This window comes from Magnolia sinica, chromosome 4, assembly GCF_029962835.1.
Source record: "Magnolia sinica isolate HGM2019 chromosome 4, MsV1, whole genome shotgun sequence".
Lineage (NCBI taxonomy): Eukaryota > Viridiplantae > Streptophyta > Magnoliopsida > Magnoliales > Magnoliaceae > Magnolia > Magnolia sinica.
Genome location: NC_080576.1, coordinates 9943195 through 10015283, shown reverse-complemented (window position 1 = coordinate 10015283; position 72089 = coordinate 9943195). Strand labels below are relative to the sequence as shown.

General features: G+C 39.6%; 2 protein-coding genes across 6 annotated transcripts; one reads left to right on the top strand and one right to left on the bottom strand.

Moving 5' to 3' along the window:
* The first annotated feature begins 18493 nt into the window (after positions 1-18493).
* LOC131242394 (phosphoribosylaminoimidazole-succinocarboxamide synthase, chloroplastic) lies at positions 18494-40903 on the top strand. 3 transcript variants are annotated; one of them, XM_058240987.1, is made up of 12 exons: positions 18494-18914; positions 21134-21235; positions 23552-23681; positions 32286-32378; positions 32468-32556; positions 35904-35984; positions 36435-36524; positions 37060-37149; positions 38431-38481; positions 38568-38614; positions 40408-40465; positions 40542-40903. In XM_058240987.1, the coding sequence occupies exons 1-12, from the start codon at positions 18600-18602 to the stop codon at positions 40599-40601; spliced, it is 1206 nt and encodes a 401-aa protein (XP_058096970.1). In that variant the 5' UTR covers positions 18494-18599; the 3' UTR covers positions 40602-40903. The 3 variants fall into 3 exon arrangements, 2 of the variants coding, with proteins under 2 accessions (XP_058096970.1, XP_058096971.1); XM_058240988.1 differs by lacking the exon at positions 21134-21235; XR_009169604.1 differs by lacking the exons at positions 40408-40465; positions 40542-40903 and having other exon boundaries at positions 38414-38481.
* A 16861-nt stretch (positions 40904-57764) lies between these two features.
* Positions 57765-68264, bottom strand: LOC131242393 (pentatricopeptide repeat-containing protein At5g27460). Of its 3 annotated transcripts, XR_009169602.1 has the most exons (4): positions 67768-68264; positions 67375-67672; positions 60006-62186; positions 57765-59680 (listed from the first exon to the last, which is right to left on the bottom strand). XR_009169602.1 is itself a non-coding variant. In XM_058240986.1 (3 exons), exons 1-3 carry the CDS (start codon positions 67800-67802, stop codon positions 60933-60935), a joined length of 1587 nt encoding a protein of 528 aa, XP_058096969.1. In that variant the 5' UTR covers positions 67803-68264; the 3' UTR covers positions 59736-60932. The 3 variants fall into 3 exon arrangements, 1 of the variants encoding a protein (XP_058096969.1); XR_009169603.1 differs by lacking the exons at positions 67375-67672; positions 67768-68264 and adding an exon at positions 66153-66325; XM_058240986.1 differs by lacking the exon at positions 57765-59680 and having other exon boundaries at positions 59736-62186.
* Between the last annotated feature and the right edge of the window lie 3825 nt (positions 68265-72089).

The following is a 72089-nucleotide window of genomic DNA, read 5'->3' as shown; positions in this document are numbered from 1 at the left end:
TTATTAATTTTTATCTGACATCCCTTTCATGCAGCGAATCTAACCAGATGAATAAAAACTAAAGTATAAACCCGATCCAAAAGTTTAGTGGACCCACAAGGGTTTTGATTATAGGTGTCCCCATCCAATTTGTTTACTGTGTTATGGGCCATTTAACTTTGGATCCTGCTGATTTTATGAGAGTATGTCTTTACATGAGCCGATCTGACTTGACAGATTGATTAGATGTTATAGACTTTAAGGTGGGCCCGCAAAGATTTTTCACCTCCTCTCCCTAAGTAGCCCTCCTTTTTCCAGGTGTATCCTGCATCAGGAGTTTTTTTCCTTTTAATTTTATTTCATTTTTGTTGGGTAGCGTGTAAATAGGAGTGGAAGTCATGGAGGCTGGATCGTTTGTAAACGCTATACAGAGAGCTTTCAAGCTCCGCAACTCCTATTTCCATGCATGTAAAGTAGGGTTATTGAACGTGTAATGCATACAGTGAAAGAAAAATGGATAGAAAGGATGAGGGGAAGGGTGTGGCTGCGTGCATGCAAGATACACAGGGGGAGAAACATGGGTGTCGACAATAAGCAACCCGTGCACACTTTTTCCGTGCTATGACCCACTCAAGCTTGTATCTGCCTCCTTTTTGGGCCTCCATCATATCAACGACCAAAGCAATAGATGCATAGTGTACATTTTGCAAATCTATAATAGTTGGGCTATAGGGCCTTTGTTACAGACTCTTTGATAATATATCTTATGTGTTGATTACACATAAATAAGAGAAGAACGGTGGGGGTTACTCTAAAAAAAATTGAAATGACAAAAAAGCCTCCAGTTGAAAGGCTACGCATAAAATGGATAAAGAACGATTTCCTCCCCCAAACCAACCATAATTGAAAAGGGCAAAAATGTTCAAAAGCTACTCCCGTTGAGTATATTATATAGTTGACATGGAATGAACTTACCCATGTGTGTTAAAGTCTCTTGACATACATTCATATACTATATTATGATGGCTCAAGCTTTTAGAGAAAATGGTTGTTTGATGTGATGTCATATTTTCTTGCCCGACTAAGCCGGTGGGGTTGTTTGATTTTCTAATTGCAGTGCTAATTAAAGGTAAATGGGTAATAATGTATGTGCTTTATTCACACCATGCATCCCCTCAGCCAACTCATTTTAAGGCATAAAATAGAAAATGAGACAAATCCAAAACTCAAGTAGACCACACTATGGGAAACAGTGAGAATTGAACTCCTATCATTGAAAGGTTGTTGAGGGCTCCAAAAGCTTTGGATCAAGCTCATATTATTGTTTTCCCTTTATACATGACTATGTGACCTTATGAATGAGTTGAATGACAAATAAATGTCTATGTGGGCTCTAGGGTGAAAATAATTTTTAACAGTTGGTGTCTTTAAGATCACTATTTTTTTTAGATGTGGTCCACTTGCACTCTAGATTTGCCTCATTTTTTTGACTCATGTCATAAAATATGTTGTTAAAAAGGATGGATGGTGTGGATAAGTCACATACATCATGATGGGGCCTACAATTTTAAATTGGTAATAACGTAGTTTTTGTGGACTGATTTTTAAGATGTAATCTCAGCTATATTTCAAATAGATTAAGTCATAATTACTTATTTACAGGTATTTACTTAGATAAATTAAAAATTAAACAATATCTTATGGTAGCCAGTATAAAAGGCTATTATTAGGGAGCTTGTATGTGAGGCCCACTGCAATGCTCGTGTGAGGTCCACTCTTCAGATTTATTGCGGTTACTGTTAGGATATGGTAGATCAAAGTTCAAGTGATAGGTTGAGTGAAAGATACCTCGTTTCAATACTGAGGTCTTGGTATCGATTCCCTAGTGGGGGTGGCTAACAGTGAAGTGTGAAATGACAATGGGTGTACTAACAAGCTAACAAAAAAAAAAAAAAAAAAGAGAAAAAAAAACAATAGATCAAAGTTTGAATAGGCCTTGACATAGGATAGAAACCCTTGGAATACCTTTAGGAAGCCTTAGAATATCTTAGAATGGCCTTAGGGACTTCTATTTATAAATGAGAAACTCTTACTTACGCACATCCCTAGAAACCGCCTCAAATTTACGCAGTCCGCGCACAAACTGCGCACCGTCTGCGTAATCCTAGACTAGTTGAAGGGACCTTCAACTAGTTGAGCCAGTCCCTCGACTGGTTGAGCACCTCAGACGACCAAGATTAAAGACATTTGTTTTACAACAATATCCACCATGTCTTCAATATTCAAATGTGTATCTTCTTGTCATATTCTCTTATCTCTGCATTACATTATGCTTCAATCAACGCTTCTCGTGCACACTCCGTCATTCTTTTACGCCATCGTCAAACTTAGAGAAGTTGTATAGAACTTGAACTTTTCTGTACGAACAACCTCGGTGAGCATGTCTGTTGGATTCACGCTGGTGTGAATCTTCTACAATGTTACGCCTCATTCCTCAAGCACTTGTCAGATAAAATGGTGATGAGCATCATTGTGTTTAGTATGAGAGTGATAAACAGAATTTTTAACCAAATTAATATCGTTCTCGCTATCACGGTTAACCGGCATGGCCTCTGCTGAAGTCCTAACTGATTTATTATACCTCTTAACCAAACGCCTTCCTTAAACGCTTCTGTCACTATCATATATTCTACTTCAACCATGAAAAGAGCTATCACGGACTGAAGCTTTGATATCCAACTAATTGCTCCACCCACTAGTACAAACAAGTATCTTGAAGTAAACTTCCTGGAATCCGCACTTCCTGCGTAGTTTAAATTCACATACCCTACCACTTTTGCCCTTATCTTCTCAAAAGTTAAAACATAATCTTTTGTACCTCGAATGTATCGAAGTAGCCATTTCACCGCTTCCAAATATTGTTTGCCGGGGTTTGACATATATCTGCTCACAATATCGACTGCATGTAAAATATCTGGTATCGTACAGACCATAGCATACATTAAACTGTGAACTGCATTCGAATAAGGCACATGAGACATAACATGATTTTTCTAATTTAATTTAAGACATCGTCCTGAGGAAAGCTTGAAGTGAGCCGTGTGGGGAATGCTCACCAGCTTTGCCCGGTCCATCTCATACTTAATCAACATATTTTCAAGGTATTCTTCTTGTGATAATCAAAGCCTGCTCCTCTTCCCATCTTTATAAATATATATGTAAAGAACCCTCTTTGCAGCCCTCAGGTCTTTCATCTCGAATGTCTTTGATAACTGAGTCTTCAATACGTTAATTTCAGACGTATCATGGCTAGCGATCAATCCATCATCAACATACAATACTAAGATGATGAATTTGCCATCATTGAGTGTCTTGTAATAGACACAGTGATCGTATTTACTCCGAGTAAATTTTTGACTCACCATGAAAGAATCAAATTTTTTATACCACTACTTAGGCGACTGTTTCAGGCCGTAAAATGACCTCATTAACCTACAAAATTTTTGTCTGCCCCTTTAACTTCGTAGCCCTCTGGTTGCTTTATGTATATCTGCTCTTCTAACTCCCTATGCAGGAATGCAGTTTTAACATCCATTTATTCCAGCTCGAGATCGTATTTGGCAACCAGTGTCAACACGAATCTGATGGATACCTGCTTAACCACCGGCGCGAATATCCTTGTGAAGTCGATTCCTTATCTCTGAGCATAACCCTTCGACACTAATCTAGCTTTATATCTATTATGTTTTCTTTTGAATAACCACTTGCATCCGATCACTTTTTGGCCCCACTGGAAGCTCCACCAACTCTCATGTGTGATTTTTGTACAACGAGTTCATCTCATCATTCATAGCCGCCTTCCACTTTTCTGCATCAGGCTCACTGAGAGCCTCTTGAATAGTAGACTTGTAATGACCCGGGAAATTTCATGCCAAGACCCGAGTACTACCTTTATTTTCCTTAGAAGTTATTTGTGGGGTAATTAGTGCTAAACTTGATTGCCTGTGAAATTTGCATCAATCACTTTAAATTTGATCTGCATGACTCAAAACCTGTAGAATAGTTAGCGCTATGTTACTCTGAAATCTGGGATTCATCACTAAGTCCAGTTGCTATTGAGAATTTTTGGAAGTTCTGGATCGGACCTGGACCGCGCGTCGAAAGTCCGATAGCGATGATTTTAGGCTGTGTTGGTCACCATGTTGGACTTGGCCATCATCTCGAAAATCAAGTCCAGATGATGCTCTGGGTCGATTTGATTGAGTCCGGAGTGAAGAGTGTAAGAACGGTGAGAAATTAATGTGATTTTATGAAATTTGAGTCGTGTCGCTTGCGCGATGATTTTAAGCAATCTGACCGTTGGATTCTGACCTAATTTCACCATCTGATCAGGAAAGTTGGCCCAAGCATGTCATTGTGCTTGTGGACCTAATCGAGTTTCGGTGATCGTTGAATTGAGTGTGGTCCGCCACGTCTGATCTGAAGATCCGATCGGTACGAAAACTCAGCCTGACCTAGATCCATGGTCAGTGAGCTTAAGTCCGACCTTTCGTGGAAAAAGGCCCACCAGAAGTATTCCGTTGGATCGAGAGAGGCCGGTTTTGGTTATAACCTAAGTATACCTTGGCCCTGGGGCTATTTTCATCAATGTTAAGCCTATATATAGACCTTAAAACCCTAGCTCTCTTTTCCATACGAATTTCCTAACCCTAGCTAAGAAAGAGAGGGGAAAAGAGAGAGAAAGTGAGAGAGAAAGTTGGTGAATCATCTTAGATTCTTTCCTTTCTTCTTTATCCTTAAACCTTCACTTTGGAATCGTTATTCCGGCGATTCTGAGTCCATCCTTGGGTAAGTTAACCTAACCCTAATCTGTTTTAGAGCTTAGAATGGTTTATGTGTGTTGTAGCTCATTTCTATTCTTGCCTTAGGTTATCCTGTCGCCGTTGACGAAGACATATCGTCTGAAATCAGTTCGGTGTTCTTTTCTGGTTTAAGGTGCGGACTTTAATTGTATAGGTTATGGTTTTCAAGGCTTTCAATGTCAGCTAATGGTTTATTCTTGCTATGGATGAGATTTCACATGCCAAACGTTATGTTTATTTTGCGTTCTTGATATGCATGTGCTATATTGAAATTTGTGTATTCTATGTATATGTATAAAGTACCGTATGCGTATAAAATATGAATATGTGATTGCCATGATTATTTGTCGTGTATTTGTGCTAGATGTATGTGTGACAACTCCTTGGCAAAAGGAATTTTCCAAATGCGTGTATTTCAACATACGTCATGTATGTTGAACTATGTACTCTAAGTGTTTGTAGAAATGTCTGAATGATCTGGTTTGTAATATATCAACCTAGTATGGGCGTTGAGAAGTGATTCTCAACTCTCCTTGTTCACTCCCCAAGTATAGGGTTGTGATGTAGTAATAAACTCGGTAAGGCCGAGGTCGAATCCACAGGAACTGAAACTTGTACGTTTCCTGAAACTAAATAGAACTAGAACTAGCCTAAGATGCAATCTAAATCAAATATAAATTGATGAATAATGGTGAGAGATTAATGTAAAAACTTAAGGAATTCAGATGAAAGAAACTAGGGATTCAGAGGATCCACTTGTAGGGATCAGGGAGATCTTTTGCCTGCATCAAGAATCACGGAAATCAAACTGAACCTACTTGATCTAGTCTTCACAAGATGAAAGGAATATGAATCAGAATGGATTCTATCATCAAACCATGCCCAGGAGACAGAGCAAACAACAGAATTAAACCAATTACCAACCAATCAGATGATTGTGAAGGTTAGGAAGGATACCGCCATCCAGCCATGCCCAGGAGACGATGGCGAACAACAGGGCTTTCTGACGTCACAATCAAAATACGGAAAAGGAAATATTCAAAGCCATTGCAAACCCATTGTAATGTCAGTCACAACAGGCCATTAAAGACTACAAATATTCTCATAATAAAATTAAATCAAAATTCAATTCAGTCTAAATAAAAGGCATAATAACAGTCTCCCATCACGCTACAGGCTTCACCTTTTAGCCCTAGCTAAGAGGTTCAGCCAGACATGAATGGCTTGAACTCAAAGCAAATAAAAAGAAAAAGAAAAGGAAAAATAAAAGAAAATAAGAAAAAAAAACTTATTATCTTTTCTCTCTCTCTCTCTCTCTCGTTTTCAGCCCCCTGTTCCAGCCAAAGCCTCCAGCCACGTCCAGCTTTCAGCTTCCTTCAAATCCTGCAACCGTCCAAGCCCCACTCCTTTTGCTCACCTCCTTTTTCACAGCAGCCCTGAAAATCCCTTTTAAAGACAAAAAAACTCCTCACGGAACTGCTGTGGAGTCCTGAAAGGATTAGGTTGCGGAAGCTGGAGACTCCATGCACGTCCTCCGCTGCGAGATACCTCACGCAGTCAGGAGTTCGGTGTCTCTACTCTTCTTCTTCTTTGCTTTCTTTCCAAAAGGACAGCGTCCTCTAAGGGTGTTTTGACAGAACTACATGATGAACGGTTCAGATCAGCCGTCCGATCCCCCCCACGAGCGCACAACTCGCCGCGAAAGCCGGACGGCGTCCGGTTGCGAAACAGAGTGCGTTACGCACGTACGCTGTTTGATGGTGGGGTCCACAGTAAGCTTCAAATGATCAATCCAAGCCATCCACCGGATTTATCTCGATTTTTCGGTCAGAATGGGCTAGTTTTTGTCGAGTTTTGGTGTGGTCCACCTATGTTTCTCTTCCACCGTCTATCGTCCGTTTTAATGATAAAAAATGGATTTCCGGAGTCTTTTTAAATTTTATCCACCTAGGCCTGAGTGAGATTGGCGGTGTGAGTCTCATGAACGGCTCGGATCCTTCGAATAACTTCTGTGTAGGGCTCACTAACGAAAAATGGACGGACAGCGTAAAGACGCTGTCCGTTCTTTCGCAGAAGAGAGAGGGAGATGGGTCGCAGTCGAGTTTGACCAGACCGGCTGGTCCTGTGCAGTTCACGTGCTTGTACACTATACGCACGTCCAACTCGTTTGGAGTCCATGATGATGGATCCCGGAAATCCGCTCCGTTCATCCGTTTTGTCTCCTCAGATAATGGGTTGAGACCAAATTTTAGGCATATCCAGATCTCAGGTGGGCCCAAAATCAATGGTTTATGGGCTGCTCTGAGCGTTGGGCCACTTGCAGAGGGATCCAATGGCTAAAATTTGACGTGTATGGTTATTTTTTGGTCATCAGGCCATGTATGAAGTTTCGAACTGATCAGATGGTGGGAACCCTATGATCTTGCATTCTGGACACTTTTCAGGCCACTTGAGCTTCAATTCCTCGATTTTCTTGGATCCCTGACGTACAAATCTGTCGATCTTGGTCTCCTAGGGTCCGTCGCTTGCCTTGGTGACTTCAGACTGTTAAATCCATGCTTTTAGTACCCTTTTCCAGTCCAAGCTCGTGAATACGCCCTGCATCACAAATATGATTAAATCAGGCCGTTAAACAATACTATGTTTGAAAATCCAGGCAATAACAGGGTCTGATATGCAATATTTGACCCTCAACACTCCTATTAGTGTGTATGATTTCCTTCATGTAAGTTACATTCCTTGTTGTTTAATTTCAACTATTACTTATGTGAAAATTCATGTTAAGTTGATATTCTTCATATGCTTACATACCACATGATTTGAGTTGTTATTCCATTACTATTCTAAATTGTCGATATGAACATCTGTTGTAGTGGAATGTGTTTGGGACTATGAATAGTCAAGGAAATCAGTAATCGGCCTTGAGATTGTGGCTGAGGCTACTTTCGCCACAAAGGACGTATTTTGACGAACTCGAGTCGTATTAGAGTTGTCGGCAATGGTTTGGCCACACGGAGTGTTTGCGCACAATATGTCGTTCGACCCAACGTGCGCTCGTGCTAGTCGAGTTCGTCAAGTAACCCGATTGTCCGATGTATGTTCACCATATATGGACGCTATTGCTTGAATCTAGGGTACCAAACTTACCAACGACATCCTATTAACCGTTGTACCTTGATCCGCTAAGACTCATGAGCCGGACATGGTGGTATGGGACACCGTGGTTGAGCTATCGGCTTACGCTGGGGTGACCAGCCTCCCCGTAGTGACCAATGAGCAACCGAACTCGTGAACCGATTATGGTGGTATGGGACACTATATTCGTGTTGTCGGCCTACATTGATTGGTGACGAGCCCTTTGTAGTGACCTCGAGCATACCTGGATACCGCATTGAGGTGACGAGCCTTATTGTAGTAACGAAGATATGATAGGCGTGCATTGATTGGTGACGAGCCCTTTGCAACGACCTAAAACCATATGATCGTATGAGATTGTCTAGGACTGACGACCCTAGAATGGATCACTGTTTGGATGGTGATATGAGGAAGGTACCTTAGCTTCCCAATCCTGCTGTATGAAAAGGACTAATAACAACTTGGTAATCATGTTCATGCACCGCATTTGCATGTATCTGGAAGAGGTGGTGCACTTTGAGGCGATGTCATGCGTAACGTAAGATGAAGACGCTGAGGGTGTATGCGTGAGGACACGTATCATTCTACATACATCCTTGCATTAACAAGAGTACTTAGGACATGTTTGATTATTCTGCTTTATCATTACTGCTTGACTGAATTGATAACATGTTAACCTTTGCTTTATTGTTCCACTGAGTTGATCACTCACTCCCACGTTCTGGGGCGGTGTTTAAACACCCACCAGACTCTGTCTTAGTTGCAGATATTGATGCGACTTCTGAGGCAGAGTCAGAGTTCGATGATGATGAGGCTGCATTTTCTTTCATACAGTTTTCAGGCGGGTTCTAGTAAGCCTTGTTCTAATGCGTGGGATTCCGGGATTTCTTTTTAGGAATAGATGATGTAATTTGATACTTGTAATTTTGATAGTAACACTTGTAAGTATGACCTGGTATGTATATGTATTTCAGGGATTTGCACATGTACACACATAATTCTTTAAGTCTTCCGCTTGCGTTCTTCACCTATCCTTGAATCATATTTGTAGTTTGGCTAATCTATTTCATGTTTTATGTCCTCTTACAGACAACATACATCCATCACTAAATATGTTGCATAAGTGATGTTTTGGAACTCGGGAGCTGGGTTATGCTCGACCCACGAATTTCAGGGCGTTACAAGACTGGTCCCCTTCATCTGTAACGAGGGCATATGCAATATTAGAGTCATCCTTGTATCTTACGCAGTGGGTTCCTCCTCACAGGTGGCTACTCCACCTGATCTTGTACCTCTATTTGTGCATCTGTCTCTGTCTGAGTATCATCTGTATCCATCTGGACGTCTACGATTAACTTTTTTGGTTCCTCTTGCTCCTTTTGATCATTCTTGTGGAATAAGGAGCTTTCATCGAATCTAACGTTACGGCTAGTGATGACCTTGTGTATGACCTTGTAGAATAACATGTAACCTTTCACACCAATAACATAGCTAACAAAAATGTACCTTTTGGATCCATGGTCTAGCTTATCTCTCTCAACTGACGGTACATGAGAGTAAACCTCACAACCAAATATGTGCAAATCTGAGTAGTTCAACTTATGACCACTTCCGACTTCATCAGGAATTTTACATTCAATTGTCATAGAAGGAGACCAGTTCACCAAATAGCAAGTCGTGTTAATAGCTTTAATCCACAAGTCCTTGTCCAACGCAATATTACTTAATATGCATCGAGCCCTATCCATGAGAGTCCGATTCATTCGCTCAGTCACACCATTTTTTTCGGGCGTGTGGCGTACTGTGTTGTGCCTAATAATCCATTCATCCTTAAAATATTCATTAAACTTAGTGGAAGTGAATTCTCCACCATTGTTAGTCCTTAAAACTTTTATTTTTCGCCCTGACTGTTTTTCTACCATTGCTTTCTATTGTTTGAATATGGTGGAAACTTCAAATTTACGTTTCATGAAGTAAACCCAAACTTTTCTGAAGTAGTCGTCAATGAATGAAACAAACCATGACAACCCTCTAATAAAAACCTCTGGCGATGGCCCACATTCGTTAGAGTACACATAATCCATCACTCACTTACATATATATTTTTCATATTTAAAAGATAGTCTATATTGTTTACTATATATACAATGCTTGTATATATATAAATCAGAATTCTTAAAAATTGGAATCAAATATCGATTAGAAAGTACTTTCATGCCCCTCTCGCTCATGTGGCCCAGACGTGTATGTCACATACATACAGACATGGAATCTGCAATAGCAGCTGCTGCTTCACCTGCTGAAGTGCTCCCAATCAACTTGTAAAGATTACTGTGCCTTTGCACTCTCACAACCACGAGTGCCCCTTTTGAAACTTTAAGGACACCATCATTACCAACGAACTTGCACCCTATGGCCTCGAGTGCATCGAGAGACATCAAACTTTTCTTCATATCGGGAACGTGCCTAACTTCAGTCAAGGTATACTCCATTCCATCAAACATCTTGATGCTCACAATACCAATAACCACAACATTACAGACATTGTTATTGCCCATAAAAACTTGTCCACATCGCATTCATTGTAACTGGCGAACTAACTCCGATGAGGAGTCATGTGATATGACACTTCTATGTCTAGGATCCACTCATCTGCATGATTATCGTGCATATGTTTAATCATGAACACAGACAAAACTTCACCACCACTTATCTCTTCATTAGATGTGACAACATTGGCCTCCTTAGAAGAAGCCGTTGAATTTTTTTTATTCGCCTTAGGATTGGTACAATCTTTCTTCATATGTCCAATCATCGTACAGTTTCAGCACTTTAGTTTTCTTTTGCCCTTGCCTTTGGATTTGGATATAAGTCTTGAAGATCTTGTATCTCGCTCAGAATTTCTGCCTCTCGTAATCAGTGCATTGGAAGGTATCCCTATGTCACCGTATAACTTTCTCATGGCCTTCCCTTGAAGGGCTAATATAACGGCATCGACACTCGGAGTTTTATTTATGGTGCACATTGTGTCCTTGAATGACTCATACGATGCCGGAAAAGAATTCAGCAACATACATACTTGTTTCTCATCTTTGATCACTTCCTCCATATCTAGCAATTTGCAAACTAATTTATTAAAGTTGCTGATGTGGGACTCCAGATCTCCACCATTTGCCATCTTAAAGTTATACTACTGCTGCTTTAAGTGTAAGCAATTTTCATAGGATTTTTTCACATAAATATCCTCTAACTTCACCCATAAACTAGCTGCAGTTTTCTCCATCAAAACATTATAGAGAACCTCATCCGTGAGACATAAACGGATTGAGGATAAAGCTTTCTTATCATGGGTATTCCATTCATCATCAATCATGGTACACTTTTTCGCTTCAAGAGCACCATCCTCACCTTACTTGGTTAAAGAATTGATCATTTTGATCTTCCATGAATCAAAGTTATTTTTGCCTAAGTACTTTTCAATATATACCTAGTACTTCCCATTATTGCTAATCTTGTAGATTTAGATCTGTGCCCCAACGATAGCTCTGATACTACTTATTGGGATTTGTGCTGCGAAATCACACAGATTGGATATAAGATAGCAATAGCTCTGATACTACTTGTTGGGATTTGTGCTGCAAAATCACACAGATTGGATATAAAAGAACATAAAGATTTAACGTGGAAAAATCTTTCGAGAAAAAATCACGGCACAAAGCGACAGATCTTCACTATGAAAATAGAAATTACAAAGAGAAAAAGACTTACCTGATTCGAACAACCTCGAATCTTACCCTTGCTACACCATTTGATAACCCTAGAATCCTTTTAGAAACCCTTAGAATATTTTTAGAAAGCCTTATAATATCTTATAATGGCCCTAAGGACTCCTATTTATAAATGGGAAACTCCCACTTACGCACATTCTTAGAAACCGCTTCAAATTTACGCAGTCCGCACACAAACCGCGCACCGTCTGCGTAACCCTCGACTAATCGAAGGAGGGCTTCGACTAGTCGAGCCAGTCCCTCGACTGGTCGAGCACCTTGGACGACCAAGATTAAAGACACCTGTTTAACAACATTATATGTGTTCGAGAAAATGTCTCATATGCTCGAACTCAGCTTAAACTGACCTGAGATGCTGACCGAATTGAGCCGAGTTGGTCAGTTAGGCTCGAGGACTGAGCTGAGCCGAGCCAAGTTCGAGCTGGGGTTAGCTGCTGCTGGAGTCAAGCCGATCCGTGCCAAGCTCTTTAATCAATGTTGTGTATGAGGGGGTAACCCTACATAAACTCTCACAGATTTATTAAAGTAATGTAGCTTTAGAATTTGTCAGTTGATGTGGACCATAAACCATTATGTGGTCCACGTTACTATGGGTGATGTATCATGTGAGGCCCACCTTTGATGTGGACTGTGCATCGTGGGCCACACCTTGGATGTAGACGGTCCATCATACATGTATACAGTCCCTCATGGACTCCGAGAGAGAAGTAAAAAAAGTGAAAAGTTGAAAAAGATAAACAAAAAATAAAAAACCTTACATGAATAAATATCTTTAAATACATAAGTTATTTTTATAAATATGTTTATCAAACTAACCTAAATGAAAAATAAATAAATTTAATAACTTAAAATAAATTAAAAATAAACATATTTGGTGCTATCAAACAAGCCGTGGAAAACCAAAATGCCTCCCGTCATTGGTTTGTCTAGGGGCATATTTGTTATTTACTTTTTTAAAGTAAGAAGCCCATTGTCATGTTGCATATAGTCAACAGTGCAAAGTCATGTCTAACTTACCTTACAAACAGGCATGCATTATGAGGTCTACCAGAAATTAAGGTAGATGGAAAACTAGAGTAGGCAACAAAATAAGAAACAGTTGGGTTAAGACACCCATCTTGAACCCTTCCAAGGAGCTCACCTTAATTAATTTTTATCTGACATCCCTTTCATGCAGCGAATCTAGCCAGATGAATAAAAACTAAAGTATAAACCTGATCCAAAAGTTTAGTGGACCCACAAGGGTTTTGATTATAGGTGTCCCCATCCAATTTGTTTACTGTGTTATGGGCCATTTAACTTTGGATCCTGCTGATTTTATGAGAGTATGTCTTTACATGAGCCGATCTGACTTGACAGATTGATTAGATGTTATAGACTTTAAGGTAGGCCCGCAAAGATTTTTCACCTCCTCTCTCTAAGTAGCCCTCCTTTTTCCACGTGTATCCTGCATCAGGAGTTTTTTTCCTTTTAATTTTATTTCATTTTTGTTGGGTAGCGTGTAAATAGGAGTGGAAGTCGTGGAGGCTGGATCGTTTGTAAACGCTATACAGAGAGCTTTCAAGCTCCGCGACTCCTATTTCCATGCATGTAAAGTAGGGTTATTGAACGTGTAATGCTACAGTGAAAGAAAAATGGATAGAAAGGATGAGGGGAAGGGTGTGGCTGCGTGCATGCAAGATACACAGAGGGCGAAACATGGGTGTCGACAATAAGCAACCCGTGCACACTATTTCCGTGCCATGACCCACTCAAGCTTGTATCTGCCTCCTTTTTGGGCCTCCATCATAAAAACGACCAAAGCAATAGATGCATAGTGTACATTTTGCAAATCTATAATAGTTTGGCTATAGGGCCTTTGTTACAGACTCTTTGATAATATATCTTATGTGTTGATTACACATAAATAAGAGAAGAACGGTGGGGGTTACTCTAAAAAAAATTGAAATGACAAAAAAGCCTCCAGTTGAAAGGCTACGCTGATAAAATGGCTAAAGAACGATTTCCTCCCCCTAACCAACCATAATTGAAAAGGGCAAATTTGTTCAAAAGCTACTCACGTTGAGTATATTATATAGTTGACATGGAATGAACTTACCCATGTGTGTTAAAGTCTCTTGACATACATTCATATACTATATCATGATGGCTCAAGCTTTTAGAGAAAATGGTTATTGGACGTGATGTCATATTTTCCCACCCGACTAAGCCGGTGGGGTTGTTTGATTTTCTAATTGGAGTGCTAATTGAAGGTAATTGGGTAATAATGTACGTGCTTTATTCACACCATGCATCCCCTCAGCCAACTCATTTTAAGGCATAATATAGAAAATGAGACAAATCTAAAACTCAAGTTGACCACACTATGGGAAGCTCCAAAAGCTTTGGATCAAGCTGATATTATTGTTTTCCCTTTATACATGACCCTGTGACCTTATGAATGAGTTGAATGACAAATAAATGTCTATGTGGGCTCTAGGGAGAAAATAATTTTTAACGGTTGGTGTCTTTAAGATCATTATTTTTTTTAGATGTGGTCCACTTGCACTCTAGATTTGCCTCTTTTTTTGACTCATCTCATAAAATGTATTGTTAAAAAGGATGGATGGTGTTGATAAGTCACATACATCATGATGGGGCCTACAATTTTAAATTGGTAATAAAGTAGTTTTTGTGGACTGATTTTTAAGACGTAATCTCAGCTATATTTCAAATAGATTAAGTCATAATTACTTATTTACAGGTATTTACTTAGATAAATTAAAAATTAAACAATATCTTATGGTAGCCAGTATAAAAGACTATTATTAGGGAGCTTGTATGTGAGGCCCACTGCAATGCTTGTGTGAGATCCACTCTTCAGATTTATTGCGTTTACTGTTAGGATATGGTAGATCAAACTTCAAGTGATGGATTAAGTGATAGATACCTCGTTTCAACACTGAGGTCTTGGTATCGATTCCCTAGTGGGGGTGGCTAACAGTGAAGTGTGAAATGACAATGGGTGTACTAACAAGCTAACAAAAAGAAAAAAAAACAGGAAAAAAAACAGTAGATCAAAGTTTGAATAGCCCTTGACATAGGAAATAATAAGAATGAGTCGTCCACTTTTGAAACCATTTACACTCTTGTCTCATTACCACACCCTTCTGCCCTTCCTCAATTTCCTCTAAATTTCTATCTCACCAATATCTCCCTCCCTTCTTCTCTCCGTGTGGGTAGCATGGGCCATATCCGAGCACATACAACGGGAGAAGTGGCAGGCCATTCTACCTCATAAATTAGTAGAGGAGAGGGGAATAACTTTTGTTTTTAAAATGTAAATGGAAAGTGCTCCTCCCTTCATCTGAGTGCATCTTCATCATTCCTTTGACGCAAAGCGCATGAATGATGTGGTATTAAGGACAGATGAATGCATGTTTGTCAATTTAATTCTCCTACGTGAGCAGCCGCAAAACAAAAGGATATTTGGTCCATCTTGGTCACTCTAGATGTCTCGTGTTAGAAAGTTGGTTATAAAATAAGTCAGATTTAAAATTCAAGTGGACGACAACATCGGAAGAAAGCAGGGATGAGAGGCTTTAACTGAAGCGATCGGAGGCTTGAACAATGTGAATTGCCTGTGCCCGTGCCACAAGAAGTTCATGTGGCAGAAGCTACATGGGTCCATAAAGATGCCATGACAAGTCCACTCCGTCCAAAAATCAGGCATACTCAAAACTCAGATGGGACATACACACAAAACAGTGAGAACGAAAAACTTCGACCGTTGAAACTTACTGGAGCCTGCCACAATGTTTGTATGCCATCCAAATCTTCCTTAATGTTTTTACCATTAACATAAACTACAGGCACAAATATCCTGATGGGAAACTCTTCTATGACCACCACAAAGTTTCCAAAAGTCGCGTTCAATCCCCACTATTTCGTGTGATGTGGCCACGTCAGCTATGGATTTAACGGAAGCGGATTCCCTGCGGAAGCCTCTGGGAGAAAGTTCCCGTGCAAGGATGCTGGGTAGGGCCCACCAAGTTGTTTATGAGAAATCCACCCCATTCATCCGTTTTGAGATCTAATTTTAGGATATACTACAAAAAATGATGGGTATCCGAAACTAAAGTGAGTCACACGAGAGGGAAAATTAGGAAAAGAAATTCCTACCGTTGAAACCTTCTTGGGCTCCACCTTGATGTTTATATGCCATCCAAACCGTTTATAAGGTCATGAACAATGGGATTAAGTGAAAATACCAAAAAAATACCTAAAACAAAAATTTTATGGCCCCAATAATGTTCAACGATTCACACTGAATCTCCACTATTTCTTCTCACGTGACCCATTTAAGTTTTGGATAGACATTGTTTTTTGCCATATGTCCTAAAATGAGATCTCCAAACGGATGAAGGGGATGGATTTATAAAAAACATCTCGGTGGGCCCTACCCAGCATCCTCCGAATGAACTTCTGGCCTTTTTAAAAAAAAATTTTAAACACGCACACACACCGCCGCGCACTCACGCCATAACGGAATTTCACCGCCTATGTACTCGAACCCTTGATCAGGTTTTGAAACTCCCAGGGGCCTGTTTGGGCAGTCGTATTAAGCCAGATTGGTTGGGATTATATTACTAATCTCACTTTGGAATTCCGGATGTCATGTTTAGAAGGTGTGTGAGATGAGATTAAAATTAGCTTTATATGCTTCGAATATGAGCCTTGTATTAGAAAAAGTTACGAAAATGTCTCTCAAAATTTGACACTGCTTACCATTTGAAATTTAAAACATACCATGTCTATCCCGCCTTACATGGTTCCAATCCAGTGAATACGTGTGAGATCCATATTAGCAAGTTATGTGGGTTCCACCATGATGCATGGGATATATCCAGACCATCCATCCATTTTCCAATATCATTTTAAGGCATGGCCCCAAAAATTAGGCAGATCCAGTGCTCAAATGGACCACACTATAAAAAGCAATGGGGATTAAACACATACCATTGAAAACTTCTTAAGAGCCACAGAAGTTTTGGATCAATATGATATTTGTGTTTTCCCTTCATCCAGTTCTTTGTGACCTCATGAATAAGTTGGATAGCAAATATACATCACGGTGGGCCCTAGGAAGGTTTCAATGGTAGGCATCACTGTCCCTACTATTTATTGGTGTGCTCCACATAAGCTACGGATCTTCCTCGTTTTTTGGCCATGCCATAAAATGATCTCGCAAAAGGGATGGGCGGCACAGATATAACACATACATCGTGGTGGGGACCACAAAACTTGTTTAGGCCAACACACTAAAAAGATAACTCACGTGGCTTGTGATAGTTCTAAAAACAACGTATCCACGGATGGTGCATTTTGCTGCATCCACATCCAATTCAATCTAATCCAAACGTAATTTGAATTTAAATCCAAAGACTTATTTTTTTTATACTTACATAAACATGGGATAAACCCAATCCACTGGCAATATCTTACATTTGCATTTATTACAACTTTTACAATTCTATCCACATTAATCCCACCTAATTCAGCTGCCCAAACGAGCCCTAAGTGCCTGTTTGGCCGGACCGATCCCGCAGTATTAGGTGGGATGGGATTCAAAAAACATCATTATTACCCATGGCAGGGACTGTTCCTGGTACCATGGGATCAGCTTAATTTCCTTTTTTGTTTGTAATATGATGGTACATTGAAAGGAGATACCCACCATCATTTGAAACTATTGACAATAACATACATGTGTTATATCAAAACCGTTCATTTGTTTTGTAACCTCATTTTATGGCATGGGCCTAAAAATGAGACAGATCCAAAACTTATGTGGCCCCAAAAAAGTTTTCAATGGTAAGTATTCAATCCCCATTGCTTTCCATGGTGGGATCTACTTGAGCTTTAGATGTACTTGATTTTTTGGCCCATGCTCTAAAATGATCTCAAAAAATGGGTGGAAGGTGTGGATATAGCCCACACATCATGGTAGCACCTACACAACTTACTAATATTGAGTGATATTAGCACGGGACCCGATATGATTCCATATAGCCTACTTCCAAGCATTTCCACTCTTTCCAAACATGGAGTGGAATTGGCACACGACCAGATGCAATTCCATCCCACCTAAGCCCATCTAAACCAGCCGGCCAAACAGGCCGTAAGAGTCTACCAGTGGAGAAACCCGCGGTCTTTAATGGTAAAGGGCAGCAGCTTTTAGTTGCCACCGGATGCATGGGTTTTATCCAAACCTTTCATTCAATTTTTTCCTATCATTTTAGGGAACAAACCAAAAAATGAGATAGATCCTTGACCACCCTCATAGGAAGCGGCGGTGAATGATTCTCACCGTTGAAACTTTTTTAGAGCCCACCGTGATGTTTATTTGACATACAGCCTATTCATAAAGTTATATGGACCCGGATGAATAGAAAACATAAATATTAGCTTCCGTGGCTTCCGAGAAGTTTTCGATGGTGAGAGTTTAATCCCAATTGTGTAGTCCACTTGAGCCTGGGATCTGCTTACTTTCAAACTCACTTCCTAAAATGAAAAAAAAAAATGAATGTACGGTGTGGATAAGACCCATATGTCACAGTGGTCACTCGAAGCTGCTGCCGGTTTCAGATGAAGACGGGCGCGGCAGGACGCAATTGGCGTCTGGATTTACCGTATTTTTGGATTTCTGTACTAGCGTGATCCTGAGAAACTGACGGAGATTATTTATGGTAATCTCTCATTACTCTTGCCATAGTTGTTGCACGTGCCATACCCTTCAGTGCGGAAAACTCAAAAGAAGGCACAACGCAGCGCAACAGAACTCAATCCCCTTCTAATGGCTGCTCTTTCGATTCCCCCCTTAAACCCTCCTAAAACCCTCTTCCAAACCGCCCACAAAGTCTCATTTCTTCCTTCCTTCTCATCCGTAATCGGTCGCAGCTGCATCATCAACAATAAGAACAGACCAAAGCGCCACCACCCAATCTCTCTCTCGACAACCATCTCGAGCCAAAAATCTCTCGACGTCCTCACCTCCGTTCCTCACAGAGAAGACGTTCTCCGCGCCATACGGAGCTCTCTGTCCAACACTCTCTCTGAAACCTACCTCGACCTCACCGTTCCACATATCAAATCCAAGACCAGAGGCAAGGTATTATCTATTCGCATTCCCCCTTTTCTGCATCACGGAGGAATTACAGAGTACGCGACCCGAGGTTGTGCAGTGTACGCGGATTTCCAATGGAGTGCCGTTTGGATGCTTGTAACTTCTGTAGAATGTAATAAAGTTATAGGTAACTTTGTTCCAGGTGGTGTTTGCCGGAAGGAAAGTTCCCTGTAACTTTCTTACAGCCAAAAGATGCAACAATCTCACAGGGGATGAGGCTATGTTTCAAGCAGGGAACTTTCTTACAGCCAACGGATCTTTGTTTTGAATTTGGAAAAGGAAGGGCTTTGTGCCCTAACCCTTCCACCCCCCCCCCCCTCTTCTTTTTTTTTTTTTTTTTTTTTTTTACATTCTGGGGTGGATGGTAGCCAGTTGCTCCTGGACGGTCCTCTGTAGGCCCCACCATGATGTATGCGTTTTATCAACGCCGTCTATCCATTTTGCAAATTCGTTTTACGGCATGAGCCAAAAAATAGGCAGATGCAGTTGTCAGGTGGACCACACCACAAGAAACAGTGAAAATTGAATGCCTGCCATTAAAAAGCTCAAGGGGGCCACGGAAGTTTTGGATCAAGCTGATATTTGTGATTTCTCTTCATCTAGGTCTGTGTGACGTAATCAACAGGTTGGATGGCAAAACATTAAAGTGGGCCCTAGGAAGTTTTTAATGGTGAGGTTCAATCACCACTGTTTTCCTATGGTGTGGTCCACCTGAGATTTGGATCTTGTGCATTTTTGGGCTCATGTCTTAAAATGATATTGAAAAATGGATTGACAGCGTGGATAAAACACATACATCATGGTGGGGCCCATAGAGCACCTATCAGTAGCCACCCTGCTAATGGCAGCGTCAGTAGGCAATCTGCATCCCTGGGGAAAGTGGTACAGATGCTACTCGATGGTCCTTTATAGGCCCCACCATGATGTATGTTTTATCCATGCCGTCTATACATTTCGAATCCAAATTTCAGAAAAATTGGGCTAAGAAGAGCTACAATCAAGAAGCTCTCTCTCTCTCTCTCCCCCTTTGCTACTCGATGGTCCTTTATAGGCCCCACCATGATGTATGTTTTATCCATGCTGTCTATACATTTCGAATCCAAATTTCAGAAAAATTGGGCTAAGAAGAGCTACAATCAAGAAGCTCTCTCTCCCCCTCCCCCCCCAACAAAAAAAAGAAAAAAAAAGGCCATATGCTCAATAATTCCCAACAACAATTTGAGTCAATACACATTTTGTTATGGGCTGGATTCAGGAATTGAATTGTTATTATAGGACCAGATTTTTATTATTACAATTACATAACTCTTGAGGTGGAGTTGAAATGAAAGCTGTGGAAGCTTTTGTACTCATTACGAATGGTAGGAAACATCACTACAGTTCAGTTATATCTGCTTTATCGAACTGATTTTTTGCAATTCATTTCAGTGGCTCATCTAAACACACACTGGACCAATCAAATGTAGATGGTGTTTGCTACAACATTTGTAGGATGGGCACTAATGGCCTAGTCCTCTTCTTCACTATTTTCACACCCTACATTATAGGTATTTTAAATATGTGGACCCACTTTTAAGGCCCACCTAATGATTAGCTTAGCCTAAGAATCGGCTCAACTATTCATCTAGATGGCTTAAAAAAAATGACATACTTTCATCCAAGCTTTCTTATGTGTTAATGTAATTTTTGAACGATTCCCTACTCCGTGCTTTGATTGGTGTGAATATACAGTTTCTTATCTATAACCAACTTACAGGTTCCTTAAACACAAAAACTAACATGCCTGTAAGTAACTTATATCTTACATCCAAACATGATTACCTGTAACTTATGTAAAGTTACTTATAAGTAACTTACAACTTAAAAATCTTAGAGGCATCCTTGATATGACAATTGAATAGACTGTGCTTGAAAAATCTCTTTGATATGACAATTGTAAGGTTTTAATGCATGGCCTACAAAGAGATGGTTAAGAAAAGAAATACAACAATGGTCCACATTCAACTGAAAAATTCGTTAGTTTGGATATTTGGGGTATGTTCATCCATGGCAGGACAACAAAACAATGGTCAAGACTGCTAAAGCACAATAACCACTCATTAGAATTGAAAACCCGTGTATACCATGCAAATCCTCAATTCACATGCCCTGCAATGCTTATTTGGATTGGATGTTGATATCTGATTGATGGTGGTGGTTTGCAGGTGAGAGATGTTTATGATTGCGGTGATTATCTGGTTTTGGTCACCACCGACCGACAGAGTGCTTTTGACAGAATCCTTGCTTCCATTCCTTTCAAAGGCCAGGTCTTTAAAATAATTTTTTTTTTTTTTTTTAATTATTTTTTTTTTTTAATTTGAAAATTCATTTTGTACTTATTGAATAAGTAGAAGGGGAAAGATCACATGTATCGATTAGTACACATGATATTTACCAAACATCTCCAACATTCCATTAGCGGCGGGTGAGAACCCCCATGCATGTATTTTTCTTATTTCTTTTTAATGATGATAGAGTGTCCCCGTCCCTTTTTATGGCGAGACTAATCCCTGCGGATGCGCACAATCACCCGCAAACCACGTGCATCGGGTAAAGCACGAGGAGGGGAATCAAACTCTTGTCTGTGGGGAGCAAACCCATGACCCTAGCTATTCGCTGAAACCCTGCGTAGGTGGGCGAGAACCTCCATGCATGTCGCTCACCCATTATTTTGAGAAGTCAATGAATAGCAGAACTTGAATGTGCATGGGGTTCCTGTTCACAACCAATGGATAATGGAACCAATGGGAACTTATGTCTTGCTCCCAACTGAAATACCATTGAAATGTAAGGGGTAAGGGGTCATTTGGATGCTTGGGACAAGTTGTAAATGATTTACATGGAATCATTTACACTATGCCTTTAGATGATCTTTTTTGGTTGTAAATCACTTATAACATCTACCCCCATCTTACAAGCAAAAAGGTGGGATTTCATTTACAGGTTCTCCATTTACAGCCTAATGGTTATATTTTCAAAGATTGGCTCTCCATTTATAGGACTTAAACAATTTACAGGCTATCCAAACACAGGTAATCATTTACCTGTAAATTATTTACAACTTACAGCCAAACAAGGCAGGTATAAATGGTTTACACCTGTAAACCATTTACCACTTAAACTATTTACAAGCATCCAAATGACCCCTAAGTTAACTAAGTTAAAATAAAATATTGTTTTGTCATGATTTGGGGATTGGAACACATGCGCTCTGATAAATAGCAAAGGAAGTTTGAAAGAAAGAATGTTCATCGTCAAATATTTCATTCATTTGAGTTTTGTTACGTTCCTTGCATTACCCTTGATTCTAAAACAAGATACATTCAAATACATAACATCATATAACAGTTTAAAGAAATAATTTCGACAACATTTCAGCTCTTGTTGAATGTCCATCGAAATGATCGAAGAGTTGTGCGGGTTTGAAACCTTTTCCTTGTGCTGATATGCAAACCAAAGAAACCCGAGTTGATGACCTAGAACCCCTTTTGTGCGGGTGTTCAACAACAATTCATATAGTTGCGCGAGTTCTCTGATTGCACGGTCGCGCAACCACAGTTGCGTGGCCATGCACAGCTTCAATTTCTCCCCTTCATTTGTTCTCTTACGACAACTTTCCTGACCCAGGATGCGACTTACTATGGTCAGTGCATAATTCCCATGAAGGTTTTGTTGCTCGGACGAAGTCTTCAGGGAACTCTTGAATGTCTGAAGTGTCCAAAGGAGAAGGTTGAAGGGGGTATTTATAGCCTTCTGCATGTGTGAAACCTTCTTTCCATGCAACTCAGGGCACAGTTGCGCGATCACATAGATTTTCTTGGCTCTGGCATGTTGCGCGGTCGCGCAACAATTCCACTTATCTCTGACATATTGCGCGGTCGCATAATCCAGATTCCTTCCAAGTCAATTCAGCAACCTGTTCCAAATGTTTTCCTGGCTGCTTTTCCTGTTGCATGGTCGCGCAAGACTTCTTGTTGTGCGATCGCACAACTCATATATATTGATTTTTGTGCCTCAACAAATTGCTATATAAATAATTGTAAAATGAGATGAAAGAATAAATTATGACTTTCCCTTAGTATACCCATCATTGAGACCCTTAAAAAAATCCCGGTCATTGAGTGCTTGAAGCACTACATGCTCTAGATGCCAACTGTTTGCAAATTCCTCTTTATGGGTACCAAGCACTACTTGTTCTTAGTGCAGCACAAGGCATGAGCATGTGGGCATGTGAGCCGTGTTGGTATTCATGTATTGGTGGGTTCCCTGCTATTTTTTGCGACCAGTTACTTGAGCATGACCTTTCATGTTTGTGCATGCTTCGTATTTAGTGGTTTGCGTGGCAATCGCCCCTCTTTGACCCCTTGCTTGCTCGCTGATTTGGTTTGCATATAATAGTTAGCTTGTGGTGAACATTATCTGAATAGTGACTTCATATGCTTTGCATTCTGTTGTTCATCGTTTTGGAGATTTTAGATCAAGTGTTGTAAGCTGTAACTTTGGGGCTCTTAATTAATTAACTGTTTTTTTTTTTTTGATAAGTGGCTGATAAACAAATCTGTTTTTTGATAAAACATTTTCAGGTTCTTAATGAGACCAGCTTATGGTGGTTTGATAGGACTCAACACATAACTCCGAATGCAGTGGTTTCAACTCCTGATAAAAATGTCACAATTGCAAGGAAATGCTCGGTTTTTCCGGTTGAGTTTGTTGGTGAGTTTTTGCAAGTTAAATAAGAGTTCAATCATCTCTCTCTCTCTCTCTCTCTCTCTCTCTCTCTCTCTCTATATATATATATATATATATATATATATATATATATCTGGATGTATATACACATGCATTCACAAACTGGAAAGTTAACTGCTTTTTTCTATTTCTAGAATTCAAATGCTGGTATTGGAACGTGTACTCCACCCTGAAAATTGATTCATATTTATTGATAATAGGAATAAAAGATTCACATGCATATTATGAGATACATAGTGGAAAAGAAAGATAATCACTGCAACTTGAATTTAGTAGCTCTCAAAATCAGTTAGAGGGTGAAAATTTCTGGAGACCCAGAGATGGAGGGGTGGGAAGAGGAGTGGCCAGAAGTGAGGGGATGTGAAAGCAGGGAAAAGCAGGTTGGCCATTGGAAGAAGTGCGTCTCCCTCTATGCACATAACCTGCCGGAAGGGATCACTCGGCTATAGCTTTTCTGTTGTTTAGGGAGGTGGGAGATATTAGGGATCATTGCATAGCTATAAACAAAGTTACCAAGGAAAATGGAGGGTTTGCCTTCGTGAGATTTGGCACAGAAGAGGAAGCGACAAGGGGGAGTAATCGTGTCAATGGAAAGATGTTCCTTTTTAATTATTAATTAAATTAATTATTATTGTTTTGGGGGGTGGGTTATTGAGGAAAACAAAAGGTTTACCTTCATAGAGAAAACAACAAAGGGGAGTAATGTTGTTAATGGTAAGAAGTTTTTTCTTTTCTTTTCTTTTCTTTTTCTTTTTTTAGGTGGTCCAAAGGGAAGAAAAATGAAGCCAGATAAGAGGTTGGAATTTGGGAATGGGAGGATTAGAAGTTACTGGGAACCTAAGATTCTTAAATGATAGAGGTGATAAAAATCATATAGGGATGTAACCATGAAAATAGCCAGACAGGAGTTTGGGAAAACTTGGATTGTGGTGGGGGGAAGGAACGAATCTGGTGAAGATGAGTAATGAAGCAATAGAAGGAAGATGCAAGAGTCTGAAGCATACCTCCATGGGAACCTTATTGAATGAAAGCAGTCTGTCAAGGAGGTTGATGACTAGAAGGAGAAGCGGCGGGGGTTGATATGCTGAGGATCATAGTGAGAAGGTTGAACCATTTGCAATGTGGTTCTAGTTGGAAAATGGAAAGGAGTTACGAAAGGTGCTCCCTGGTAGGTCTGGGCTCTAGAAATCTAAGTTCTATAGAGGGGTTTTGAAAGAGAAATTGTGAGAAAAGAAGATAAGATGCAATGTCTTTTGTGGATGATTTGAATGCCTTATGACGCGTTCAAATTAGATTACCTTGGTTTCAATCTTATTGATCATTCTCACTCTAACCTTAGATTTCCAACAATATAATAGCAAGAACATAAAATATGAGAATGTCTCTTCTTCCTCCTCTTGGGTGTCCTCCTTCCTTCTCAAGAAGCTCAAGGATTAGGTTGGGAGTTCTTCTCTCAATGATTCCTTCATTATCTCCTTGCTCCTGGGATAACCTTCTTCCTTATTTGGGTTCCGTTCTTCCTTATTTGGGTTCTGCTCTGGTCTTGAGCGTCGATTCTTTTAGTTTATGTTTCAAATTGTATAGCTTCTCTGTCTTTCATTGTTTTCCTCGTTTTTGTGACTATATGGTTCCATTCTTTTGTTTTCATTTGTTTGGGTTGCCTTGGCTCCCTTAATAGAAAATTTCAATATTAAAAAAAAAAAAACATAAAAAGAAGAAAGTTGGGAAGGAGATTTGCTATAGAATAGTCCGATTTAGGGACTCGTTATCGTAGTTTCTCCTCCCTACCTTTAAAAAAGAAGCTTCTCTTCTTCCTCATTGGTTTGTTTTCCTTGTAGATGCTTTTCGTGTATGTGTCAAAAAAGATCTAACTTGATGTAAAAGGATGTAGATGGATCCTGTAAAACGTAAAAAAAAACTTCAAATTAAAGCCTCTGGATGTGGGTTGTGGCCAAGGTGTCCTATATCGGTTACGTATCGGCCGATATGTAACGGTAACGGCTGTGGCCGTTATGCGATATGGGGTCGAAACGGGCACCCCTCCGATTTTGTGACCGTAACAACTGTTACGGGCCTAAAGGAAAAGAAGAAGAAGAAGAAGAAGAAAAATGTACATTTTTTTTCCTTTCTTTCCTTTTCCTTCTTCTTCTTCTCGGGCTGCAGCTGCGGCTGCGGCCCCTCTCGTTTTCTCCTTCTTCTTCTCCTTCCTCTTCTTCTTCTTCTCGGACCTGCGGCTGCAGCTGCGGCCCTCCTCCTTCTTCTTCCCCCCCCCCCCCCTTTTCTTTTCGGTTTCCCTCTCTCTTCTTTTTCATTTGGTATTGGAAAAAGAAATCGGACTGCGTACGAGTTACGTAGCACGCTTTTATTGTATGAGTTAATAAAAGGACCACGTGCCGCGTGGGCCCCACCATGATGTATGTATTTTATCCATGCCGTCCATCCATTTTGCCACATCATTTTAGGTCATGATCCAAAAAATTAGTAAGATCCAAATCTCAGGTGGACCACACCATAGGAAACAGTGGTTATAGAATGCTCACCATTAAAAATTTCTTAGGGTCCACTGTAATGTTTATTTTCCATCTAACCTGTTAATTGGGTCACACTGACGTGGATGAAGGGAAAACACACATGCCAGCTTGATCTAAAACTTTTGTAGCCCCCAATAAATTTTTAATGTTGGACATTTAATTATTGTTGTTTCTTATGGTGTGGTCCACCTGAGCTTTGGATCTGCCTCATTTTTGGGCTCATGCCCTACAATTATTTGGTAAAATGGATGGACGGTGTGGATATAACACATTCATCACGGTGGGGCCCAAAAAACTTTGACCCTCGTGTGCTACACTTTGCAATCCGAGTCCCACCTAATTCGGGCCCTTAAAAAATTGTACACGAGACATGTATTAACTTAAAATTTACCAATTAAATTATGGACTGTAGTTGCTAACTCACAATGCCAAAATCAAATTGTTTGAATAGTTTTAATTGTTAATTTGTGAACACTTATTTTTTAAAATGGGGCCTTTTGATTTTTTTCATGATGCATTATCCAATAAATGTCCACCAATTCATAAGTGCGATAATGCCAATCAATTGCATGAATTTGAGGCTGATTTGGGGCATGGATTGGTCCTCCAAGTCATCCCCAAATTGGCAACGCCATCTACCTGAATTTAATTTCATTTTTTTAAAAAGAACTATTGGGAGAAATGATATCAAATTGTTAAGTATATAAATTAGATATTTAGAAAATTAAATATATGAATTTTGTAGTCAAATTCAGGTTATCTGGTTCATAAATTCCTTAGACAGTACGATACAACTTCTCACTAAAGAGTGGACCGTTATACCACTATCAACATGTTCCAATTTATAAATGAATGCATATTTGGAATGCTTAGAATATTCCGGATTTAATCCATATTTTTTTGGCAAAAAAATAAAAATAAAAATGCATCGTTACGGGTCATTACGCCCTCGTATCGCCGTTACACCCCCGTATCGGTATCGGTATCAGAGGGCACCGTTACGCCAACCGATACCGATACGGGATACCTTGGTTGTGGCCGATGGTTTTAGGGTCCGTTTGGTGCATGGAATTAGGTGGGATTACGTGGGATGGAATTGCAATGAAGGTAATAGTTAGGGAGCGTCAGTGTTTGTCACAGAATTCCGATGTATGCAACAAATCCCATTCCATGTTTGGGATGTAAAATTTCTAGACGGTGGTTCGATTAATCTTAAATTCCACATTTGTAATGAGACATAGTCGTTGAATTCTGACCGTTGAGGATTGCGATACCACATTTGTTACACATCATTCAAAACGGTAAATAAGGAAGCCCATGCCTCTTTGGAAATGGATTACATTCAAGTAATCTACACAAGAATGAGCTGATTGTTCATCGATCCCACTGAATTTGGAAGGGGAGTCGTCCCTTCTTTCTGATGGACGGGTTTGGCCTTTGCCCGAGTATACCATAATGAAAGGGGGAAAAACCCCAAAATAAAAACATTCAATTTACATTATAATAAAAAACACCATTAATGGTAGTCCCCAAGTGGACTTGCACCACAATAGTGTAGGCCGAGCACTGTTCAACATATGAAGGCCGATTTCATGCAAAATTCCTATAAAAGCATGCCATCTGTTGGTCCCATTCATCATTATCAGACAACTACGTAGGACGGCCCCAAAACTGGGATCTTCCGTTTTAATTAGAGAAAATAGAAACTAAAGAAGACAAGGTTAAAAAAAAAAAAAAACCGCGACAAGCTATAACCCAAAATGCAACATCCATATTGGAAGTGGAGGTGGCTTCTCCCTCAAACACTGGAAGCCAAATCTCCACCAAATCTGAAGGTCAAAGTACCAAAACCTCAAAAATCCCGTGCTCAGGGAATAAATACAACGATCGGAACTTCATTACAATCGGATGGAAACCAGTAGGAGACGAAAAGGATGATGCGGATGGTCTCTTCTTCTGGTTCCACCTTCCTATATTTAACAAAAGCAGGGTCGATCGGTCGTTGGCTGCAATGAAGACCTTCCTTATGACATCCTCCTGCCGGGCTAATGGGATTTCGACGATTCAACGCAAAGATAGATTTCTCTCTCTGCGGTCCATCAAATTCACTTGCCGGATATGGTAGTTGGCTCAGCAAATCTGAGATGGATACACCATATCCCATCTCTAGCCATCGTAGTACTGGCATGGCTTCCAATGCTTGAATTCGTTGACTGAGGAATGCGCCACCCAAACACCTGTTTCGATTCCCAACGTGGGATTCGAAGTACCATCCCACCTAATCCCACTTAAGTGATACAGGATGTGAGACTAGACTAAAATGATGTTATGAGATTAATCAATGGATTATTATATCAATGAGAACAAATAGTAATCTACTACAGATATAATTAAAAGGTGCTCAAGTAAGCAACTCTGTTTAGAGTCAAGACCTAACTACAATCCTACAGTATGAATCCTAAAAAATATAGATCAAAGAGAAATAGGCTCAATGGAAGATGGGACTTTCATTTATAGCATAGGGATTGATCTACATTCAAGGGGATTCACATGTCCATTAGGGGTCAATTATTCTATGTTTAGATTGATTGGGAATTAGGTTAAGGGTTTGGGATTGGGGATTTAGGGTTTTAGAATTGGGGATTTAGGAACTTGGGATTTAAAAGTTAGGAAAATAGGAGAAAAAGGGAATGGAAGTGGGAAATCATTATTCACGACACTGTTCACGGTATTGTTCACAGGTAGGGGAAAAGGGAAGGTGTAGGTTTAGGTTGGATTTTGATGTGATCCGGATTGGGTTTTGGTAAGGATGAGAGTTGGGAATGAATATTGTGGAGATGGGTTGAGAAAAGTGGAAAACAAAAGGGAAATTTAAAAGAAATAGAAATAGGGAGAAGAAAACATATCTAGATTAAGAATAATGGCTTCACACCACAACATCATACCATTCCAATCACAGGAAATTGTAAGGAGAAAAACCCTAGCAGAGAAATCTCATTAATAATAATCATAGTATCCCTAAATTAAGGCTCCCATAACCCTTAAATAGTCGACTTTTACAAAAAGACGTCTCTCAATGAGGAAAAGTCCTAAGTACCTCCTACTTTTAGACCAAAATAAGACATAACCCTTCGATTCTCTGACAAATATAAAATAACCCCTAGCTCAGAATCTCTACGTGTAAAACGTATCTCCATGCTCCTAATAAGTATCACACATGCATCTCTCCAATGTAGGGTCTTCAATGATGCACCCAATATGCATGTGGGGCCTTCCACGCACCTACGATCCGGAGTTGGGCCCCATGTAATGATCATCTAGCCATAGAGAAGCTAGGGCGTGGGCCACAACCCGTCTCCTCTTCTGATATACTCGATATGGTGCTCGGATGTCCTCATCATTAAGTCAATGCACCAGACACTCCCTTAGATCGTGGAGAATGTAGGGAAGATGCTGGCCACATTTTACAATGCCCAAGGTGGGTTGCAGTTGGTTCGGTCAATTGCAGCCCAAGCCAGCCAAAACCCATAGCCAAATGCGGCCCATGCTAAGTGCAACCCACTATAAGCACAACCATGGTCTACCTAAGTTAGCTGTAGCCATCCCATTTTGGCTTGAATCTGACATTGGATTGACCCAAACGTTTGCACACGTCTAGAATACTGAGGCCTCTAACGCAACATTCTTCTTGGAGCAAATCCATGGATGTGCTAGCTGGCCATTTTTTTATTAGTAGTTGTTTCCTTAATTGACTTGATATGATTTTGATGTTGGACCATTTCCAAACTTTACCCAGTCTAGGTACATCAAGGCATTCAAGGCTTCAACCTGGTGCACTTCCTAGAGTAGATTCATATGCGGGCCTTGCGGACCATAATGTGATGGATAGCAGCAACTCATTTGATTTAGCTTGATTGCTGACCAGGAAGTACGTAAAATGACCGTTTTCAATATCTTGGATCGATTATTTAGTAGAATAGAGAGATTGAGAAAAATGTTGCTCAGGATTCAAGGTAGGTGGATGAAATGGAGATGTGCCCTTGGAGTTTTATGTTATCACCGCATATGAATGAAATTGAAGGGGATATTTTATTGCATAGGTACAATGTTATCAAAATCGTATGTTATCTTATTGTATGGATGTACGATTTGAATCGTACACTCAAGTAGTAAATCTTAAATAATTGTATGAATCATATGGTAATCGGAGACTGCATAAATGGGCCCAAAAATTACAAAAAAAAAAAATCAATTGTATAATTTTTTAATTCATTTTTTACATTTTTTTCCCTTTACCTTTTTTGCTTATAAAACATGAAAAGGCACTCTCCTATTAAAGTTATCCTCATTTATTTTTTTTATTTTTATTTTATTTTTTTATTTTTATTTCATGAGAGGAGATTTGAGGATTTTAGTATTTAAAAACCCAAAACAAAGAAATCAATATATCTGTTTATTCACTCAGTGGAATTGAATGCCATTTTTTCTAACATAATTTTACACTCAGGAAAGGTATACAAGAGCAAAATTATTAAAGGACTCTTATATGTTTTAAAGTAAATTTTTTTTGAGAGATAACAAAAGAAAAAGACAAGAATCCTTTACTATCATGATTTATATATCATATACATTTTCTCAATGGATAATATCATGATATGTATTACTTTTTCGGTACATGTGATCGGAAATGGATGATTGATGAGTTACTAATCTTTTATGATTTATATTTTTTCATACGTTTTTTTTACTTTTTTTAGAAATCAGAAAATCTTACAATTTGTGATACGATTTGCACTTTGATATGATCCAACCCCATTACGAATTGGGATACAATAACGATTTTGACAACATTGGATAAGTGTGAGACCAGTCATGCTTTATAGGACAATGTTGGGCAGTCAGGTAGTAACATGTTCATAGGATTAGTGTAGCTATAATATGGATGTTGAGATGAGTGAATGTAATTAAAAATGTTGGGTAGACAAGGAAGGATATAATTAAAAATGAATGCATTCGAGGGAACTTAGTTTTGGAGATATGACCCTGCAAGATCCGTTTCCTTAGTAAAGCACAGCAAAATAAATCCTCCATGTGATAGGGATGTGCAGTGAGCTTAATGGCGCCATGGTGAGATTTGACCCTTAAAGGGTGCTATTGAAGGTTGACAAAACAAATGCTCCTGTGAGAGGAGAAGGTTGCGTGCGATGCTTAATGTTTGGCCCGTACAGGGTTGTCCTTTGAAAGACAACTTCAGATCTTCCACAGAAAAAAAAATTAAAAAAAAATCAAAGGTACAGGATAGCCTGGTTCAATTATGAACTTAAAAGAACCCAAAGGAGAATCACCCTTCATAGCCACTGAATTGAAGTATATTTATTAACTCGTGGGCTGGTCCACCTTGGTTCAGTTATGATAAGGTGTTGATAGTGGATACCATTGTAACAGTAAAATGGTTGTTATGAAAGGTTGCTACTTGTGCCTGAAGGTGTGTAAATCACCTGTTCCTTAATTGCCCTTTCAAGAATCAATTCCAGTTTATGGGGTTGGTTGGTCAGTTCGCCATGGTAAGATGTTGACAGTTGATCACCATTGTAAGAGGAAAATTGGTCATTGTGGATGGTTGCTGCTTGTTGCTGAAGCATGTATTCCTTCATATCCCTTTTAATTCCAGCATATATGGTTGGTGCTTTGGTTAGTTTAGAATCGCTTGGTCAATGCCTGCCTCTATGGCCATGCTTTTGGAGGCATGTACGACCAACCCTAGAGATTGTAAGAGCAAATTGCTTTGGAATCTTTGATTTTTAGCAGTTCTGTGGGCCATCTGGAAGGCATGGAATTACTTTTTTTTTATTAGACCTTGCCCCATAACATATGCACACATTGCCTTTGTTTACTTGTGAGTTGTGACATTTTTGGGTTCTGTCAGAACTGTTATTTCATAGAAGTTAACATTTGAGGTTATTTGTAGTTAAGAGGATTTTTGGATTCTGTTAGAACTGTTATTTCATAAAAGTTAACATTTGATGGTTATTTGTAGTCAGAGGTTTTGTGACTGGAAGTACTGATACATCACTATGGACTGTCTACAACAAAGGTGTAAGACACTATTGTGGCAATATTCTGCCAGATGGTACATGTTCCAAATTTCATGATGTAGTTTCCTGTTGTATCGTATAATTTGTTTGTTACCAAACCTGATACTCTTTTCACTTGTTATAGGTATGGCAAAGAATCAAAAGCTGCCTGTAAATATACTCACACCAACAACAAAGGCTGCAGATCATGATGTTCCTATATCTCCAAACGAGGTTTTTTTTTTTTTTTTTTGTTAATTGAATTCTATCTATGTTAAATTAGTCCAGGGCTTCAGTATGTCTAGTTATGGATACATAAATCATGACTGCGCTAAAAAAATCATGATAAAGTCACGAGATGGTGTTTTAGTATTACCACATGCATGTAGATGATGATTTGCAATGCCATAAAGCATCATTTGTTTTGATAGTTGTGAACCTTTGTTTCTATTCCAATGGTTACAAAAGGAAGAAGAAGAAAGAAAGAGAAGCCTTCCATACAGTTGTTAGTCGAGCAAGTAATTTTCATAGATTTACCAATTTGTTATATCACATATTGCATTTCATGGCTACTTGGGACCATTACTACATCCACTAGTTTTTACTACCTTTGAAATTGTCTAGATAATCATAACACTGATGACTGATGAGATTGGGTATTTTGTTATTTGGGCCATTCACATACCTTATCTTAAGGAGAGCCTAGTTAAAAAGTGATGCAACAATATATGCAACCATTACATGCAAAGGGCCCTTTTAAAGAGTACCCAAGGTTAGATCTCAGTTAGGAGCACGGAAGGAGAAGACTCTCGATTGAAATTGACAATCGAGCAAATCCCTTGTTAATGTAATTTCCAATACAAAATCTTCACTAGATATTGAGGAAAACAAAATTTTAAACCTCGGTATCAAATCCCGAATTTCAGAAAAACTAAACACTAATTTCCATGGCACTGCATCCTCATTAATGACCCAATAAACAACCTTCTTCATGGTATAATCAATAGTGGACCCAATGTGTCCATGCAATAAGTTAGAGAAAAAATATCTCCGACTCCCATGGGGCTGGAAAAGGATAGTTCTTGCCTCCCATCTCCAATGCTACCAAAATTCATGAATCTGTCTCTTCGGGAGAACCTGGTGATGAACAGCTTCCACTCTCTCCTAGGATTAACTTGTGTAGAGGTGGATGATATGGGTGCAATGGAAACCTCATGTATGATGTCTTCCCAATTGCATATAAGATCCTTTGCCAACCCCTTCAAATTATTTCGAGGAGGCTAGAGAGTCCACCCAAAGAGAGAGCCTCCAATCTTCTCAAATGCCTTGACCAATGGACTTCTCCTGTCTAAAAATTTCCTGTTAGTCGCCTTCCATAGGCCCCAAAGCATAAAAAACAGCATTATCCTTGATCCCAAACAAACCTCCACCCCAAGCTTGGATTAATGGTAGGCAATGAGCATTGGAGAATCACACCCCTCTGAAACGCTTAAAAACTCACTCCACATGAAGCTTGCCACACTAAAACTCACAAAAAGGTAATCCGAGTCTGCTGATTGTTAGATGAGCTGGTGGAGACAGTGTAGTACTAGTGTGTGAGTGATCCAGGGTTCAATCCCTGGTAGTGTGTCTTTCCAAAAAAAAAAAAAAAAACTGATTCCTCTGAGGTTTTTCTCATCAAGTACATTAGGGATGTGGTAATGGCTATGTTGAAGATGATTGATGATGAGGATTTTATCCTTATTTATAAGGATTTTATTATCAATGGATGTCCAACAAAAAAGCGACCACTCTTACCACGGATTGGTTCCCCACACAAGAGCACAAAGGGGGCAGTTTCCACCAGTGGATGTAACATTGTAAATAATGATTTGGAAGAGAAAGCGCTATTGGATTTCCATCTTGAAATTCTTCATCTTCGTCTCTCTAGCAATAAAGAGATCCTCCAATAGTCGCATAAGAATCTCAAATTCCCAAATCTCCTCCTCAAATATCTTTGAAAGATAATATTCCATACAACTCTGCCTCCTGCAATTTCATAGTTGTCCTTAGGATCCATTGTTTACAATCCCTGTGAGGTGTTAAGTAGACAACTTCAATGAGCCCTCTCTCATCTGCAGTTTCTTAAAAAATCTAACTATATTCCCTTTGCCCACACTAAAACAAACCCCCCTATGTAAAAATTGGCCCAGACTCCTTGACGATATTGCCCAACGTATATATTCTTCTCCACCACAGAGCCAACCATTCTCCCTCCTAGTTTCCAACCACCATCCCTCTCCCCATATTTTGCTAGAATGACCTTCCTCCGCAGAGTATTTGGTTCTTGCTTGAATCTCCACCATACCACTAGAGAGTAATAGAAAACTAGATGCTCCCTTCACCACATAAAGCATAGGCTTAGAAGTTCCATCACATACCTTTGACATCTTTTGTTTGTGGAAAATTTTACAGTAAAAAAAAAATCATTTCTCTTGCTTCACAGGTCAAAGCGAAGGTGAGGTGGGGATATAGTCATCAAATAAATAGAGATAAAGATTCCAAGCTCTTATTGACAAACATAGATTGCATGATTTTCACTCTCTAGCTTGTGGAATTTTGTGGCAGTTAAGAGAACAGGAGGAATCATTGTCATTCTGTGGTTAGTTTTGTATCTTCAGAAGACTAGATTTGGATTTCGTGCAGGAAAAGAAGAAAGGTACCTGCAAGGAATGGAATCAGATCCGTGTTGGATTTTTTTCCCCAACAAACATACACAATGGAGTGTGCAAGCTGGGATAATCTTTTTCTCATAGGATGTTCTATAAGTAAGCTTGGGAAAATCTTCAGCTCATTAATCTTTATCTTGAAGTTTTAGGGTTTCTTTAACTCCTATCCTGCTCCAGTAGCGCACCATGTGAACAGTACTTGGCATATGGTAAAAGCGTTATTTCCTTAGTCCATGGCGTGTTTGGTTTCACCAAATATCATGAAAATTTTTCAATGGTATTTTGCACCAAATTAAAATATCATGAAATTTCATGATATTAGGTGCAACAAACACACCCTCAAGTCCTCAACTAAAAAGTAACATTTGTGCAGATGAGTCAATGATGTGTAAAATGGTGAATCTACTCTTACCAAAATGATATATCTAACCCTAATGCTTAAGTTACATAAAAGAATGTGCACTAAAGTAACTTAACAATTAAAAATGTCCAACATAAATCGCATGAATAACATAAGTACCCAAAAGATGAACTAAAGAGCCATCTGATGTTTTGTTAGTTTTTGTTATTATTGGTAGTTTTGTCATTATTGTTAACAATGTCATGAAACTTCAGTATTGAAAGCTCATTCTTCTGCATTTTTCTAAAATTTTCTCCATTCTAACTTTGAGTTTTGGAGATCAATGAGTACATATGGACCATTTGTTCTTTCAGACCATGCGCTGGGGCTTAAATGAAATATACTTTCCAAAGGGATTGACTTAGACCCTGGAGTTCTTTGCAATAGCTACTCATTTTGTTTATCTTTTTTGTTGCTTGCATCTCATGTTGTCGATCTTGATCTCACTGATATATACAATGCATTGGGTTCAGATAGTTGAGCGAGGTCTGATGACGCAAGCTGAATATGACGAAGCAAGTAGCAAAGCCTTGAGCTTATTTCAGTATGGGCAGGTGCTTAACCTTACCTCTTCTTGCATTTATTGTGCTTATAATTCTGCCTAGGAATACATCAAAATGAGAAAATTGTTTAAGCACCCTTTCTATTTAAAAAGAAAACTTCTAATGCATAGAAATATACTACATTGAAATTTACTGTTGGGGATGTTTGCTTCATCTTTGGTAATGCTACCGCACTAGGCCTTCATACTGTCATCTGAATTAGGCCGTTGGGTAAGCGAGTAGAATGACTTGTCTAAAAATTAATGAATGAGAAGGTTGCAGGGAACAGTTCTCTTCTCAAACCTTAAAGAGTAGCACATGGATTCTTTTCTTTTATCAACAGGACATGAATATTGATGTGCCATTAGCATATAACTGTAGCCTCAGATTTGATATTAAAGTTTACTTCATAATCTCTCTTTCCACTATCATTCATTGTGCCTTGCTAATTGTTACTTGCAGCGTGTGGCTTTGGAACATGGTCTGATACTGGTGGACACAAAGTATGAATTCGGGAAGGGGCCCGATGGTACTCTTCTTTTGCTTGATGAGGTAGGGTGTCATTCATTTCAATGCAGCACTAATCATGGTCATCCTTTCATCTTTCAAAAAAAAATCATGGTCATCTCTAATTTGCATTACAGCGAATGTTAATTTCGAATAGCAATATCATTTTACTCACTTGTCATTATTTCTGGGGATTCTTAAATTTCTGAGTAGTAATATCATTTTACTCGTCATGATTCCTAGGGATTCTAAAATTTTAATTTGCTTACTTATTCTGTTCTTCTTACACAATTTTTTAGCTGGTATCTCTTTCTTTGTAATTTGTTTTTAGTTGCTTAAGTTCAAAGTACGAAGCACAATGGTTGGGTATATACTATTTAACATCACTGCAATAGATGGTCCCCTTGAGAATGTGAAGCTCTCTGGTACTTGCTAGTTTGCATGGTATCCCAAATCCATCATTGAGATAGGGATGAAATATATTTCAAACTTGAGTCAGCTACATAGTGTTTGTCAGCACAGAACTTGTCTGAGATATTATTTATTTGTTAGAACTAACATTTCTGATGTAAAATTTCAGGTTCATACCCCTGATTCAAGCAGATATTGGATTGCTCATTCTTATGAGGAACACTTCTGGAATGGTCTTGAACCTGAAAATGTGGATAAGGTGGGATCACTAATACATGATTTTTTGCATGCTCGGTCGTTTTTTATGCACACACTTGTGTATTGGTGAGTGAATGCCATGTTATTGGGGTACAAGGTAATTATATTGGGCATGGAGGGATATCGGTAATGCTGTCTTGAATTTTTGGTATACATGACGGTTGGATTGGTTATAACTCTACAATTTAATCCTTGTTGAAATATTTCCCCAACAATACGCTCGTTGAATTATATTCTCTGTAGCATAAAATCATAAAATTGGCTGTAGTTCAGCTGGTATGTTCCTATGAAGTCCAAAAAGCAGTGGATCTGAAGTCCTTTGTGGTTAGCACACAATAGTGGAGGCTTAAGATGCGCTGTGGGTCATGACCGAGTTGGTGTGTATGTGGCTTATGGTAAATATGTATCGTTGGGCACTTGGGTGGCTTGCTATTTTGTCCAGTCAACTATTCAAGCACGGTCCTTGATGCCCGTTCTCCTTGCTCATTCAATGTCTAGCAACTGCTACTCCTTGACCCTCCATTTCTTGTTTGGTCTTGTTAGTTGTGGGTGTATTTGTTGGTTTGGGATTAGTATTGGGTGGGATGGAGTTGGCATGGGGGTTGTTGGTGTGAGAGCCAATGCCATGGGCAGTTCCAGATTCTGGGTAAAAGAGGAAGGCTGATGTTTGGTAGGCCGTAAATTTTTTGCTGATTTACCATTTAAAAGCTTTTGCAAATTGATGGAGAAAGCTGTGTTCATGGCCTAGATAGGTTTTGATTTTTGAATCCAACCTTGGGGAAGGGAGAGGGGAGGGCAAAATAACGGAGGGGAAAAAGAGAAGAAAAAGAAGAAGAACATAAGTATATGTTATTATGTTTAAGAAAAATGAGAAAATGATAGTGCTTCATGATAACCTCAACTTTATCTGAGTTGGGTGCCCCAGTTGAGAACTGATATAGACAACTGGTCATGGACTTATCTACAACCCTTTTCTACAAGCATTTCCGCCTTGTAAATATCCCACATTTTTCAAGGGAAAAAGTGGAAACAAAAGAATGCATAAAAAACAGGTCGTAGTGCACAATGATCAGTTCTCACTCCAGTTCTCTCAAATGAGTATTGTAGGGTAAAAGTGATGAGTGACTTGATGTTAAAATGTCAGGGATGTGCTTACTGCTTCATGCAATGCATTCATCTTCTGTTTTGTTTCATGGGCTTTCCTATATTTGTTTTTTTTCTTTAAGCAGCCTCGATTGGATTGTCAATTTGCTGACCCTCAGTAGAAATGAATTTTTATTAGGAGTTTTTGAGGTTGTGGTTCAAAGATCATTGCAATCCGTACGAAGATGAAGTAAGTCCACACACACACATTTATATATCTGAGCTTATCAATGGATGAAGACAGTCAAACCTCACCATTCCTCTCAAAATCCGCAGGTCCTACCCGATGCTCCTGAAGAGCTTGTTTGTGAACTTGCCTGGCGGTGAGTATTCCTGCTTTTGTTATGATTTAAAATTGTCAATTAAGTGCTTAATTATAACTAGAAAGCATGAACATAGGAAACATTCAGTCATGGTAAACGTGGTTTGGTATCTCTGATTGCTGATCCATAATCTTGGCAATTCTATAGATGCGACTCATATGAGTTCTACTAAACCTAGATGTACATACATTTGGCCACATGTGCCATGCTGGCATTTATATTAGATGTCTGAGCAGTGCATCACGGGCTTGCACTGTGCAGATAGCCTGGACCAAAACTCAGGCTAGTCACTCATCAGGTGGGCCATGGACCACATGTTTGATTGAATGTTTACTATTAGCACCTTTTTTAGCCATCCGTAGCTTTCATACATTGAACCCATCTTATGAGTTGAGTGACCTCATTTCTGGGTGAGGTCAACTGTGTGGCTGAGTACACTTGATGCAGGTACGGATGTACCTTGCCTGTATTATGTAGTAACTTGAAGAAATTGAACTCAAATTGAAAATATTGACACACAATACATATAACTTTTGATGATCAATTCCTTCACTAGATGCTCCTAAACTTCGCAATAGAATAACAATTGCACCAGAAAACTAATAAATAAATTGAAAAAAAGGATAGTCAGGTGAGCCTCACCAATGAAATCTATTGCCTTGTTGTTGTTGGGTTTTTTTTTTTTCCCTTCTCCTGGAAGAGTTTTAACCTCTAGAAAGTGTTTCTAGTCTGAAGAAACAACAATGAAAGAATACTATTCAATCAAATAATCAAAATCATACATAACAAATCCATTAGTATCATTATGTATGTATAGCCCCGTTTTATGATCCTCGTATGGCATTTATATAGTCTTTATTTATTTATTTATTTAAATTTTAAAAATGATTTGTATTGAAGTTAAGAAGCCAAGATTGGCAGCCTATTGTGTCTATCCTTTCTTTGCTTTCCTAAGAGGTCTCAAACATATCCTAACTTGTGGAATAAAGAGAATAAATAACATCCAACAAAAAAGAAGTAATTGAATACGGAAACAAATAGTTCAAATGAGTCCAAAACCTGCTAAATAGGGATACACAATTGTCTGGAGTCTGGACTGTTGGGAAGGCCATATAGTATCTTCAAGGCCCCCAACCCAATCACTATGGTTTGATTATTGGTCCATAAAGTATGTACAGTTGGACCAGTAGTCACCTAATGCAAATGATAATCAATTAGGGCTGATCCAATTGGATCTTTGGGTACCACAGTCCAACTGGATGATTGATTCAGTCCTTTATATCCACAGGACTGTTGATATGGTCCTGATCTTCCATTAGATCAGTACGGACCTCTTAAGTGGCCCATACCTTCAATTCAGATGGTTTGGATCTTCAATCTGGATAGCTGGATGGCCCTAATCTGTAGTTGGACCCTTTTGTGGGCCTAGCCTTGTATGTAAACCAAACCCATAAATGGGCCTGATCACACAATCGACCTGTAATGTGGACCAATCCGAGCACAGTGATCAGATGGCCTGGATCCAATATGCCAGGCTGGCACATGTTGCCACTTGTAGTGGTGAGTTTGTTTTAATGCTCCTAGAACATGAAGACCATGCCTTTCAGTGTTTATATGTTCACTTTTTAAAGTGGACATCTTTAGGTTCGAAACATGGCTGCTTTTATGGTTAGGGAAGCTAGGATTGAGCTCATGACCTCAATCACGAGACCTCAAAACACTCAAATGTTAGGTCATGAGGTTCATTCCTGTATTTGACCAGATATCTGAACTATTTGGGTTGTCTATGTCAGGTACATTTTCCTGTTCGAGACAATTACAAAGTCAAAGTTTGAGATGCCAGGAACGCAGGTACTACAAGTTAATAGCAATTTTGCATCCTTTTTCACTCCATGAATACAGATAACTTAGTTCCGGTATTCATCAGGAGCCAATTCACGATCGCATATCTCGGAATGTTATCCAGGCACTATCCTGTCTACAGTAACTTCTCAAGCCCTTCAGCTGAACGTTATTTCTTCCAGCATTTTGCTGTCTAGAAAGCGATATATGGTGCAGGGAATCCATGCACCCTAATTATTGTAGGTTGGGTGTCTTAACACCCTCTTCCCATATATGACATGCCATTGGGAATAAGGGAGCTGATATTTGTTTTCCTTTGATCTTTGTATCCAATAGCAAGCTTGGACCAACACCCAAAAGAACTTGCACTGCGACCATAACTTATAGGTTGTTTGAATTGATTTGCTTTGTTTCTTCTCACATAAAAATAACTTATCGTTATGGAAACTTCGGAGCTTCGATTAAAGTGGTCAGTTGCTGAAACACCCAACTTCTTGGTGATCCTTGTCTTTCGATTTCAAATGTTACACATGGCATATAACACCAGTGTTTTTTTTTTTCCTTTCAAATTATGACAGCTTTCCCCCGTTTGAATATATGACACCATTGAGTTGATTTCCCCGGCTTCCAATCCTTTAAATTTCATTAATTCTCATGTTAACATGTGATATGATTGAGTTATGGGTGAAAGATTTGCGGTGAGGTTGGTTAGAAAGGAAAAGCATAAAGAGAAAAATTTGTATTCAATCTATTGTTTCTTTATCGAGTTCCATCATATCAACAATGATATTTTTATCACTTATACAACAAAAACCCTAAATCACATGCCAGGCTGGCACATGGGCCATGGGCGTAAGTGGCTCAATCTGAAGATGCAATGACATGGAATCATAGTCAGCTTGTTTGATAGAAACCAATTTCGGTCTATTGAATAACCCTTTGGTGAAGATATCCACAACTGGATCCGAAGATTGTACATGCTTAGGTAAAAGCGATTGATTGCGTCCTGCCCTAGTAGTTAGGACTTAGTCCTTAAAGGGGCTCTATGGGCCCACTGTGATGTATGTATTTTATCCATGCCGTCCATCCATTTTGTTAGATTATTTTAGGGTATGCGCCAAAAAATGAGGCAGATCCAAGGCTCAAGTGGATCACACGGTGGGAATCAAACAGTTAAACTTCTTCGGGGCCACAGAAGTGTCTGTTATTTGTGCTTTCCTTTCATCTAGGTCTGTGCGACTTTACAAACAGGTTGGATAACAAATAAACATCACTGTGGGACCTAGGAAGATTTCAATGGTGGAAGTCATTATCCCCACTCTTTTCTGTGGTGTGGTCCACTTGAGCTTTAGATATGCTTCAATTTTGGGCTCATGCCCTCAAATGAGCTGGAAAAATGGATAAATGGTGTGGATAAAACACATACATCATGGTGGGCCCCAGTCTTCACACCACGGTAAAGGGTGATGTGCGCCGCGCTGCGCAATCCTTTGGATCTCAAGTCATTAATGACCTATTGCAACGGGGATGTGTCGGATTTCATACTTTGGGCCTTGGGTCATCTTTCAATAATCAAACCGTTTATATGATAGGCCTCAACTTGGACGGTGGATATAAAAAAACAATAATTCTTAGGCTGGGACATTCAACCGTTTGTCATTTCGCTCCGTTCTTTTGCACATGGACGGTCTCCTCAACTAAGCCTATAGCAATGGGGAGGCCTTGGTCGATTCACGCCCGGATTTTGAACTACTTGGGCCTGGTCTATTGGATCACGCTTCAAAAAATGGATTTTTTCTGGCCCAGCTCCGGCCCAATATTCACATTTGAAAAAAGATCTAAGGTATGAGGATTTTAAACGCCAGTGATTTTGGGCATTCCCCAGTAGTTTGTGAGGCCCATCATATAAACGGCTCGTCTTGTTGAGGACCTCGATCTAACAGCAAGTCCCGACGCATATAATTGCATTAAGATTAGGATGCATTCTAGCAAGGGAAAGTATTCTCTATATGAATAGAGGGTTAGGATTGCCCAAACAGTGATTATGGAATCTGATCTATGAGATTATGGACCACTCGTTATTTGTTCTATGAGATTAACGGTTTGGATCTAGTAAATGTATGCGGCCATGACATGCTACCTACTATTCCTCACAAGCACCGGACATCACTATCCCCTGACATTGAATCTGCGTGCGAATTCACGTTCTAATTTAGGAAATTGGAGAATGCTGGGGGACACCAAGCGATTGGATAGATTGGAGAGGCATTTGACAGTGCCTGTGCCAAAATGACAAATATGCAGGGATCTAGACCATTAGGCAGGTGGGGTCCACAATTAAAATACCCTCGCCAAAAAATCAGGCTGGTCTATTCATTATGACTACCACAGGTGCATAATGAACAGATCCGTTGGTCATATTGTCACAACCCTTCAATTTTCTCCAACACTTGTAGCCCACTTGATTAGAGTACTGCTTTACTTAGGCATTGCATGTTCATAGACGGACCCACCAGATGAATTTCCTTGAGAGTTCACACACGCTTTCAAGCCTCAAATCCCCCTTCAAAGTTCAATATATAGTCAACGCAGGCCAGCTGAAAAGTTGGGCCACTCTGTGAAGAATACAAATTCAATCAATGTACACGTGGCCCACCCAATGAACGGATCAGCTTGATTTTTGCTCTCAATAATCTCCAGGTAATGTACGTTATATACACATAACCCATTGTATTTATACTGATGGTAAGGTTGTATACATTAAGATTGAGATGGATATGAAATATTCCATTTACTTGTTGAATAAATAGGAATCAGTACACAACCGAAGAAGAAATTGAAGACAACGATATCTAATTTTGACTGTTGAAGTCTTGATTTGAATAATCAGTACGTTAAAACATATGCATTGAAGTGCAAAAATCCCTCTTTTTATCACTAATCTAACTAATACATTTAAAAAAGTTTTATACATAATTTTTATTTATTTAAAAACACAATATTTACTTCTCTTCTTAGCCTTCTGCATTTTCAGGTCACACTGAGAATTTGGGATTGTCCAATAATGTGATTTTCAGGGTGTGGTCCGTCAGCCATAGGACACAGCATGGCTGCATTTTAGATCACTAAACAATGGTCCCACTAAAATAAAGGGAGAGAGGCGTACTCTAGTCTTGCGCATACGCACGTGCAACAGCCCCGAGCTTTGCTTAACCTCGTCCATGTGCATGGCATACATGTGGCAACATGGGATGTTGGCCCTTGTGACAGGAACCTAAAATTGTGAATTTTTATTCATGCTAGTATTAAAATAAAATGATCGAGACATCTCATAGTATTGTGACAGAGCCCCCTTCTACTGTATACTTGGAAGGACAGACGGTGATTCAAGACCATCCAACCAGTAAACCCCACCGTGGAGGGTACACGAAGATCGTGTTAATAGGATAATCCTACCCATCAATTTCCTGCACTTCTTCCCGCTGAATGTCAACCATTAGCTATTTTTTCTTTTCATCATCTATTTGGAGGCTGCCAATTGGATGAATAGAAATATCCAAGTGTAGTTTTTCAGCATGATAATCAGTTTCTTTCTTACATTCAATATTGTAGGCGGTCATGACTTGGGATTCCACCAAAGTTTCAATGCAAATAAGTTTTCAGCAAGATAATATGGCTTTCTTTCTTACATTCAATATCGTCTGCAGTCATGATTCAATGCAAATAAAGTTGACAAGAAGAACTCAATTAGAGGATAGAACTCTCACCATCAACAAATCTAAACCATTGAACTTCTTCACCCTGATAGTTTTCTTCTTCATCTTCTTCTTCTTCTTCTTCTTTTTCTTCTTCTTCTTTTTTTTTTTTTGAATTATTATTTTTTTAATTTTTTTAAAAAAGGGGGCATATATAAATGGTAAAGCAGTTTATACTACCAGATGCATACTTTTTGTAGAGAAGAGAGGAATGGCTGACAAAGGAGTGAAGCTGTTGGGGATGTGGGCAAGCCCTTTTGCTCTTTTGAGTAAAATGGGTCCTGAAACTAAAGGGAATTGATTACGAGTACATAGAGGAAGACCTCTAAAACAAGAGTCCCTTGCTCTTGCAATACAATCCTGTTTATAAGAAGATTCCAGTGCTCGTCCATGATCACAAACCGATAGCTGACTCGCTTGTGATCATTGAATACATCGATGAAATGTGGAAATATAACCCAATCTTTCCACAAGATCCTTAGGAGAGGGCCATGGCACATTTTTGGGCGAAATTCGTAGAAGATAAGGTATGAATTTCTTCAACACATCTTAAAATGAACAATTGGTGGGCCATTTGGTATAAGACTCACTTCAAGAAGTAGGCCAAGCACTGGGTAGGCCATGGATGGTCATCTTTTTTCTGTAAAAAACAATCCCAACCCTTCAAAAACATAATCGGTTTAGCATTCTATGATGTTAGCTGTCCTTGAGTCGAATGGCTAGACTGTAGCAATCCATAGTTTGGACCATCCTCTTGAAGGGTTTTGATCACACACATGACCTACATAAACCAACATCCCACTGCGACTTACGGTAGGATCCTCTTTTCCTTTCTTCTTCTTCTTCTTCTTCTTTTTCTTCTTCAAGTACATCAGATTCATTATAGAAGTGCAAGAACTAACTAACCTCTTCCTTTCTTCCTCTTCTTCCTTTTCTTCTTCAAGTACATCAGATTCATTATAGAAGTCCAAGAATTAACTAACCTCTTATGAAAAGGTTCCCCATAAGAGAAAAAGAGTGCCGCCTCTTTTCTTCTTTCTTTTTTCTTTTCTTTTCTTTATTTTATTTTATTTTATTTTAATTTATTTAAATTTTTTGGAAATTCCAAAACCATAAGTTAATTTTCTCCATTCCAGAAATGGCCATGAGCCAAACACAGCCCTAACCAACATGCTTTCTTAGTTTCTTCCTCTGGTCCTAATCTATGTGACAGCACTAGTTACCATTTTCATTTTTTCAGTGTTTGCCAGCGATGTTTGGTGTTTTCTCCAAGCAAGGGGAGCAGCAGGAGGTAGTACTGAAAGAAGCTCGCGAGAACTTCAAGATTCTGGAAGAAGGTCTCAAGGGAAAGAAGTTCTTCGGTGGGGAAACAATTGGTTCCGTGGATATTGTTGCTGGTTGGTTACCTTATTGGGTTCGCATCCAAGAAGAAGTCATTAGCTTGACCATGGAAGATGAAAAGACCATGCCGTTGCTCTGTGCATGGTTCAAAGATTTCCTTGATCTTGACATTGTGAAAGAGCTCTTGCCCCCTAGAGACAAAGTGCTTGATCATAACAGAGAGATCCGCCAAGAGGTTACTCTCCTCGTCAACTTGACTCTTAGAATCAGTAATGAGTTAAGAGTTAGTTGGATCCTTACTCTTGCTCGGGTGGTAGACTCTCAGGAGTTTCAACACCTGGTCAAGGGTTCGAGTATCCACAGGTGGTGAAATCCCACTATGGCGTGAGTGTGTGGGGGTGTGTGTGCGTGTGTGAAAAAAAAAAAGAAAAAAAAGTTAGGAGTTAGTTTTCCCTGTAAGAAAATAAGATTTTGGCTCCTCAAAGCCAAAACTATCTAATGATTTATGATTGTTGACTAGAAATTTCATTGGGTTTAGCAGTTACTGAGAATCACAACTTAAGAGGAAGCTCCCAGGCTATGTTTGGATGCACAAGTGAAATGAATTGAGAACATTCAATTTAATAATCCAGAAATAATGAAAAAAAATATTTCTCCTTTCAGATCCTCACGATGAAAGCTCAAGAGAAGTACAATAACTTATTTCCTCACTATTAGACTAGTAATTGCAATTCAATTTGCATCCTAATGCACCACAAGCCTGTCTTAAATTCAGTGTTATTGATCTTGTGTGTACATTGATGAAAGTAGAAGCCTCCTTATCCATATCCATATCATCCCTTTCCATCATCTTAAGGACATCTGGATGTGGTCCTTGATCACAAGTGCATGCTCTAAGAAACAGGTTACACACCAGCAAGCTCATTGTAAGTGATCACATGGTGGATGCCATCCATAAAGTGGCCTATCAAATGGTCTGTCAGAATTGAATAGACACTTTGCCAATCTTATGAGTCATAGGGTTTCATCACATACTTATTCAGTTATCAACGTGCACTAGATCCTGCTAATCTTGAACTCAATTTGTTAAAATAACTGTTGGTCTAGAATTCGGCCATGTGGTGAATGTGTGTAATTTGTGGGCATGCCAGGATCGATTGTGCTCCAATTCAAACCGAATGCCATTGACCCCTGGCATCGAGATAGAGCAATGCGTATCAAATGGTGGTATACTGACCATCTATTCTACCAACTGTCAACTGCGTTATCAGGCAATTTGTGGTGGATGGGGTTGTTCCTCCTACAGGTTTGTTTTTGCCTTGAGAATCAATGACTTTTGAAGGTGCAAAAATATTATCTCGAATTAAAATGAACGATAGAGGTTATGGTCGAAAACGACAAGACTTACCACTAACATGGATCACTATTTTGGCTAAGTACAGTGGGGTCCTTAACTGAGCAATGCGTTGATGAGCGAGGAACAACACAAGAGATGCCAAGTTTATAAGCTACTATTGACCCAGTGTATGAGCGTATGTGGATAGTTCCTAAGGTTACGATCTTCCTTCGGATTCAGCATGCAGGCATAGATGGTAGAGAATTACAGTTACTGAGTATGACTAAGCTGGTCCGATGTAAAGGAGGATGGACTGAACTACTTTTAGATACGAAAGCGTTCCACGCTAATGAGTGGTGGAGATGATAAATGTCCTAAGGGACTAGATAAACAACATTGCGCAGGAGTTGATTTTTTTATTATTTGTGCTTGATTGATGATAGATCCATTTGCATTCTTCTTCGCTATTTATGGACTTTTTAGCGACACCGTGATAATAACTGCTGCTTAGGCATGGAATGTTCATAGACGGACCCACCAGATGAATTTCCAAGAGTTCACACACTCGAGCCCCAAATCCCCCTTCAAAGTTCAATATATTGTCTACGCAAGCCAGAAGAAAAGTTGGGCCACTCTGAAGAAAAACATGTACTAAATACAAATTCAATCAATGTACACGTGGCCCACCCAATGAACGGATCAGCTTGATTTTTGCTCTCAATAATCTCCAGCTATTGTATGTTATATACACAACCCATTGTATATTTGTATTTATACTGATGGTAAGGTTGTATACATTGAGATTGAGATGGATGTGAAATATTTCATTTACTTGTTGAATCAATAGGAATCAGTACACAACTGAAGAAGAAATTGAGGACGAAGATATCTAATTTTGACATTTCAAGTCTTGATGTGAATAGTCAGTACGTTAAAACATATGTATTGAAGTGCAAAAATTCCTCTTTTTACCACTAATTTAATTAATACATTTAAAAAAGTTTTATACATAATTTTTTATTTATTTAAAAACACAATATTTACTTCTCTTCTTAGCCTTTGCCTTTTCAGGTCACACTGAGAATTTGGGATTGTCCAATAATGTGATTTTCAGGGTGCGGTCCATCAGCCATAGGACACAGCATGGCTGCATTTAAGATCACTAAACAATGGCCCCACTACAATAAAGGGAGAGAGGCGTACTCTAGTCTTGCCCATACGCATGTGCAACAGCCCTGAGCTTTTCTTAACCTTGTCTATGTGCATTCCATACATGTGGCAACCTGGGATGTTTGAATGTCAACCATTAGTTATTTTTTCTTTTCATCATCTATTTGGAGGCTGCCAATTGGATGAATAGAAATATCCAAGTAAAGTTTTTCAGCATGATAATCAGTTTCTTTCTTACATTCAATATTGTCAGCGGTCATGATTTGGGATTCCACCAAAGTTTCAATGCAAATAAGTTTTCAGCATGATAATATCGCTTTCTTTCTTACATTAAATATTGTCGGCAGTCATGATTCAATGCAAATAAAGTTGACAAGAAGAACTCAATTAGAGGATAGAACTCTCACCATCAACAAATCTAAACCATTGAACTTCTTCACCCCGATAGTTTTCTTCTTCTTCTTCATTTAAAAATAAAAAATAATTTTTTTTAAAAAGGGGGCAAATGGTAAAGCAGTTTATACTACCAGATGCATCCTTTTTGTAGAGAAGAGAGGAATGGCTGACAAAGGAGTGAAGCTGTTGGGGATGTGGGCAAGTCCTTTTGCTCTTTAGAGTAAAATGGGTTCTGAAACTAAAGGGAATTGATTACGAGTACATAGAGGAAGACTTCCAAAAGAAGAGTCCCTTGCTCTTGCAATACAATCCTGTTTATAAGAAGATTCCAGTGCTTGTCCATGATCACAAATTGATAGCTGACTCGCTTGTGATCATTGAATAAATCAATGAAATGTGGAAACATAACCCGATCTTTCCACAAGATCCTTATGAGAGGGAATTGATTACGAGTACATAGAGGAAGACCTCCAAAACAAGAGTCCCTTGCATGTTTCTGGGCGAAATTTGCAGAAGATAAGGTATGAATTTCTTCAACACATCTTAAAATGAACAATGGGAAGACCCACTTCAAGAAGTAGGCCAAGCACTGGGTAGGCCATGGATGGTTGTCTTTTTCTGTACAAAACAATCCCAACCCTTCAAAAACATAATCGGTTTAGCATTCTATGATGTTAGTGTCTCTGTAGCAATCCATAGTTTGGACCATCCTCTTGAAGGGTTTTGATCACACACATGACCTACATAAACCAACATCCCACTGCGACTTACGGTAGGATCCTCTTTTCCTTTCTTCTTCTTCTTCTTCTTCTTTTTCTTCTTCAAGTACATCAGATCATTATAGAAGTCCAAGAATTAACTAACCTCTTCCTTTCTTCTTCTTCTTCTTCTTCTTCTTCTTTTTCTTCTTCAAGTACATCAGATTCATTATAGAAGTCCAAGAATTAACTAACCTCTTATGAAGAGGTTCCCCATAAAAGAAAAAAGAGTTCCACCTCTTTTTTTTTAAAAAGAAATTCTACTGGTAGAAATACCAAAATCACAAGTTAATTTTCTCCGCTCCTGAAATGGCCATGAGCCAAACACAGCCCTAACCAACATGCTTTCTTAGTTTCTTCCTTTGGTCCTAATCTATGTGACAGCACTAGTTACCATTTTCATTTTTTCAGTGTTTGCCAGCGATGTTCGGTGTTTTGTCCAAGCAAGGGGAGCAGCAGGAGGTAGTACTGAAAGAAGCTCACGAGAACTTCAATATTCTGGAAGAGGACTCAAGGGAAAGTTGTTCTTCGGTGGGGAAACAATTGGTTTCGTGAATATTGTTGCTGGTTGGTTACCTTATTGGGTTCGCATCCAAGAAGAAGTCATTGGCTTGACCATGGTCAATGAAAAGACCATGCCGTTGCTCTGTGCATGGTTCAAAGATTTCCTTGATCTTGACATCGTGAAAGAGCTCTTGCCCCCTAGAGACAAAGTGCTTGATCTTAACAGAGAGTTCCGCAAGAGGTTACTCACCTCATCAACTTGACTCTTAGAATCAGCAATAAGTTAACAGTTAGTTTTCCCTGTAATAAAATAATATTTTGGCTCCTTGAAGCCAAAACTATCTAATGATTTATGATTATTGACTAGAAATTTCATTGGGTTTAGCAGTTACTGAGAATCACAACTTAAGAGAAAGCTCCCAGGCTATGTTTGGATGCACAAGTGAAATGAACTGAGATCATTCAATTTAATAATCCCGAAATAATGAAAAAATAATAATTTCTCCTTTCAGATCCTCACAATGAAAGCTCAAGAGAAGTACAGTAACTTATTTCCTCACTATTAGACTAGTAATTGCAATTCAATTTGCATCCTAATGCATCACAAGTCTGTCCTAAATTCAGCGTTATTGATCTTGTGTGTACATTGATGAGAGTAGAAGCCTCCTTATCCATATCCAAATTAGCCCTTTCCATCATCTTAAGGACATCATGATGTGATCCTTGATCACAAGTGCATGCTCTAAGAAACAGGTTACAACACCAGCAAGCTCATTGTAAGTGATCACATGGTGGATGCCATCCATAAAGTGGCCTATCAACTGGTCCGTCAGAATTGAATACACTTTGCCAATCTTATGAGTCATAGGGTTTCATCATATACTTAATTCAGTAATCAATGTGTACTAGATCCTGCTAATCTTGAACTAAGTTTGTTAAAATAACTGTTGGTCTAGAATTCGGCCACGTGGTGCGTGTGTGTAATTTGTGGGCATGCCAGGACCGATTGCGCTTTAATTCGAACCGAATGCCATTGACCCCTGGCGTTTGGATAGAGCAGTGTGTATCAAATGGTGGTAGACTGACCATCTATTCTGTCAACTATCAAGTGCATTATCAGGCGATTTGTAGCAAATGGGGTTGTTCCTCTTACAGGTTCTTTTGCCTTGAGAATCAATGACTTTTGAAGGTGCAAAAATATTATCTCGAATTAAAATGAACGATAGATGTTATGGTCAGAAACAACAAGACTTACCACTAACATGGATCATCTTGGCTGAGAGCAATAGGGTGCTTAATTGAGTAGCGCGTTGATGAGCGAGGAACAACACGGGAGATGCCAAGTTTATAAGCTACTATTGACCCAGTGTTTGAGCGTAGGTGGACAATTCCTAAGGCTGCGGTCTTCCTTTAGATTTGGCATGCATGCACAAATGGAAGGGAATTACAACTATTGAGTATGACTAAGCTGGTCCGGCGTAAAGAGGGACGGACTGAACTACTTCTATATGCTAAAGCGTTCCACGCTGATGAGTGGTGGAGATGATAAATGTCCTCAGGAACTGGATAAACAATATTGTGTGGGAGTTGATTTTTATTTTTTATGATTGATTAATGATAGATCCATTCACATTCTCCTTCGCTATTTATAGACTTTTTAGCGACGCCGTGATAATAACTGTTGCTTACGTGGTAACATCGTATACTGCCAAGTATAAAGTGATGATTGACTCTAGTCATTCGTGCTTTGCCTTCATCAAAAGTGTTCTTATCAAGATAATCGGGTTTTATATCGTGCTTTGATGCTGACGTAGCCCTAACGGTTTCTTGTTTTTATTCACGAGTTACCCAAGCAAAACAACTCTTCGACACCTGGTCATTAATGAGTTGTTCTTCGTATATTTGGCACACGTCATGAAAATTTCATGCTTGCCATATGACTGCATATGTATCATCGAATCTAGCATTATCATATCTTGCTCAAACACTGCTCCCCACATTTCTTTTCATTTGACTAGGAATGAAGAGAAAAGTAAAGACTCTTGTCGAGCATTAACTACAAAACCACGTGACAACTCTCTTATTTGTTTAACAAACGAAATGACGTTTCTGTTGCTTCGTTCTTTTTGTAGGTCTGTATCCACATGTTACTCGAAAAAAATGATACCGAATCATAACCACATCTTTTGTCTCGAAAACCTCTCCGTATTGTCATTGTCATAACACATGCGTCATGCCTATATACAACCGTTTGCCTGTCTTCTTCATTTTTTTTTTTACTTCCGATTTCTTAACCCTAACTTTCTCCTCACTTTGTCGATCATAATGGCCCTTAAGAAATGCTCTTGCCTCATATTCAACCTCTGCGTCTCCTCTTTTTCCTCTACTAGAACCACTTCGTGTTTCCTCCTGTCCACTGGTACTCTTCTCCTCCGAATGCCCCACTTCTGATTCTATGCTTTTCTTAGGTCCAATTTTTCCTCCTTTTGCTTCTTCGGACCTTTTTGACCTCTTTCGATATTTCGCTGCCTATGAAAGGGAAGCTTTCTTGATCGACCATGACTCCATCGATTGGAACCACTAGCAACCAGATAAGCTCCCAAGATTATGGCCTAAAAGCCCTTTGGAATGGGTTCGTTGATACAAGAGGATAAAGGCCAAATTCCAGCAATAATGCAAGAAAATCAGTATTGATGAGTGTCTCTACATGTCCGTTTGTGAGATCACTCCCAATCTTGCCTTTCTTGTTGTTGCCGCTTGTTTTTGGAATCGATTGACTGATTCTTTTCATTTCAGATGTAGTCCCATGAGTCCCACCATCTTAGATGTCTATGCCCTGACGAGTCTTCCACTCACGGGGGATGAAATCTACCCAGGGCATCATCCAGGTCTCGTCAGTCCTCCTTTCGATAACTCTAATGTGAGGATGTCACATGACCGAAGGTAATGTCTCCCATCGGGAGCATTGTGCTTTCCTGCTGATGTAGATTCATCGTTTTTTGTGTTATGTCCAAGCCGGTCAACCGACTAAAGAGTATACTAGCTTGGCCAAAGCCCTAGCGGCTGGCAAAAAGATGGTGTTGGCCCCTTTTGTTCTTTCTCATCACTATCGCGGTCTTCACGACCTTTCGACCAAAGGTCCTCATTTAATAAGAGGTCCTTTCTGGTTTCTCTAACCGTGGTTTCACAAATATTTTTTCAATGTTTTATGTGATGAGATTACCGAGGACATTGACCATTTTTCTTCTTATGGTAGACAAAGAATCTCCACCACTATAAAGTCTCATTCTTTCAGTGGTTATTTAAAATTTCTTCTCTCAAACCTGACCGACCAGACCACACATTTTGTGCATTTTTGGGTTCACTGACAAAAATTTTGATATGTAGATTTGCCGGTTGGTGGTGCTGGTGTGAATCGAGAAAACAACACCAAGAACGATGCGGAGATGTACTCTTCTAATCTCCTTGCCCGTCAATTCGGGCTTGACCAGTCTATTCCATTTCCATATTGTCATCTCTCTTAATCAACTTCCCCATGACCGTCTTCACATTAAATCGGCAGCTGAGTTTTAGTCCATTCCTACATACTACTCCAAGAATGCCTAACTCTTTTTTCTGGATGCATTGCCTAACTGCCCTCCTTCGACAAATACCTTTAAGACTTGGTGGCCTTCATATAATGGAAGCAGAAGGGTATTGTCGACCCAAGAATTGATAAAATTTCGCCACCTGCTTAGTCTCCAAAGGCCAAACCAACTAATGCATCGTTGTCCAATCCTCCAGCTCCCTAGAAGAGGGTTAGGTCTTCTGCCAAACAATCAACCTAATCGGCTAGTGAATCTTCGCCACCTCTGCCTAAAGGCAAGCGGGATGGAAAGATGATCCGTTATACTGCATCAGGCCTGATAAAACTAGGAACTCTTAAAAAAAAATTCAGCCATCCAAGCTTTTGAAAATTTTTATAACATGAAGTCTGACCCTAGGAATACTTTAGCCGAACATTGGCCTAGCACGCAGGAAGGTTTAGAGAGGTGTAGGTGGCTTCATGAGAGGTTTTTGAGACAAAAGCTATGACTGTAATACATTATCGTTTTTTCTGAGTAACATATGAATATGACCTGCAAAAAGAATGAAGTGATAGAAGCGTCGTTTCATAGGTTAAATGAATAAGAGAGCTACAATTGGGCTTTGTAATTAATGCTCGAAGACGGTCTTTATATTTCTCTTCATTTTTAGTCGAATAAAGAGGAATGTGGGGGCAGTGTTTGGGTAAGATCTAACAGTGCTAGATTCGATGATGCAGATGCAACCACGTGGCAAGCATAAATCTTCATGATGTGCGCTAAATATACGAATGATAACTTATTAATGACCATGTGTTGAAAAGTCATACCGCTTAAGTAATTCGTGGATAAGAACGAGGAACTATTAGGGCTACGTCAGCATCAAAGTACGATTAATAACCGACTATCTTGATAAGGATGCGTTCGACGAAGGCAAATCACGAACGATTAGAGGTAGTCATTACTTTACAGTTGACAGTATACGATGTTGTCACGTAAGCAACAATTATTCTCATGACGTCGCTAGAAAGTCTATAAATAGTGAATGAGAACACAAATGGATCTAACATCAATTAATTACAAAAAAAAAAAAAATCAAACAAATCAACTCCAACATAACGCTGCTTATCCACTCCATTGGGACATTTATTATCTTCACCGCTCATTAGTATGAAACCCCTTAACATCTATGAGTAGTTTAATTTGTCCCCGCTTTACATCGGTCGACTTAGTCGTACTCAGTAGCCGTAATTCTCTTCTATCTACAATTGTTTGCTGTATCTAAAGGAAGACTGTAGCCTTAGGAACTGTCCAACTACGCTCATACGATGGGTCAACAGTAGCTTGTAAACTCGACATCTATTCCTCGCTTATCAGCGTGCTACTTGGTTAAGCACCCCGCTGCTCTCAACTAGGACGGTGATCCATATTAGCAGTAAGTCTTGTCATTGTGCTGGTAGATAATGAAGCGGCCATTAATATCTTACCGAGAACTATGATGAAAATTTTAGGAAAGAAACAAACCAATTTAATCACCACCGAAATAATGGCCATTAATATCTTACCAAGAACTATCTTACCAATTGAGCTAACGGTTGGAAGCAAGAAGGTTTTGACAACCTTCTTCGTTGTAGAATCATCCTCCAATTACAACACCATCCTTGAACGAGATTAGATTCATTCCAATTTCTACATCCTATCGTCTTTACACCAATTTCTTATTTTCCAGAATACAAGAAAGGTCATGGTGGTTTGGGTCGATAACTGGCCATTTCGGCCTGGATCCAATTCGGCCAAAGCTTTATTTATATGATAATGAGGTTGGACTGCTATTTTTCACAAGTCAAGATAGATTTGGCTAGCCAACATGGATCTCAGCTTCGATGGATCCATCGGTCAGAATAAAGGATATAAGTCTCACAACTAGCAGTGAGCCTACTTCGCCAAATGTGCTCATGCCATATCGGTTGGAGTGGCCCTATTTTGTTGAAGAGTCTCCATGACCAAATCCCTAACTGAGGAATATTGGATGACCGAAATCAAGACCATGCTAAACAAAATTGGGAACTCCAAATATAAAAAAGAATTAGAAAATGGCTGTTTCGTTAATACAGTCGAATGTGTGCTAGAACACAATGAAGTTGTCGAAGACGGCATATCCTTTTAAAGATTTGAAGGATGCACCACCCTAGTTAGATGACTTGAAGGCAGACGTACAAGATCCATTGGTCGAAGTAAATCTACGAATGGACAAAGACGCCTGACCAACGTACGTAAGTGGATACCTATAACTTGATGAACACAATGCAATAGTCGATCTCTTACGAGAATACAAAGACTTCTGCCTGGGACTACCACGAAATGCCTGGTCTAGATAGAAAGTTAGTCGAGCACAAATTGCCAATAAAAGAAGGTTTCCAACTGGTTAAACAACCACCAGGAAGAATGACCATGGAAATCATGGCCAAAATAAGGAAGTAGAAAGATTGCTAAAGGTTGGCTTAATCAAACCAATAAGGTATGCCAAATGGATTTATAATATTGTTTCAGTAGTAAAAAAGAATGGAAAAATAAGAGTTTGGGAATCTAAATTAGGCGAACTCAAAAGATGAGTACCCCATGCCTGTCGCTTATCAACTGATAAACATGGTAGCAAGACACGAGATAATCTCATTCATGGGTGACCATTTTGGTTATAATCAAATCTATATCTCAGAGATGACGTCGTAAAAACAGCCTTTAGATGTCTAAGAGCTATTGACAAATTGTTGGAAGGTAATGCCGTTTGGACTCAAAAATACTAGAGCGACGTATCAAAGGGCCATGAATGTAGTCTTTCATGACATGATTGGCCATGTGTTGGAAGTATACATCAATGATATAGTCGTTTGATTTGGCTGATCATTTGTCTCATTTGCGCTAATCTTTTGAACACATGAGGGTACATAAATTAAAAATGAACCCCTTGAAATGTGCATTTAGGGTATCAACAGGAAAATTTCTACGATTCCTAGTACACCAGAGAGGGATTGAAGTAGAACGTAATAAAACAAAGGCTATCATTGAGGCCCAACTTCTAATGAATAAAAAAGAATTGCAAAGATTCTTAGGGTAGGTTAATTATCTACGCTGTTTTATTTCAAATTCAGCTGGAACGACTAACGTATTCTCTCATTTGATCAAGCTTAAAACAGGGGGGGTATTTAAGTGGGAAGAATGTCATCAAGTGGCTTTTGACAAAATAAAAGAATATTTGACAAAGCCACTGGTGTTAATCCCACCGCAGAAAGAAAGATCCATCAGGTTATACATATTAGCAGTCGATGAATCAATTGGTGCTTTGCTAGAGCAAAAGAACAATGATCGGAAGGAACAAACCATTTACTATTTTAGAATACAACAAAATGATGCCCAGAAACAAATATTCGTTGATTGAAAAAATTGTCCTTCATTATATTTTTCGGTTGTAAAATTACGGCATTATTTTATGTTCAATACAATCCATGTAATTGCTTACACCGATCTTATAAAATATATGTTAATCCGACCCATATTGAGAGGCTAGATCAGAAAATGGATTTTAGCTTTTGTCAGAATTCAAAAAATAAAAAATAATAATAATAAAACGTTGCATATCCAATTCCTTGGGATATTTATCATTTCCACCGCTCATCAATGTGGAACCCTTTACATCTAGGAATAGTTCAGTCCATCCCTGCTTTATGCCGGGCCGACTTAGTTGTACTCAGTAGTTGTAATTCCATTTCATTTGCGCCTGCATGCCGGATCAGAAGGAAGACCGTAGCCTTAGGAACCGTCCACCTACACTCATATGCTGAATCGATAGTAGCTTGTAAACTCGGCATTTCCTATTCCTCGCCATCAATGCGCTACTCGATTAAGCACCCCGTTGCTCTTAGCCAGGATGATAATCTATATTAGTGGTAAGTGTTGTCGTTTCCAATCATAACTTTTATCGTTCATTTTAGTTTGAGATAGCATTTATTGCACCTTCGAAAGTCCTCGATTCCCAAGGCAAAAAAGAACATGTAGGAGGAACAATCCATCCTTTGCAAATTGCCTAATGGTGCACTTGATAGTTGGCAAAATAGACGGTCATTTTACCACCATTTGACACGCACTCCTTCATCTTGACGCCAGGGGTCAATGGCGCTCGGTTTGAATCGGACCGCAATCGGTTTTGGCACGCCTGCAAAATACACACATGCACCATGTGGCCGATTTCTAGACCAACAATAACATCCCTTTAGTTTCTCTTTAAGACGACCTTCAATTTTCTACGTTCAAGTTTATGGTGGTTGTCAAGACAATCTTCTCATACACGATCACCACCAAAGTTTGACAACTAAATGAACTCTTGCCCTACTATAAATGAATCTAGATGGTTTAAGTCACTAGGAGTAATTAAGTGGACCATGATTGAGCCAACTTTTGGTCGTGATGTTTAGATTGCAAATGAAAACATCAACAAAAATTAAAAAGAATAAATATACATCTTGTCTATACACTAGCATTTATCTTTCAAGTAAAGGAAGGGCTAAGGACCATAGCTAATGCGGTGAGGGTAAGCACTTTGCTCTTAGGGCCTGCTTGGTTTTCCAATTACAAAGGTAAATTAATGCAGGGGCATTTCACATCGGGCTCAAGTGGGGTAGCCTGTGGGATGCGAGGACATACTCAGGGTGGGCGGCCCATTTGATTTGGGGCCCACGAGCCTATGAGGGGGATTCGTCCGAGGTCCTAACCTATGAGATGTGGGGCCTGGGCTATAAGATAAAGGGATTAATTCGCCATACTCTAACAGTTCGAGCTTTTAGAGCAAGTAGTTAATTGTCCTGCCTCAAATTGGTATTAGAGCGGGAGGTCTCGTGTTCGAGACTCCTCACCGGGGATGATTAATGCAGGGACATTTTCACACTGGGCTCGAGTAAGGTCGCCTGTGGGATGCGGAGGCACACTTGGAGTGGGTGGGGCCCACGGGAGAGGTCTCGTGTTCGAGACTCCTCACCGGGGGTGATTAATGAGCATTTCACACAGGGCTTGAGTAAGGTAGCCTGTGAGATGCGGGGACACACTCGGGGTGGGCGGCCCATGTGATTTGGGGCCCACGAGCTCACGAGGGGGGTTCGGCCGAGGTCCTAACCCATGAGATGTGGGGCCTGAGCTATGCGATAAAGGGATTAATTCGCCATACTCTAACAGTTCGAGCTTTTAGAGCAAGTGGTTAATTGTCCTGCATCAAATTGGTATCAGAGTGGGAGGTCTCGTGTTCGAGACTCCTCACCGGGGGTAATTAATGCAGGGGCATTTTCATACCGGGCTCGAGTGGGGTAGCCCGTGGGATGCGGGGACACTCTGGGTGGGTGACCCATGTGATTTGGGGCCCACGGGGGAGATCTTGTGTTCAAGACTCCTCACCGAGGGTGATTAATGCAGGGGCATTTCACACCGGGCTGAAGTGGGGTAGCCCGTGGGATGCAGGGACATACTCGGGGTGGGTGGCCCATGTGATTTGGGGCCCACGAGGGGGGTTCGGCTGAGGTCCTAACCCATGAGATGTGGGGCTTGAGCTATGAGATAAAGGGATTAATTCGTCATACTCTAACAGTTCGAGCTTTTAGAGCAAGTGGTTAATTGTCCCGCATCATAAATGGCTGTAAATGAGTAATGATGATTTATTCTTGTAATTGTATGGTGACATCACTTACATTTGACTGCAGATGATTTTGCTACGTTGTTTGTTCCACCCAAAAATCACTATAGAAATGGTAGTTTTATGATGTGATAATGTAATGATTACAATTTACTTTACCTACCTTTACAAGTGTATTTGACTAGATATATGAGCCATATTTCCTATTTAAACAAACACCTAGAGATGATAATGATGGCTCATTTACTTTGCATTTCATAGGAAATTGGAAAACCAAATAGGCCCTTAAAGTGAAATGGGTTTGAAACTGAAGGCTATCAAATAAGAATGCATCCACGAACACTACACTAGATGAGTTCCCGCTTCCCTCCCCTTGCAATGAAATCCAGTTTACAAGAAGGTTTCTGTGCTTGTGCAATATCACAAGCTGATACCCGTCTCCCATGATGATCAAATACATTGATGAAACATCGAAACAGCAACCAATCCAGCCAGACGATCCTTATGAGAGGACCTTGGCATGTTTATATCCATCAATTTGAATTGATATATCTTTCTAAAGAAGAATTCTTGTAGAATGAAGCTTGTGAGATTTTGGATACCTTACTCCACCAAAGTCTAGGCTTAAGAATGATGATGATAGTTTAGTTGTCAAAGAAAATGTCCCAATGAATGTTTATTTGCAGAAAAGCCATGATACTGGTTTATTCAGCAACATCCGTGGTCTCTGCAATGGACATTAGAAAAATAAACTGCTATGAGGAGGGTGAGATACAGCACACTGATTTTACTGTAACGAACAAGGCTTTAATACCACATATGAAGTTCTCTTGAAGCATAATCCAAAGAAATACAATGAACACAGTAGGATGCTAAAATAAAATTTCTTCAATGGAATCTGGATAAATAAATTGAAAAAAATAATTGCCACATAAAGATCATAGCTATTTAACATGCTAAGGTTTTTGAAAGAACAAAATGTTCACATTCAAGCTCAGCAAACTAACTAGCCCGCCTATTAGCATTAACGTCAGTACGGATTAGAAAATCACCTGAGCAAACTGGCTATTTGAAAGAGACAAGGAGCAACTCCCTCCTATCCGAATCTAAGCCCCAGAACATCAAGCTGCTGTTTCTTAACCACAGTGCTTCCCAGCAATTATCAGTGCTTTCTCTAAGCAAGGGGAGGAAGAGGGGATAGCCATGAAAGAAGCTCGTGAGAATCTGCAGACTTCGAAAAGATCTTCAGTGGGAATATTAGTTTTTGTGGAGATTGTAGCTGGTTGGATTCCTTATTGGGTTCCAATCATGGAAGAAACAGTCAGCTTGACAATGATTGATGAAGGGAGCATACTGCTGTTCAATGTGTGGTTCCAAGATGACCTTGATGCCAACATTGTGAAAGAGATCTTGCCCCTTGAGACAAATTGCTTGCCAAGTTGCCATCAACAGCAGTTTCCATGAGCGCTCCCTGGCATCATCAGTTAAATGTTAGGATTCTGTGATGAATTTGAGTTTATCAGAATAAGGTTACATTTTAGCTCCTCCAAGCCAAAATGACTAACGAATTGTGATTGAAGATAAACAACTTCATGGTTTTGGACAGTTACTATCCTTCCTTTCCTCAACAGCTTGAGAAATCAAAGAACATTGAGGATGGGATGGGAGTAGGGGACAGTTTTCTATTCAGCTTCTGTTTGCAAGCATAGGCTCCATCTAAGAGTAAGTTCACTGCTTGGACTTCTTTAGGTAGAAAGTTGACTGTCTCCATACTTTCTTTCTTAGCTGGCCACCAATTGAAGGGTTAGGGTTTTCTCATCTTGGTGATTTTTTATTCACTGGCCATCCACATTGGGGTTTGGCGTATCAGCAGTTTGGATCCCTGGTCCATTGGTTCACTTGTACAAACTGAAAACGTGAGCAGCCAACCGTACAAACCCTGGGCTCGAGCATCATATGATGCCTCTTTTCAGAAGACACTAAGCCTGTACATCGTTCATCTTGCTCATCTGCTCGAGAAGTGCAGAAGTCTCCTCATCCAAATCAATTTTATCCCTTTCCATCATCTTAAGGACGTCCAGAGCTGGTCTCTGAGCATGAATATGCACTCTGAGCAGTGACTTGTAAACCGACAAGTTGACAAGGTTCAGACTACGAAGACCCTTTACATACTTGCATGCGTCCTCCACACTGCCGTGCTCTTCAAAGTGCTTGGCAATGGCCATCACAACCGAAGGTGATGGCCGCCAATGACATTCACGCAACCTAGAAAACCCTTTCTTCATGGCCTCAACGACTTTATCCATCTGCTCATTTTTCATCCATCCTTCCATAAGGATCTCCCATGTCTTATAATTTGGACATCCGCCTTTTTCCAAGGTACTGAGATGTAATGCCTCTGCCTTCTCCATCCATCCTCTCCTCATGTAAGCACCTAGAAGGACATTGGAAACTCTGATGTCGTACTTCCTACACTTGGATTCCCAAGTAGTAAAGATCTTCTCAGCTTCACCAACATCACCAAGCTTCACCAAACACGATAATATGCACATGTAATTCGCACATGTGATTTTCCCTGGTACTGATTTACTTCCTTCCCAAAGCCGAAGAACTCCATCCTTGTCATTCAGAGCAGCATACTGTGTGATAAGGAAGAAATAGCCAAGGCGACTACTTGCTGATAGCTTTTGTTCGGCAGCTCTAAGGGCAGCTGCAGCCTTGTCAACAAGATCAGATCTTACATAAATGTTGGCTAAGGTAGAGTATGTGCTCCAGCCCACATCCAATGTCATGTCATTCATCATTTCCTTGTACACCATCTCAGCAGAAACGACGTCTGACACTGCACCACATGCACCCATCCAAAGATTGTAGGAAAGAACATTCAGGGGGATCCTATTACGTTTCATCTGCTCGATCACCAAGGGTACTTTTCCGAAGTGACATGTGGCCATGTACAGCTTCATCATCTCATTAAAAGGATGAGGAGTCACAGTCAACCCCAAGCGCTGCAGCTTTAACATGAACAATTCAGCTCTCTTGGTGGCCCTTTCTTTTACATGAAAATTAAGAAGTGGGAGACATGCAGCCTTTTGTGAATTACGGTCAGGAATAGTCTCAAAATACTCCTCAGCCTCAGATAGACCATGGACTCTGATCATCAATTCCAATATGATGGCACGATCAGCTGCTGACATCTGGAAACTGCCTTGAGCTTCCATCCAAGTCAATATCTGCATAGTGAGAAGATAACAGGTTTAACCCGAAACAGTTTCGATTCTCCTGCATGACTTCAATCATGAATAGTCCAATAAAATTGCTTTCAGCAGACATCATGGAGTACAATTTGATATTGAAAGGAATATGCAATGTTCAGATGGTGGGATAATTCGCACGGGTGCCATAGAATCTTGATAAGAAAGACGACAGCATTCTGATATCAAAAACAACAGCATAAACCAGAATTTACTAAAACAAACATGATTCGGCGATTTTGAATGAAAAGGCTAACATAGGACATGTTAGGAAAAGACTAGCAAGGCTATCCTAATTCGCTCTATTTTCTGATACAAGCATAAAAAGGTTAAACCTCATGATATAGAAATAAAACATACATTCATCCAGAACCTAAAAACAGCATGTAAACGGAATCACATTGGACATGGAAGAATACATGTGATCTTCTCAGAAATCAAGGAATGAAAAGATTAATGCTTTAGATTCTAAGATATTATTGAGTGTTGTAAGGAACAATCAACACTGGCTCGAAATGCGAACTATACCAGTTTGCATTTCTCTCCTTTTCCCAGTGCTCTAACGAAATAAAACTCCTCTAGCAGGCAATCAATTACACCACAAGGTACTCAATCTCACAGTTAACTCTGACAATTCAGCAGGACTACATTCCTTTTGTAGCAGAAATCAATGAAGCAACTCTGTTACTCTGGCTATGCATCAAGTCAGCCATCACAAATGAATTAAAGAGCCCATGCAGCAAAATATAAATTTTTCTCGGCCTTAACTGTTCTATGAATTCACAAAATGACCATCGAAAGGTAAGTTGGTCCATTGCACATGTTCACAAAGATTGTAAGAAAAACTATCTGATGAGACCCTTCCTTTTGAGCTCTTTAACTGCTTGCTTGACGTATACACTGTCATCATTACCACGTATGTAAGTGCATTTAAGGTCATGCTCCATTAAAGGGTCTCCGACTTTTCAGTCAGATTGCTTGAGATATGGGCAAGGCAGATTAGGATTCTGAGTTTGGCAGTGTATTAAAGTCCTTCAAAGTAATTATTTGCCAGCATTGGTACCAAACAATTTGGGCCCACCTGGTGGATCCCAAATTGACAGTGGATCTGCTTTTCTGCTTTCTTCAGGTTTGTAAACTTAAAAAGTTGGTGTTAGGGTGTATTTCAAAGCAGTGGAGGTATAGGTTTTGCACCTTTTACTCCACGTGAATCATTGATGGGACAACAACTACTCTATGACCAGCAATAATCTCATAGACAAGAGATGCCAGTGAAGCAGCTTCACAGGGAAGATGTGGAGAACTTTATCAAGTGTACGAAGATAGCATAATCAGTCTGATAAGTCAAAATATTGATGAGTTACCCTGCATCTAATTTCTGCAAACCTACAACATCCTTTCCTTAACAAGTATTCATAATGAACTGCCTGTTTATCTCATAAAATCAGATGTTTAAACAAGAGTAATTATATGATCCTCGGCCCGAGGATATGCACAGTATCTTCAGGTATTCAGTTTGTACAAGCAAGCCAGTCTTTCAGTGGTCTGGATTGTGGATTCTTGAGTCCTGACATGGATGAACCATGACTCAATAATCTCATCGGCAGTACGATTCTAACCCTTCCATCAGTGGTTGACAAATAGTTGGTTTAAGAAAGAAATGTTACAATGGTCCACATACAACTGAAAGAGGCTAAATATAGGATATCTAGGTCCTACCAATTCGGGAGACTTTTGAGGGAATGGTTCATTCATGATGGGGTCCAACAGATCAACAGCCTAGATCACAGAGCCATTAGCCGAACTTGCACAAAATGAAAATCCTAGTATCAATGTGCATATCCTTCTGTCAAGAATAATATAGTTCCTCACTAAACACGGCCTATATAATCTTTGGCAATTGATAAAACTAAAACAGAAATCTAATTCTGATAGGGGCCGTTTAGCACCCTGGATTTGGAATCTACTTCTTTGGGCAAATTCCTGAGTTTTTTAGCCTTAAAAAATGTAAGAATGGAATCCAATTTCAGCAAAAGGCACATAATATATATTTTTTAATTCCTTGGGCAGAGCGTGGTTTGCAAATTCCAGGCTTACTAATTCCAGCCCAATGGTCATATTTTTGAATTACTTACCAATTGCAAGCCATTTCCAGCATCCAGACACAGTTTTATGTATTTGAGGCCTATTTCCCAGAAACAAACTCCGCGTTGCCAAACATGACTGACAGAATCCAGTTCTCAGGGAGTCCAATTCCTGAAATTGAATTCTGATGTGATTTCCAAATTCCAGGTTGCCAAATGACAAGATTCCTCCTAACCAAAGGCCTTAACTCATTCCTGTCATTCTTCTTTGCCAACTTGTAAAAATTCTCAGCGGAGAATGAACTCTTTATTTTCCCAAACTCCTCAGCTTTAACCTACCATCAACTTCTTAAATAAATTACAATGCATCATTGAAACAGGAATTCTACAAAACATTTCCATCATATACAATACACTTGTGCGCGGTGACTCAGTACAACTGCTGGTTTGGTGGGCCAGTACATGGATGGGCTACATCCCAAAACGAAGGGCATTGAACTGTGGTAGCAATCTGATCAGCAGACCCAAAAGGAAAGGTTTGTTGAAAACTCATCAACAACAGCTATATTATTATTGAAACCAGATAGCAGTAAAACATTCTGAGCAAATAAGGGAAAAAAACATACCACCAACAAAGCAAGACACGAGTTTTACGTGGTTGGCAACAATGCCTACGCCCACATGATGAGTTTCTTCTTCCTTATTTTTCTTAAGAAATAAAATTTATAGCAGATCTATCTTCTCTCACCCCAAGAATTCAAGAGAAAACCCATTACATCCTGAACTCTTCCCTCTCAACCCCTTACATTTAGTTATGGTAGAGAATAACTACCCAAAACTGTTACAAGCAGTTTTTTTTTTGTCCAAAAAGAAGAAGAAGAAGAAGAAAGCTGACTTGCTAACTCCCACAACCAAATTCAAATTAATAGAGACACACAGCTGTTGGATCAAGACAAGATCTTATGGCTGTAAAACAAGACAAACTCAACAATCTCCACCTTGGCTTGTTTTGCAGCCACCTTGAAGACCATCTGTTGTCAACTTGTTTCACCTGCATGAGGTATAGCTCTGCACCTCCTTCACATGAGGTGCTCCACCCCATTGTGTGGTCAACCTAAATCACGAATGGGGCTGAATTTTGGGCCCCGAGCCTAACATGGGGTGAAGCACCTGGTGGTCAGAGTGAATTTCACATAAACATCATAGTGGGGCCCACCTGCGCTGCTGACCCATGCCATCCATGCTGACCAGACTAACGATTGCAGGTGCGACTCTCCTTTCTTAGTTTTGAAGCCTTTGGAGACAATTGAATCTAGAATCACAGCGTTTTGCTGTGATTTTGAATCGTTGCTTTTCGAGGATTTGGAATGCATCGAAATCCAAATCCTCCACTACCTTTTTCTGCCAAACGCAAAAAGGTGGGTTTTGGATTTAGACACTCAAATCCAAGCTGCCAAACGACCTGTTAGAGATGTCACAACTACACCTGTGATTGTGCTCTCTATCAATCTGTACAAATTACCTTCCTTTTTACCTCTCATGACAACTAGTGCCGCTTTTGTGACTTTTAAGGGCTCCCCCTGTTGCTGTGAAGCTAAACCCATTCAAATTTTGAGCACTAAAAGAGATTAAGTTTTTCTTTAATTTGTGGACATGCCTAACATCACAAAGAGTCCTTATCATATCAGCATGCATCTTAATTTTAATTGTTCCAATGGCAACAATTTTACACACTGCATCATTACCCATTACCACTGTCCCACCATTACAGGGTTTGTAGGTGTCAAACGACTCCTTATGTGGCACATATGGTAAGAACATCCAGAGTCCATTATCCATGTTTCAGCAAGATGATTTGTACCTTTAGAAACAGATAGAACATCTCCATTGCAATCTGAATCATCCTCTACAACACTGACTTGATTTGAAGACTTTCCCTTTTTCTTTTTCTCCTTCAAATCTATTTGACGTTGTTTGCAGTCTCTCTTCATATGCCCTTCACTTTTGCAATAGTAGCACACAACATTGCAGTCTCTCTTCATATGCCCTTCACTTTTGCAATAGTAGCACACAACATTGCAGTCTCTCTTCATATGCCCTTCACTTTTGCAATAGTAGCACACAACATTGCAGTCTCTCTTCCCGGCTAGTCTCACCTTTAGCCAATAGTCCTGCTTGGCAATTTTCACTGTCAGGTTTCCTGTGCATCTCATTCTTCAACAGAACTGCTGATACTTCATCAGTCTTGAAGGTCTCCAATCCAAACAGAAGTGTTGTGACTCAATTATCATAAGAAGGTGGAAGTGAGGCCAAAAGAAGTAATGCTTTATCTTCTTCTTCTACCTTCACCTCTACACTTAACAATTGAGTTATGATCCTTATAAAAGTGTTTAGGTGATCCAAAAGGTTTATACCTTCACCCATATGCAGCCCATACAATTGTTTCCAAGAAACAATTTATTGGTTAAGGATTTAGCTATATGCAAACTCTATAACTTCTTCCATAACTCAGGAACAGAATCTTCATTAAGTACATTGTATATTACCTCATCTACAAGACAAAGATGGACTGCACTAACAGCCTTCATCTCCAGTTCCTCCCAACCGTCATTGGTCATTGATGCTGTATTTTTGTCCTTCCCATACAAGAGAAAAGCCATTACACTCACTCATGCCCATCTCTCTCAACCCCTTACATTTTCTTATCGTACAGAACAACTACCCAAAACTGTTACAAGTAGTTTCTCCAAAAAAGAAAAGTGGCAAACTCCCACAACCAAATTCAAATAAAGAGAGATACAGCCGTTGGATAAAGACCAGATCATGGCTGTAAAACAAGACATACTCAACAAACACGATGGGCAGAAATGCCCAACCACTGTCATCTTTTGGCTCGCAGTCTATGCATGTGGTGGCCCACCAGGTCAACAGTCCAGATCACCATAAATTTTGCCACGTGTACAGTCAGGACGGCACTGCACAGAACCGTCATGATAGCATTCCACTTGTTAAACCATTTCAGGCGGGAACGAACCAACACAAACCCTAGAATTCATTCCTAAGAGATCGGATTGGGAGCTAACCTCGAGTGCGTGCTCATACCGCTTCAATTTCCTCAGATCATCGGCTATCCTCCGAAGCTCTGGAAGTTTCACCTTCCTGCCTTCGCCTACCCATCGCTGAAGCGCGTCCATTGCGCTCCGATTGGAGGATCTGAGCCGAAGGATCCTGCTCTTCAGGTCATAGGCAGCGGATACATTGAGCAGTGAAGATTTGTCGGGAGGATTGAATCTCGAAGGAGATGATGAGAGCGAGCGAGAAAACGGTCTCTTCTCGAAGTGGAAGAGAGGGGAAGAGCGGAAGAGGACGTCATTGCAGTTCCTAGGGTTTTGAAATTTGCAGATGTTGGTTTTGAAATTTGCAGATGTTAGTTTTGAAATATGCAGCTGTTAAAAGAAGTGAGAGAGAGAGCTTACCGTCTGATAATAAGGAAGAAGGAGCGAGTCGCCATGGATAGCTGCTTGCATTTTCTCTTGGATGGCTAACCCCTTCATTCGAACCATGCGCCCGCTCAACTTTTGAGTCTATGCATATCAAGCGACGTCCTCCGCCGGAGTATAAAATAACCCCACTTGTTTTAAAAGCCCAGTTCATCAGCCCTCGAGAATGAGAAAATCTTTGGTACTCTGGCAGAGTGCGATAGATGATACGTAGCGTAGGCACTTCGAAATTGCACAGGTCGTATACAAGTAGTCAAATTAAACTGTCCAGATTATAGATTCACTGAATCTGTGTCATAACCAAAAAAAATATTTTATTTTATTATTTTACCATCAGATTGGTGGATATTTCTTGGACAGTCAAAATTGAAAATATCCAACGGTCCCATTTCCACAAACAAGTGTCCACTAATCAGACGATAGGATTGAGTGATTGCAACTTCGTGACAGTTGGATGCACATTTGAGTCGATTTTATTTGAGTTAATATATGGAACATCTATAATTTCTAAGTGCTTGAGTATAAGCATCATACAGAGCCTTTACGGTGTCATCGATGGGGTTAGGGCCATACAAGCACTGTCCAGCACTGGCGGGCATGGTTCGACATATGCCCGAGGCTGGGCAGGCCCATGACAAGCCAAAATGGATCAGTACGAACCTGGCTTGAGATGTGAATGCTAGGCTCCCAAGTATGAGAGTTGGTTCGATTAGAGAGAGAGAGAGAGAGAGAGAGAGAGAATCTAATGGGACGGGCTATATTAGACTTGGGCCAGGTTGATTGGTTGTTGCCTGTTGTACATGTCTTAATCGAGCTGATGAAGAAATGGGTCTGGATTTTAAGCCCGAGACTAGGCCTTGGGCCTGATACTCCAGCCAATGCCTTACCTGAGGTGGGCCAGGTCCAAAACCACAACAGGCCACTCCAGCCCATTAACAGCCCTACAGACAACTCCTCAGAATTTGTATACTCTTGAGTCTTGAGTGTAAAGGAAGTCCATTACCAATCGCATGGTGGCATACGTTAACTGTCCAAATCATGTAACAGACCGCAGATTTATATATGTTCATGCCATGAGTCGGAGTAGTTGAACGGTCTTGAACTCTGATTCTTTGATAGTTGTCTATTGAGTTCAGATTGCCTAATGTTACAGTCGACTGTGACCATTGCCCACTGTGATAAATACCGCGTGGCTTTCAATCACCAGTTTTTACTGTGGTGTGGTCCACCTTAAATTTGTATCTTCCACAATTTTGGGCTCACGCACTAAAATGAGCTGCGAAAATGGTCCACATAGCACTATCCTGCAGCGTGCTGGGGTGCAATAAATGCCGTTTGTTGGGAAGGAGGAAGCGGGCGGATTGGCTGATGTACCTCACACCAGCGATATAGCTGCTGTATTTACGCTGGCAAGTTATGTGAGTCTGATCATGAGGTATGTATTATATCCAAACTGTTCATCCATTCTGCGAGCTTGTATTAAGGCTTTAGACGAAAAGTAAGACAAATCTAACTATCAAGTGAACCACACAGCAAAAAGCAGTGAGGGATTAACATTTGCCATTGAAACCCTCTTTAGGGTCACAGAAGTTTTGGATCAATATGAAATTTATTTTTCCTCTTAATTCAAGTCTTTGTGACCTTATGAAGAGATTGGATGGAAAATAAATGTTATGGTGGACCCTACGAATTATTTAATGGTGAAAATTATTATCTTCGCTGCTATTTGTGGTGTGGTCTAGATGATCTTTGAATATGATTCATTTTTTGGATAATGCTCTAAAATGATCTCTAAAACTAGATGAACAGTGTAGATATAATAAATACATCACTATAAGGTCCATGTAACTTTGATCTCATTTGAACCGTTCATACAACAGTGCTCGTCCTCGCAGGACATGTACCTACAGCAGCTATATAGCTGGTGTAACGTACACCAGCCAACCCTCTTCCTGGAGCAAGTGGTAGTTTGTAACATGTGGGAATTAATTATACGCTGTTTATTGGGATGCGGATTTGATGCTGATAAGTTGAGTAACCAGACTGGCTACTGAAGTCACGTCACCAAGTTTTGTGGGCCATGTCACTATGCATGTTTCGTATCAACAACGTCCATATATAATTTTTGGGCATGACACAAAGAATGAGTCAGATCCAACGCTCGAGTGCACCCCTACCACAAAAAACAGTGGAAAGAGTGACGTACACCATTAAAAACTTCCGAGGGCCATGAAAGTTCTGGATCAAGCTGAAATTTATTTGTTCCCTTCTTTCATGTCTGTCTTAACTTATAAACAGGTTGAATCTCAGATAAACATCATTTTAAACCTTAGGAAGGTTTCAATGGTTGCATCCCTCTTCCCACTCATTTCTGCAGTGGGGTCCACTCCAGATTTGAATATGACTCATTCTTTGTCTCATACCTTTCAATGATCTCTCCAAATGAACAGGCCGTGTAGATACAACACATACATCATGGCGGGCCACACAAAACTTGGTGATGTCACTTCAGTGGTGAGTCTGGCCACTCAACCTGTCAGTATCTAATCCGCGTCCGTCTATTGATAAGAGTGGCCCATCCTCAATTTTGAAGGGGCCTAGCTACCTTAATATATGTGTGAGAGATCCGTTTCAACCATTAGATATATGATCCCATGGTGGGCCTAGATCTAAAACATAAGGCTGGTGTGTAATTTAGGTGGGGCACAACAATAAAAATAATTGGGAGAGATGTGAACCCTTGAATTTTATGGGCCCACTATGATTATTATATTGAATCCACTCTAAACAATAGATGCCACACTAAAATTTAATCCTAGGTCCAAAATCAAGCCTATTAGTGATGAGTGTTTTTCCTTTGTAGAAGTCTATGTGACCTTATGGATAGATTAGATGTCAAATAAACATCAAGGTGGGCATAGGAAGTTGTCAACAGTATGAATTCAATCTCCGCTACCTTCTATGATATAGTCAACTTGATTCTTCAATATGCCTCAATTTTGGGATTGCTCCAAATCTCTTCTAAATACAGAGGATTTCTCTATACCTTTGCTAAAAGAAAATCGGAGAAAACTTTAAAAAAAACAGAGAGAGAGAGAGAGAGAGAGAGAGAGAGAGAGGAAAAAGAAGAATCTTGGTCCAGGTTGCTACTTATGATGTTTTTTAGTTAATTGGTATTATTTCTTAGATCTTCGTGATGGGTGGCTCGAATTAGTCATACATCCATCACTTGTATTTATATGTACCATATGAGGGGAGATTCAAATTCCTGCGCAATGGCTTTTGGCTCTCTGCATAGGGAATTGTTCCTGGCCATGTGGAGGTAGATGATTCAATCCGTGCGGTCTATCTACTTTCTGAGGTTGGGAAAGGCAGGAAACTTAAGGATCGAGCCAATTTTATCATCAATTGGACCATACTGGTCAACAGTGATTTGAATGTTCTTCTTTTATTGTTTGGTAACTTAGATTATTCCCATCAAATCAACACAAATGAACAGTTCAGATCAGTTGTACGTTCATTGCATGGACGTATTTGGTATATTCTGTGATGAGACACAAATCTTTGCTTTTGATAGAGGATTGTGTTGAGCCACCTTGATGTGTGGGAATATATTCACATGATTCATTCAATTGTCGAGGTTGAAATATGTCAGGACTTTGAATGTCAGATTGATTTAACCATCAGATGGGTTACACCAATTAGATGGAAATCCTAGATAAATCATGTACCCTAACTAATGTGTGCCACAGAGATTTCAAATGGAGCTCATCAATGGACTTCTCTCTTAATTAATCATGAGAGGGCTAATGGTCAGTTTGAATCTAACCAACATGTATAATTTGATTCTAAAATCGAGATGTAGAAAAATCTCCAATTTATAATTCAGTTTGTTAAAACCGAATCAAGTCCAGATATTATCAATTTGATATTCGATTCGAGTTGATTTAATCGATAGATGATAGATCAGATCTGTTTGATTCCGAATTAAATAAATAAATCTGAATTGATAAATTAATTATACTTATAAATTTGAATAAATTATTCATATCTAGACAATTTAAATGTCGATGGATGATGGACGACCACTTTGATTTGATCTAGTGGGTCCATATTAAGATGTGGTGATCACAAACCCTGTGTTAAGGGTTGGATATGAAGGAATCCAATTGTATAGTGTATGGACCCTAATTTGAAAAATGATCAATTAAAGGTGAGCCCCACCATATGAATTAATATTATCAGCAAAATGATTTTACTTATATGCTATATTAGGATTCCTAATTCGTTCTAATTTG

Bases quoted from the DNA above. Each gene is read 5' to 3' on its own strand.
- LOC131242394 (XM_058240987.1), top strand. From the start codon at position 18,600: ATGGCTGCTCTTTCGATTCCCCCCTTAAACCCTCCTAAAACCCTCTTC. The intron at 18,915-21,133 runs GTATTATCTATT...GGTGGTTTGCAG, and splicing joins AATCCAAGACCAGAGGCAAG to GTGAGAGATGTTTATGATTG. The intron at 32,379-32,467 runs GTACATGTTCCA...CACTTGTTATAG, and splicing joins TGGCAATATTCTGCCAGATG to GTATGGCAAAGAATCAAAAG.
- LOC131242393 (XM_058240986.1), bottom strand. From the start codon at position 67,802: ATGGCGACTCGCTCCTTCTTCCTTATTATCAGACG. The intron at 67,673-67,767 runs GTAAGCTCTCTC...TCAAAACCCTAG, and splicing joins TTCTTCCTTATTATCAGACG to GAACTGCAATGACGTCCTCT. The intron at 62,187-67,374 runs GTTAGCTCCCAA...CTCACTATGCAG, and splicing joins GGTATGAGCACGCACTCGAG to ATATTGACTTGGATGGAAGC.